The sequence below is a fragment of the Sturnus vulgaris genome, chromosome 7 (genome assembly GCF_052056855.1).
Source record: "Sturnus vulgaris isolate bStuVul1 chromosome 7, bStuVul1.hap1, whole genome shotgun sequence".
Taxonomy (NCBI): Eukaryota; Metazoa; Chordata; class Aves; order Passeriformes; family Sturnidae; genus Sturnus; species Sturnus vulgaris.
Genome location: NC_142249.1, coordinates 12,495,114 through 12,564,112, shown reverse-complemented (window position 1 = coordinate 12,564,112; position 68,999 = coordinate 12,495,114). Strand labels below are relative to the sequence as shown.

Genomic DNA, 68,999 nt, shown 5'->3' with positions numbered 1-68,999 from the left:
ACAGTAACATTGGACAGTCCCTGACAAAAAGTCTTTAAACAAATGCTTTTTGATAGTCAAATGTATGAACTTATCAGTCACATACAGAGACATCAAGCTCCAGCTAGAGACTCAAATACCTAATATACACCTAAAGTCCAGATGTGTCATTACTTTACTGAAAATGTAACTACATATAAGTCACACAATCACCTCTGTCAAGTACAATGCTCTAACATTTTCATGGCTCCCCTTGCATGGAGTTCTGATAACTTTTCTGGTTTTGCTGTTCAGGTTAAGCCAAGACAAGTTTTGAAGACTGAAATAAAAAAATAGAAATCCTGGAATACATGTTTGGAAGCAATAGGAGTGTCAATACTCATATTGTGATGATAATGGATCAAGGACCATCTGAGTAAACAGAGCTGAATTTTATCATGCTGAAAGGCAGCCTAGCTAGGAAGGGAAAGTCAGCAAGCTGTCTGAGCCACCCGGAGCACCTACAGAGCTGACTTTAAGCAGGGAGTACATGAGGCTCTGCTGAAAGCTGTGTTTTACTGCCTCCAGCTACAGAAAAAAAATCACCTTCAAACAAGCCCAGGCAGGTTTTGCTGAGGCTGGGGATGATGCAGCCTCTGTGCACAAAGAGATCACCTTCAAGGGGTGCAGCTCTGAGATCCCACACAGGCACTGAACCCAGATGATGCATAGCACCGCAAACATGTAAATATTACCATATTAAATTAGAGCTGTTCAGTCAAACAAGCTGCTCTAACCACTTCTTCAGACTGTTGAAGGCTGAACTATCACTTGTCAAATTTAAATAATATATGCTGCATTTTTTACCCAGGTACATTATCTTCCCCATTAATTTTAACAAGTGTTCTGCATTCTTCATCACATTAACTTTAGAATCCATGTAACCATCTAAAGATTGCAGCCCAGCTTAACCAGAAGTGATGGGCCTCACACAGGAATTGCTGGCTGAGATTTCCATGGTGCACATAAAACAGAAAGCCCAAGCAGCTGATATTCATCGTCCCTCCTGATCTCAAATCCAGTGGCACCTCTAAACTTGTGTAATGAGTACACGTGTAACATGTCACTTGTCACCAGCTTTAAGACTTCAGATGTAGTCAGCAAGCCTTCCTCATATACCTTTTACATACAAAACAGACATTATAGCAGGATTTGACAGTTTTATTTTGAACACATTCATAAAAGATGATTAAAAAACTACTTCTTGTGGTTTTCACACTAGCATATGCTTTTAATTTAACTGCATGCAGATAAGATACTCATGCTTGGTAGATAATCCTCTGTACCATACTGCTGAAGGGAAAGCTCCACTGTGCCTGCTGATACTCCCCAAAAGAGTTAATGAAAAGATTTCTGACATATGGGAGTGGTCAGAGTTCACTCTAACATGAGGAGGCTCAAAAGATGAAAGCAGCTATTTGTGAAGATACTAATTTAGCCTGATAGCAGTTTTAATAACAGCACAGTTTTCCCTCTTAATGTCACTTCTGCTGCATTACTGCTTTTCCGTTGCACAAATAGGTTAATTGTTGAAATTACACTTCAGGATAGAAAATAAGGTTAAAGATTATCTGTATCTTATGATACTCTGTTTAATCACCAATAAAAGCTGGTAGAGTTTCACTAAGTAAGAAAGAAGAGAATTTTGGGAACAATGCATAGGAGAGCCTAAACATGAAAGAAGAGGGAAAAAAAGAATCACAATAAATTGGAAAAGTCACACACAGTTAACATTAAAACCCCACAGCATTACAATAAGCCGAATACAGTGCTGTCTTCTACACAATTAAACACAGAAATAGCTCAAAACCACCGCTTCCTATTTCTTTCAACACAATCCTGACATTAGTACACTTTTCTCTTGGTTTTGTTCAACTCCACAAAGAAAGTCCACTGGGAGAACAGGATATATGAAAACCAAATAGATTCCCTATGCCAGGCTGGATTCTCACCCTGGTGGGACTGGTGGAGAAGCAGAGTTGCTCACTTGAGTTCCACGAATGCCAAGTGATTTAAAGAAAAAAATACTCCCCCCTTTCTGATTCACCCTGTGACAAGACATTAATGACAAAAGATTACTTCATGGAACTTTATTTCTCCATTTCCAACTTGCCAATTATCCATCTCTACCACCCTTTCTTGTTACTTTACAGCTCCCATTTTTAGCTGCCTTCACTAGCTGCTTCTTTCTATCAATTTCTTTCAGTTATGGCTCCATTTATCCCAATATTTAGAACACAATTCTTGGTAGAGTTTTACATGCCTAAAGGCTCAAATTAAGGTAGATTGCTGCTCTTGCCATTCAGATGTGCTGTGTACTCCCACTCTTCAGCCCAGCTCTGTGGATGTTCTGTAAGTGTCAAACCATGTTTTCTTCTCTCCACCAGAATCTTTCAGCTGTTCTGTCCTTACCCTGTATTTATCACCTTTGTGTTTTATGAAGGTCTTGAAAAGAAAAAAGCCACCCACAGCACTGTATGAATTCCCTTTTTCTTCCTCTTCTGCCTCCCACAGTCTTCTTTCTCTTTCATCATTAATACAGTTTCAAACTACTTATCTTGATGACAAGCTTTAAGATATTCATCCATGGTCAAAAGCCAGAAAAAAACATCCCTACTTCTATACATACTAGTTGCCATTATTCACTCAGATACTCCAAATTCTTTCATCTAAACAAGCTTCTTCCTTTATCATCTGCCAACCCTAAGAAACTAAACCCCTTGGGAGCTCATCTGCTCTGTGAAATGCTGTCTTAAACGTGCCTTTATTCTGTATTTTCACAAAAATGAAAGGAAAGTTTCAGGAGCTTTATCAGTGAAAAATCATGTACCCTTGTGACTGTTGTCAGACAAAGAAGGAAAAAAACCCAATCAACCTAATTGTTAACGTGTTCAAGATGCAACATATTGGCAGCTTTGTTTAGAAGAGTCTCTGAGTACCTCTCAGCACACTTACAGATAATATATATTTCCAGCTACAGTCCTGCTATTTGACAGGATATAATCACCATAGGCCTCGCTTTTACCTCACAAAGAAGTGCTCAGTTAGAAAATATCCTTATGTTACTGGATGAGAAAAAGAAAGAGAACCAAAAGGCAACAACAAACCCTAAAGCATGCAGTTTAAAACATGTTTTTCTTCAGCAGCACAAACTTAATCTGAATTTCAAGAGTAGCAGAGATAATTAGCTTAAGAAAACACATGCTTTTATTATTAAACATAACCACAGGATCTATCAGCAGCATCACCTGAGTGATTGATATGCAGAGGAGTAGGGGGAAAAAAGGCAAGTAAACACCAATAGATTCATTAAGCAGGTATGGATTTCATTCCTGTGAACAGCCATGAGGTGAAGCATTCCACCAAAAAGGAGCAGACACAAGAGCTATACCAATTTCACTGCCTGGTGGTAATCTTTTGATTCACTCAACAATCAGGCTAGAGCTAGGCTAGACTCCAGAGTGCACAAGTCAAACCATATAACCTTTCTAAATCAGAATTAAAAATATAAGCAACTGAACAAAGTCCCACATTTTTCTTAAAAATTTAAAGCATTTTTTTTCAGCATTGTCCCACAACACCTAGAAAGCATAAAAGGACTAACTTATGGAGCAGCAATACTAAACTCAAAACCAGGAATCCATAAAACAATAATATAAAAATACCTTTAGAAGACACCAGCAGCTCCTCCCTCCACAGAAATCCAGAAGAGAGACCAGCATGGCCCTGTGGCTGCTGGTCCTTTTATAGTTTGGGTGTGATTTGTGAACTCTTTCAGCTGAGGGACCCGGGGAGGGTTTGGCAGCAGCTGTAGACAGTGAACTTGAGATGAAATGAGAAGGCACAGCTGACCTGCAGTGCCCAGCCAGGGGAACCAAGGAAGAAAGGTGTGAACAGGGTAAATGGGCACATGTGCATTTGGGAAGGGGAGATGGGACTTCTCAGAGTGACACTTCTATGATCAGACACAGCCCATGGGTCACAGTTTCCCCTCCCCCCATCAAGAAATGTGTTGCTTTGTTGAATTTTAGCTATTTCAGCTGCATAAAGGTGGAAAGATGTTATTGCAACACCATGATGACTGCCTCTGGACTACAAGAACTGGATAACCATCAACTTATATTCACATTCTTCTGTTAAGAAAATTTGTTACAGCCAGTTCTCCAGTTTGTGTTTCACCTTCTGCTCCAGATGAAAATTTCCATTTGTTGCTCTCAGAGCACTCACAGTGCACAAGAGCCCTGATTCCGTGGTGTCAGCAATGGATTTTTGATGTAGGTGCTCAGAGCTGCTTTTCCACCTGGCCTTTGGAAAGTGGGAGCTGGTGACATATCTGAGTGGAATGGTGGCCATGAGTGCACAGCTGAGCTGTCTTCAGCCTTTGCAGGAACTCAAACTCTTCATCAGCACAGCAGCCTCAGAGCAGCCTGATTTGGATCACACAAAAGCCAAGTGACATTACAGCTTTGTTTAGAAGTGGTTAGTGTTGGACACAAAATGTCCTTGAGGCTGTCTGTTGCTTACAGCTGAGAAAAAAAAACCATTTTAGTGAGACAGAGAGGATGTTCTTTACAGCAATGATATACAGTTAATAATGTCAGCAGTGGAGGCTAATGTGCAACCATTAAAATGAGATGCAGTTTCATAGCTGCAGCTATTGCCTAACCATCAAATTTAACTTTTTTATTTTCTTCCAATACCTATCTCTATAATTATACATCTAATCTATCCACTATGGATTATTTATAAGGTGAGTTTTTCCCTGATTTTCTGTGGGACACACTGGCAGCCAATTGCTATTTTAAGAACAGTGTCTCTGCCTATAGGAAACATGGAAAATTTTGCCCCAAGTACCAAAGTGCATGTTATTATTTCTTTTTTTAGAATAACTCAACTCCACCACCCCTAATGTCTCTCTTCATTTATGCTGAAGTTACATTTAGACCTTTTACTTCTCAGGAAGTCTAAAAAAGAGAATGTATAGCTCAGTTTGTGGACAGTGATGAATAGCACTCATTCAGCCTCCTAATACACCCTGAGGTGTCAAAAATATTTGCACATGTGTTTCATTAATAGATAAATTAGGGTCTAACTTGCAAAGAGAGTGAGACTAGCAGAGGCAGCATAAGAACACTAAACCCATTCCTTGCTGTGATGGAAATCCTGCATAGTCTGACTTTTTAATATTGACTGAATGGCATCTTCTTACAAAACATTACTGAATCTCCATATCAAAAGAGCTCTCGTGCTCTTCCCTTTTTTCAATGCTGCCTTGTCCAGTGTTGGGCTCCCCTTTTTTTTTTTTTAATACATGCATTTCTCTCTTACTTTTAAAAGGAATGGTTTTCTTACCAACTCTAACACCCTGTCAGCTGAAATGCTGAATGAGAAACCATTTTTACTCAGCAGTTTGCTCATTTAAATGTCTTCCCATAGGTTTATTCCATAAACTACATGGTAAATGAGCTGAAAACGCTCACATCTTTCTAACTCCTTCCATTTTCTGCTGAGTAAGGCAACCCAAAATCTAGACCTGAGGATGTTTATTCAGCACCAAAGTCCTCTATCAAAAGCTTTTTCTTCTTCTTAAGCAGTCCTAGTGCTGAAATAGTGCTCAGTCTCACATTAACAGACCTGGTTATACCCACACAAGGTTATACTCTGCTTGCAGAAATGAACAATTCCCTGCTTCCAAAGCACTAATTATAACAGCACCTGGCAGCATCACTGGAGATTGGGGCCTGTCAGCATTTTCTCCAGACCCTCTTATGTAGACATTTATGGCTCAGTCATTTATGTTTCCTTCAGCTTAAAACTTTATAGAGAATTTTTAGTGGCACTTTTGTCAGGTATGGTTTGTATGGCCAAATTCATTTATTCAGCCCATGAAATAGAGGTTTCCATAAAATTGCAGAGGTGGACTGCAATTGGTCATTTTCCCCGAGTATCTTTAAAGAATAAGAATTGATAATGAATTTTTCAGAAAAAGAACAAATTTTATGTGTGTACACTTGTCAAATATATTCCTTGAAGCTTTGAGGGGTTTGAAGAGCTAGGATTAACATCTTGCTCAAAATGACTGGATGATATTTAAAAATACATTTTTATAAATACATATCAATATCAAAATAATAAAAAAAGCACAAGCATAACAACTCCACAACCTGATTATACACTTTTTACCCCATATGTGATATAAGAAATGACACAGTGGATCTCATGTTTGGCTGTAAAATGGGGCCATTTCTGTGAAACCCAAGAAGCTTCTTCTAACCATAGGACTGAATTAGGGCAGAATTCTATATCTTCCCTTCTGTACCCATCTGTATTTTTTAAAAAGAAGAAATGAAGTGAATTTAATCATCTCCTTTAGACTGACACACTAAAATCAATTCAGCCTTCAAACTTGAAAAGAATTCATGTCATCCAACTTAGCTTGATCCACCTGACCTCCCCTTAATGAGAAAGGATTTTTAACACTAGAGAAATATTTTATAAAATCTAGATAAGTAATGGTACCAACTAGCTGCTACCTCATGGTACACCTTGCTAGTTTTGTTGATGCAATTTCTGGTTCTCTTAAAAATATGCAATTAATATTTTATGTAATTCTAGTTCCATGTGCAGATTGTTTCTTACCAGAGCTTTTCTCATGCCCCACTAGAAAATGAAACAAAGCAGAGAATTATATTTTAAAAATTAAAATCAAATCAAATCAACACTGTCAAGGTTAAAACCTATGTATTTCCATGGAAGGTTAACCTGTTAACCTTATGTCCACTGTCCTAGTGCTTCTCTGGCAGCTGTCATTCTAACTCTTGCATCCAGCAATATATAAAATATTTGTCAATTCTACAGCTAACAAACAAAATGTCCTACTGAAAAGAACTCCCCAATTCTAAGTTATGAAAAACAAAAGCCAGGACTTCAAAACAAAACACAAACCAAACACAAATCAAACAAACAAACAAAAACCCCCAAACAAAAAACTAAACAAAAAACGAAGTCACAACAACAACAAAACACTCCAAACCCCTGGGTTTCTTTACAGAATAGTATTTGTGTTAGTTTGCCTGCTTCCCTGGACATGCATATCTTTGGCAAAATTAGCTCCTTGTGTCATATTTATGGCATTGCTTTGCAAAGCAGACAGACGAGGGAAAATCTTACCTCACAGTGTGTTTTGAGTTTTCTCATGAAAAGAGGACATAAACATGAAAATTATCTTATTAAATTATTATCCTATTTAATTATCCTATTAAACCTCCAGAAATATTCAGTAGACTCTCTGCAGTGACACTGAATTGCCTTAGTTTCTGGTGTTAGAGGAATGAGAGAGATGTGGAGATTTCAGTTGCCTGAAGGGACTTGCCAGAAGAAAAAGAGGCAAATCAGTGACATCAGATGTCCCCAAAGGCTGCCCACTGCCCTTGTCCCACACTGGTACTGAGACACTCCCTGAGCTTCATGTGGAGCAGAGAGCTGTGGTGAACATCCAAGAGAACTGAATGCCTCTATATTTTAATTAAAGAGTGTATGTTAACCTAGCTGCAGAAGTAGGAAACAATATTAAAAGTTATTTCAATACAGAAGGGATTAGCTAAGAAAACAAAAACCAACAACAGCCTTAACAATTTCCAGAAAGCAGTTAAATGAATTAACCACTTCCAGATGTAATGAATAAATGAGAACGTTAGATTGGGTTCTTTTGCTGACGGATCAAGGAGGAATTCTCTCAATTCCAAAAAAGGATAAATTCTGCTGAATGATACTGAGCTATAATTGTGCCTACAAGCTCCAGGCTCTTCCAAAGTGCCCCAGTCCCTGCACAGGGGAGGAGACCAGCATTTCTGGAGGGAGGGAGGGTTTGCTCTGTGGCTTAGATCATCCTGCTCCCTGCAGTTTAGATGTCACCTCCTCTGTGGTCCCCAAGGCCAGGCTGAACCTGCTCCAGCCAGGGACCACAGGAACTCGGGCAGTGACCCAAATCCCTCCCAGCTGGGCTCAGGCCTGGCTGCCTTTGCCCAGGACTGCCCTGGCAGTGGGGATGTGACCTGATTATCCAGGAACACCAGTCTCTGGAAGGACCACACAGGGAATGAACACACATTGAACATCTTATGGCTGTTTCCAAGATTATATTAATCAGGATTCTCCTAATCCTTCTGGTAGCCTGACAACTGTCTCAGTATTCCCATTATAAGTTTTTTAATTATTAATTCATTAAGACAGGGGTTACAGCACTGGGTGATACATCAAAGCCTTCAGCTCAGCTGTGACAGAAGAATCTTTGGAGTCCTTTGTTGAAGCTCTGCGTGTGATGAGGTTTTTTGTCTTTTGCCCTGAGGCAGAGTCAATGGCTTTTCACTGGCAATAGTTTTCTGCTAACCCTGTGGATAAAATTTATTGGATTTGGACCACTGGTTGTTAAGCCCCTGGTCAATAATCCATCTATTGCATTGTTACAGTTTCACACTCTTCTTTCTTATCCCCTCTTAGGTCTCGCTCTGTCCCATTGACATCTTTTATTTCCCAACTAAACTGGGCCCCCAGCCTGCTTTTATTTGTTCTTGAGTAAAAAAAATAATTAATTTGAAATGATATTTCAAATAATATTCCTCTCTGAAACTAACAAAAAGCTATTACATGTGTACCAAGGGCATCCAAAACAGAAACGGGAGAAGATTCTGGTTTTTAGGGTGTACAGTATGAAAAAATGCACAATGTGTAGAATAGAATAGACAGAGGTACCCAACTGGTGGTGGGGGATGAGGGACGTTTCAGAGCTGGAGCCTGGCTGAGCCCTGTGAGGAGGCTCACGGGCAGGGCTTGCCAAGCTCACCAGCCCGTGGGACACCAAGGAGTTGTGTTCCAAGGGTATCCTTGAATTCAAGCAGTGCCACAGCCCAGCCCTTCCCTTCCAAAGGAGTGCTGAATCCCTCCTTCTGGAATCCAGAAAGAGAGATTAGCACAGCAACCCAAGGGAGGAGTACACAGAGTTCTAACCCAGGCTCTGTCATTCATATGCACAACATTTAGATTTTTGGTGATAAGTACCATTTCTTTACTAACTACCATCTAGTATTTACTGGACACTCTTTGCTACTATTTGCTAAATGCTGCTGCAATTTGTCTTTTTTCCAGAAGAATTAGCTAAGACATAGTTCCTGACTTTGTAGCCTGAGTTTCTTGCCTGGAGATAATTTGCTTTTACCACCAGGGCAGGACCTCCAGGTTCCCTGCTCACACCTCACTGACAGCACAAACACAGGGAGGGAAATCTGTGATGTATCCTACTGATTTGGGTTGTTCAGAAAAGCAGCCAGGCCCTTCAAGCATTAGCACATGGTAATTATCAGCTACCCCTAGCTCACATGACATATTATATTCCCAAACCATTTCCTTAACCATGATATTCGCTTTTTAATGAGCCATTAGAAAAGTAAATTAAAACCTCCAGGTGTGAATGCTAAATGAAAATGTTTAATAGAAAAATACATATAACAAGAAATTATCGTCAAGTAATAGTGTTGAGAGTATTAGGTGGTGGAAATGCTTTAAAATCCCAGCCAGAGAACGAGGTAAAGTGACATTTCCTTTGGCGAGTTGAGCCAGAAGGATGTGTACTGCATAACCCACCTGGTGATGGACAGGGCAGTCAATAAGGCAGCAGCAGGTGGACAGAGCTGGCCAAGGAAAGGCAAGGAGCAAGGACACAGCCCTGCATCCCCAGCAGGACAGAGCTTCACGGGCAGCAGAGCTGAGGCAGCTCCTGCTTCCTCCCATCAGTGCTTTCACAGGAAACCCACCCAAGGTGGGGTCACAGAAGAGACCTCTGAAGGGAGTTCAAGTGGAGACCTCTGTGAGAAATGTGAGGCAATGTTCCCATACAGATGCTGTGTGAAAGGTGTTCAGAGGTATAGTTATAAATCTGTAATATATATTCACTTATTTTTATGAGCATTCCTGGCTGGAGACTTACTGCCTCAGCTGCTACATAAATCAGATGAGAAGCACAATGAATTCACGACCCAGTGTACACTTGTGACATGTCAACACACACCAGGACACAAACACACCTCCATATGTATATGTAGGACATGTAAAGCAGATGCATTCCAGACAGCCAGCAGATCTTGCTGCTCCTTTCAGGAGTGGGCTGAGCACAAAAACTCAATCCATGTAGGAAAACAGATACATTGCCTTGTGCAAGAGGTTAAATAAACAACAAGAAGAAAGATATTTTAGAACATTTCCAAGTAAATTCTAGGCAGTTTCTCTAAACTCAGTTTATTCAGGTTTTCCCTCAGTAGATATTTCTTACTCTGTGTAGTCCTGAGAGTCCATTGCAGATCTACTGTGAGGCAACTCAGGCTGTAATGAATTCTGCTTTTAACTTGGACATCCCCAGTTTGGGCTCCAAGAGGATGGTTATTGCATATCAAAGGATATAAATAAGACTGTGTGACTAATGAAGCCAGCCTTGTTGACCAGATGGCAAGGAATGATTGGAAGATTTGAGAAAATTCCACAGGCAATAATTTGTTCACATAAGTGATCTGACAAACACTTATGAATAAGGAATGAAGTAATAAAAGTCACATTCTTCTTATGGATATTTTGTAGAGCTGGAAAAAAAGGCTAAATTATTTCAATAAATGATTTTTTTTAGGAACAGTTTGACCAGATGCAGATGTAATAAATAAGATGATATATGACCCCATTGGGTGGCCATTAAAACAGCTAGTGGAGAGCAAATAACCTGTGCTCACTAGTGAGGTAGGGATCATATGAGAAAAAACTTCAGAAAAAAAATGGTGCTTATGGCTGGAAAAAAGTAATTTGCTACATTTAAGTTGAAATAATGGTTTAGTACCAAGCTACATATTGAATAAAATGTCTTTAAGTATAGTCATTTGCCCTTTCCAGTCATTTCCTGCTCTAATACTTATATTTCAAAAGAAAAGTATAAGATGCAGCCCTCTAAAGCTATTTTTTATCAAACTAAAATCATCCCAAAGACTGGAAAACTGCAATGCTGTGACTGGAATGAGAGTTAGGGACTTTAGATTGATTTATTCCCTATACCAACCTTTTGTGTCTTTGAGACTATTTAACATAAATAAGTGATGAAATCTAAACAGAAACAGTTGGTTAAAAGGAATTGGAGGTTTCTGACATGACAGCCCATGTGACAGAAGTTTACAGTCAGAACTCACCTGGAATCATTTTGAAGATGGCTTTCAGGAGAAACCTGCAGCTCTAACACCTGCAGTTAGCCCAAAGACATGTGGTTGTTCCCCAAGCATTTCTTATCATTCCTTCTTTGAACAACACAAAATAAATTGTACAGTTTAACAAGCTGATAGCAGAGATAGAAATGTCCTGACTCTGCTGAGGGATGCTGAAATCCCCTGAAGAACTTTTTGTTGACAAGCTTGCTCTACCTCAGGGGCATAATTCCACAGCAGAAAGTTTGTCTGGCAAAAAGGTCCTTTACCTGCATCTGTGATAGCTTAGAGGAAGAGACATAGGAATTAAATTGGGGGTTTTGACTCAGAAAATTCTCCTGCTTATTATCTATGATTGCTTTTATGCTTCTTAAGGAAATGAATCTCTTCAGAGTTTTAGGAGGAAAAAGAAAATAGAGAGAGCAGGTGTCTGTGAATTAGGCATTGGCTCTGCAGTTTCCCACATGCAGGAAAAGCCCATTCCCCACGTGGGTACCTGAGTTCTGGGTGACAGCAGTGACTGCTCTACATCCTGCTGATGGCTGTAAAGCACTGTGTAAAGCACTACAGCACCTTCTGCACTGCTTCATCTTTGCTGTGCCAAGTGTTTCACTCATGAGGTTCTTACATTGGTTTCTAGCTCCTGTTTCACTTGAAACACTATTTAAGCCAATGGCCATTTTAGCAAATCAGATTAAGAAAACACTGAAAAACCACCCCAGCAGCCTCTGTGAAGATGCCATTCCTTGCTACTGAGTGAGACTGTTATGAAAGCCTGTTCTCAGATTCAATACACACATGGGCTTGTCTTGGCAAGAACTCACAACAATCCAGCAGCCAGCTGGAAAAGTGTTCTGCTTTCAGCTGTTACTTTTTTTCCTATTGGCGATTACAGTGCTGTATTTTGGATTTAGAATAAGGTTGATAACACAGGATGTTTTAGATGCTGCTGAGCAGAGCTTACACTAAGTCAAGGGCTTTTCAGCCCTGGCAGCAACAGGGCTGGAAGGCACAGGAAGCTGGGAAGGGACACAGCCAGAGACAGGACAGCTGATCCCAACTGGATAAAGGATATCCTGTACCATTTGGTGCTATGCTCAGCATATAAAGCCTGGGAAGTTGGCTGGGGATTGCAGCCCACAGTTCAGGACTGGCTGCACATTGGTCAGCAGGTCATGAGAAACTGATTGCACATCCCTCATTTTGTATTTTTTTTCATTATTTCTTGTTCTACTGAGCTGCCTTTATCTCAGTCCCTGGGTGTTACCTTTTTTCCAATTCTCTCCCAATCCCATTTGTGTTTAAACAAATGGCTGCTTAAACCCTTCTTCATATGGACTGACAGGCTGCTAGAGGTGGAGAACCAAAAGCAGAAATATGGGATTGCTCTGATCTCTTTTGGAGGTATCAGAAGTGTTTCCTTTTGTCTGCTAAGAAAGCAGGGGTAGGCCTGAGACAAAACTCGGCACCAGCTTTACAATGATGCTTTCAAGGGTCACACATTCTGTGTTTCATAAAGGCAGTCTGAGATTTTAATTAACGTGGCACAGTTGCCTCCATCAAACATGTTTGCTGTCTTTCACCTCTAAGACTTTTCTTTTGAGGTTTGCTGAATCTTAAACTTTGGGTAATTCTTGTCTTCAAGCCTATATTCTTCACCGAGTCATGTTTATCAAACTCATGAGGTGATCTTGAAAGTAAGGCCAAGCCTTTTCAGCTGTATAAATTAAACATGCTTTTCTCCCTGCTAGAATAGCAGAGCAGTGACTGTTCTAAACATAATGGTTGCAGCAAGGGAGAAAAAAAGTTCAATTGCATCTATAATCTAATCTAAATGTTGTGATTAATATCCTTCTCTTTTCATAGCCAGCCCTGTGACACTTATCCATGTTATACATTTTTTAAAGCTATCAACTGCATAGATTTTTTTTTTTTCCTAGGAAAATTAATCACAGCCCTGAATGCATGGATATTGTTAGAAAAGAATCAGTCCTAAAAACCTCAGAGCATTGGAGTTGTTAGACTTTGTGGAAGAAGGCCAATCTGGCAAATAATTTCTGTTTAAAAACCCCAAACGTTTGAATAGCTTGGCGTTTTTGCATCTACAAGAAAATTAATCAGAGGCAGAATTAAGTGGAAAACTAAACATAAAAGTAAATGATAAGAAGAACGTTAAGTAATGCAAAAAACTGGTACTAGAAGGACTGAGTTACATGGTTTAGGCCTATTTTTACATCCATTCTCTCTATGTAACTCTGTGTACAGCCATGGCAGACATATAAAGCACAAGGTGGTACCAGAAGCAGAGCACACAGACCCTCAGAATTCAACTCTGGCACTCCCTCTTTGATACTGGAATGGAGCAGAGGGCAGTGCACGAGTCCTAAGGATGGTAAGGGTGGGTAGTGTGGGCACACACATTTAGAGAGCTAGGGAATTACAGCTTGGAAATTTTTTTCAGGCCTGGATTTCTCCTGACTCTCAGCTCCATTCCCAGGCTGACAAGCTGACTGCAGCTTCAGTTAGGGAGGAAGTCTCCCAGGGTGATAACATGGTGACAAACAGAGTGGAATTCATAATAAAGATTAACACCTGGTGTCTTTCCTGTAGGATACATCCTGAGGTGCTGTCCCAAGGATGTTTTTCCCAATTGTCCAATGAACTACTGTCCTGTCCTAGCTGCATGTAACACACTTTAAATACAGATTGTCCGTACAATAAAGTTGGCCTTTTTCCCCTAAAGAAGTCCGTGTATGTTGCTGTCCTTTCCCTCTCCTTTTATCACAGGGTAGGGTAGGGTAGGTACACACAGGCAGAAAGCTCTCAGAATACAAATACAGATAATAACATCTGATTTGGAGGCACTGATTGCTCACTGGGACACTCAGCTCCATGGAAAGGACTGACCACACAGACACAAACATGGAGACATTCCAGATTCCTTGCTGAGATATTGTCAGAGCACTGGACTGGGAATTCAGACCTCTGCACCCAATCCTGCTATGGAAAAAGATTTTTAAGATTAATTCCAGGGTTTTTTTTAATACAACTCCTCCTTATCATCCTCCTCTGCGTGTTCATTCCTTCTCATCATCACCCTCAGCCCTCCCTCTGATTTGATGCAATTAATGAATACAAGATGCTGTGATAATCCAACCAAGCTGGTAATTCTTTAACAATGTACTAACATTACAAGAACATCAGGCCCTACTGAAAAGATGAATTTTGTTATTTGTTGTCTCAACAGCAACTTACATCTTCATTTGGACCTGTTTCTCTCTCTGCTGCATACAGGAACCAGTAAACTTGTTCAGATACAGAGTTTGCGATCTGAGGCCTTGAAAAAATAATTTTAAGTCAAAATAAAATGAACAGCTAGTTAATGAAACTGCTGGTTAATTTTGAGTGGCTAGATTTTTTTCTACTGGGGAGAGAAATTCCCATACAAATGCATGGCTAGAAAACTGGCCCAAGAAACAATTCATAAGAAAATAATACTTTCACAAATTTCTCCATCCCCAAAGCAAAGCATGGACAGTTTAAATGGTGCCTAAATTGTACTTTTGGCTCAACCTCTGGTTAATTTGATAAAGTGATCATATAATGTTGTTGAAGTACAGTGTGATAAGAATTAAATATCAAATTCGAGGGACCACTTTAGGGTACAAAAAGCCCCAGTAAACAGACATTTTTGGATTGCTTCTTTCTGCATACAACACACTACTAAGGCTCCCTATGCTTTAAACTCTAGCCAAGCTGACAAATCTCTGTTCATTTTCCTAATTCAACCTCAAACTCGGAAATGTTTGACTTCCTTTTATTCTGCTTATCAAAACTGGGATGCTCTTCAAATCACCAGTGAATTCAAATTTTTTTTCCCCATGTTATCAGTAAATGTTTTGTTTCCCGGTTTAACAAAGGCTTTCATTCTGCACAGCAAGTTGTAGGTTTTTTGCCCCCATTGCACTCAGGAAAAGCACCAGCTTTATCTCATCAGCAGTGCTAATAGACGCCCAGGCTTTTCACAGAGCACACTATTGAACTGTCAGACAGGTCCATTTTCCCTCTCCAACAGGCGTTTTTAATCCCCTCACTCTTTTCCTTCCTGCTTTCAGTGGGATTTTCATCGGGTACATCACTGCATATGGGATTTTTGCCCATTCATTGCCAAACATTCCAGCTTTTACCTTCCTCTGGCACAAAGTCGGGACACAAAAGCTATGCAGGCAATTTAGATATGAATTTTGTGTACCTAATAAATATCATGAAAGGCTAAGTTATATTCTTACCACTGTGATCATTATTTTCTGAGTCCTAAAAACACACAGCATGGCCAACAATTACTTGCATCAAAGTGGTTTGAAGAGATTAACTTTTTCATATAGACTGTAGGGAATGTTTAAGCTCCAATTTCCAGAGAAAAGAAACGGGTAGGAATTCATCATGGATGATAGGTATATTTGCTTATTTATTGCCTCTGTACTTCATTATGAACACAGATTTAAAAAGCATGAAATTTAAGAAATTAATGAAAGAGTATGAAATATGCAGCTTTGTTGGGCTGAACGTACTTTCTGTTCTCCTTATGTCTCCCATGCTCTTGTTTCTGAGTCCTCATTGCTCAGATGAAGTAACAGATCCATTTAAGACACTATGTCCTGACAAAAATATTTACCATCGTTTAATCTTTAAAAATGCTTATTCTGTTATTTGGTCACAACACAGAAGTATGTGGGAACAAATTAGTGGCATCAGTTCAGAAAGCAGGAAAAGTTTCTTCCTCTAGGGATCCTAATTTTCATAAATGGGCACGTGTGCTGCAAGACTCCTTATTCTATTCACAGTGTGTGACCTGGAACTGCTGCATTTAACCACGACTGAACAAAAAGAATGACAAAAGGTGCTTTAGATTCAGTCCAACCCAATCTATGTATTTCTAATGCAAATGGAGACATTCAGGAAAACACATTTTAAAAAAGCTTTTTTGAAAGCTTTCATATCTGTAGAGATGGATCTTTTTATTGTGAGTGCTTTGGGTTTTTGTTTAGGTTTTTTTTTTTCCTTTTTCTTTTTCTTTTTTTTTTTGTCATTTCTAGTAGACTGGTAAGGGAGTTTATATTACTTACTAAAAGTTGAGCACTGGTGAATTATGGGTGTAATCACATAAAGTATCCATGTTTCTGTGCTGATTCTTTGTTCTACTATGTCACAAGAGTGCTCTTTGATTTGTAATATCAAATTTCTCTTTGAAAAATACATTATCTTTCAATTGTAAGCCTTAAGTTCCTCAAATTTACAAACCCTACAAGCAGTACTGTCACTTGTCCACTAAGTTTTCATGCCATGCAAGCTCATTTCCAAATAAGCTTGTGCTACCAGGAAAAAGGGAATAAAAATTTCCAAGTTCATGGGCTATAATATACCACGAGCTGCTCTCTCAGAAGTAGGCTCCTTTCCCTTTGTTAAATTCTCATTAAGAAACCCTGGAATATTACCCTCTCTTGTTTTGGTCCTCATGCTTATCAAGACAAATGTTTTTGATTACTGCTGGACCAGACTTTGCTACAACTGCTCAACAATTAAATTATCAGTCATTTTACTATCAGTCATTACACCTCATCACTTAAAATACATTTTGTCCCCACAGTGTAATTTCCTGGAGTTTCTTTGTAGACTTTTTCCAGAATTAAATCAATGAGTTCTGCTTGCTAAAAGAAAACACTACATCCACAGCTCCATTTATTTGATGAATCCAACTAAATACAACTCAGCAATTTGACTTGACTAAATGGCTTCTGACAAGATGCTGGAGTTACAATGAAAGAGGCACTTGGCATGCTGTGGCATCTTCTATCCAGTGCCTGTAAGGTGATGGCATCAGTTTGTTTTTACAACACTGTGTTAATTTTATTAATTCCAACATGACCAAGAACATTAAAAAGTCATTTTCTGTGTATGCTTTTCATTTTCACTAGGCCTTTAAAGCAAAATTATCTTCATCAGTCAATCTCAAAAATAGTCATTCATATATCAAATGATAAAATCTCAATAGACATATGTTTTTCTCAGCCTCATGGTTCTTGTCATTAATTCTTACATAAAACCTGAGAACAAGAGGTCATTAAATAGCTTGAGCATATTGGTCTCCAATCACCAGTGGGTTACACTGGCATGTAAACATACAGCCTGTGCACAGGTTGTATTATTTGTCATAACACTAGAGAGAATTATTACAATTTATGTATCTGGGCAAAATTTCTTGGTATACCTGGCACTCTACAGCTAAGTAATTAATCTATCAGCATTGTGTATTTTCCTGTATTTTCAAGTCAGCCTTCTGTAAAAATCTGACTTTTTCCTTCCAGTACTTAGTGCCATAATATATCACTTCTGAGAGAAGCATTTTCCAAACCTGACACTCTGAAGGAGTCCCCTCTCCCAAAACTGCTCCTGTGTTCCTTTTCCATGCTGTGATGTTCAGTTCTCATTGTGGGACTGCAGGCTGGGCTGGCTCATGCCAGACAGCTTTGGATACATTTATGCAACTGATCACAAATCATCAAATGTGAAGTCATTTGATGAAAAGGCTTTTGAGAAAAATCCAGTGTAATGAAAACACTACTCTTTACATCATGCTATATGATCAAGCAATTATTTTCCTTCAGACTTTGCAGGTGATTTCCAAGAAACTTCCTCTGACACACTTTGGTTTTATTTAAGGATTTACTGATGAATTTTTGCCTTTGTAAGAATAAGAGTGGAGATGGCCTGCCTGCTTTCACATGGATGAATCAAAGGTGGCTGGAAAACAATTGAAGAGAAGCACCTTGGCACATTATTTGACACATACTCAGGACAATTTCTGGATAAATGATAAGAGTTGTGCAGACTTAGTGCAGAGAGGAAAACTTCATGTCATGGAAGAGGCACTGGGACAGCCTGAGAGAGAACACCTCTGAGAGCCCTGTAGCTTTCAGGTGCAAGTTTTGGGGACATGAGACAGAGAGAATGAACCAAAACCCAAATCTTAGACATCTCTTTCCTTGCTCCTGAGCCTGCAGAGGTGCCTCTTTTGCTACTGTTGACTTTTCATCCTCTGCTGCACGGATCCTTATGGGCTCCCAGCCTCTGGCCTTCCTGCTGCCATCCCTGCCCTTGCAAGATTCCCCAGGGGAGCAGCAAGTCTCCAAAGTAAAATAAATTGTCCACATACTCCAAGACTTTCCTATTAATTTTAACTCACTGTAACACACATGTCATATCTCTCTTTGTACAGAACTGCTAATGAACTGATAAGAAATTTGACCTTTTAGGTCTGTCAGGATGCAGGTAACTGGGAATTCATCACACATGATCAGACCCCGTGGTGGGGGCATTGCTATCACAGACAAAGTCATGTGCCACAGGTCAGTATTAAAAGACAAGAGTTTCATTAGTACTCACTACAACTAGGATCAAAATGTTATTGATTTATGTAAAAAAAAAAATCCATCATTTCCTGAAGACTTTGAGGTCTTTTATTTGTCTTTTTAAGAAAACTAAAATTGTAATGCTGGAACATGGCAGCCCTTTCTGATGTCACTAGATGTGCTTTACAACACTGATATTAAGACTTAAGAGGAAATATACACAAATGCAGGGTTTGGACTAATCTCTACATACAGCAAAACATCATCTCTCCAGCAGTTGCAGACATCTAGGTGTTATTTAGCTTTATTTCTCTCACTGATTTTATCCAAAACATGCAGTTATGTGATTTCCTACCATGACATTTTTTCATTTCACCTTACACTGTTTTTAAATGACTTAATACTTGCTATACTAATATTTTTAATTTTCTGCAACAAACTAGATTAAATTGAATTTGAGGCGAGTACATATTCTGCAACAAGACCAGACCTTTAGTCATACAAAAATGTCTCTCTGCCAGTGTAATATAGGGTAGTAAATCACCCCTGTGACATCCCTGCCTTTGTTTCTGTGGAGCAGACAGTGTTTCAGGAGTTTCTGTCAATCACAAGAGAATCTGTTTTTCCTTGTGGATATTTCCACCCACAATTCATGGAGTGTGTGTTCAGAGATAACAGCTGATCTAATTTCATCCAGGAAAATGCATTCAGATAAGGTGAGAGGGGAGTAATTGAGTTAAAATCTGTCTGCTGTGTGACAGCAGAGATCAGATATACTCTTCATACATTTTGCTAAAATTGCCATTAATAACCAGGGATGAGTGAGAAATGGACTTCACCTGACTTTTCTCTGAATGGTTCTCCAAAACAATGACTTTCGGTGCTAACTACCTAACAAGTTGCAAGTTGCTTTGTGGTACAGTGCCATCCTTCACAAAAAGTAATGTAAGTGCACTTCTGTGAGGTCCAATAGACAGTTCAAATGGGAAAAACGCTGTGGGCTCCTGGAGTGCTAGTTTTCTGTGAATCAGGAGTGGATGGAGCTTGGTTTGAGATGTGTTTTTCTCACTGACATCAACACAGCTAGGTGAAGAGCTTGGTAGGTTTTTTTTTCCCCACCTTCCTCAGGATCCTGAGGATCACAACATAAATTTCTTATCGCAACAGAAATTATCACAACAGAATTTTTCTTATTTAAGAACTGATGCCACTAATTTTTCTTCTATAAGTTCTTATCACAACAGAATTTCCTTATTTCTGTTACCAACTCCAGTACCCACAGGGCAGCAGATGGGTGTGCCCGCCTTATCACAAAACAGAACTCAAGATCTATTGCTCTCCTAATTGATCTGAACAAGACATTTGTATTTTTTTCTCACCCCTTTTTTTCAGGTAGAAGGCCAGCATTGTGTACAGCTACTCCAAAAAGCTCAGCCCACGATGAATGAGGTGTCCTGAAAGCAGTGGTGGAGCAGAGCAGCAAGAGATTGAATTTGTCCATCCCACTGTTACTGATGGAGTGAGAGGTTGAAGAGGGGTGTGAAGAAATAAGATTCTGCTGCACTGGAACCCCACAGTGACCCTAGGCAGAGAGGAAAGTCTCATTAAGCCCTGCAGATCAAACTGATCTCATATATGTTCTGAACCCATAAAGGCTTCATCTAGAATCCCTTCAGCATCTAGCTCCCACAAAACCAACCAACCAAAAAACCCAACAAAACTCCCAAACAGTTCCTAATGCCTCAGTGCATCTTTTGTCCCTTTTTCTGCAACATGCCCAGGTTTCAGTGTAACATGTTGGAACTAACCTGAACTAATGTTAAGCAAGGGAGCTCAGAGCCAAGTTCTCATGAATTCCCACAGATTTCCAAGTAAACTTAGCAGGTTGATTTTGATCCCACTGTTACTTGCACACAACTATTGTTTTCCCGTGGGATGCAATCCAGTATTATAGGTGTAGGAAAATCCTAAACTGCAGATTTCAGGAAGCTGTAGAGGATTCAGAGAAGTGCACTACATACTTAAGGTGCTCTTTTGGCCTTCTTGAGACACCCACTGATTCTTTTTCAGGGCCACTTTAAAGAAGACACAGGGGGCCAGATGGGCCAGGATGGCCATTCCTGTGCCAGGTGGAGCACTGATCTGTTCTTTGTCACAGTGTGAGCCATCCCTTTCCTTCTGCTACGCAGTCTCCCTTGAAATAATTTGTCAGAGGTCACACCTTGAGTCAAAGCATAGCTGAGAATAGATACAAAGAATCTGAACTTCAGTTTGTACCTACCAACAGACTTCTTTTCCTGAAATAATCTCAGATTTAAGGCTTGGAGGTAACGTTCCTTCTTTATATTTGACACACAAAATATTCCACCCATTCAGTTTCTGTTATTTTTCAGAAGAAAAGATTATTATTACTTTCAAATGTAGTTTATGTGTTGGTTCTGTTTGTTAAGTTATCTGAGAACCTGCAAGAGATGATAGAAAAATTAATATATGCTAGGAATATTTAAATGTACCTGCAGGTCTAAAGATTAGTGGACTTGCATTATCATGTTTCTTTTCTAACAACACAGGAACTTTATCACCAAAACCTTCACTTGGCAGAATCTGAATATGGATTTTCTGTATGTGGATATTAGCCCTGAAGGCCTCCAGCAAACCCAAGATACATTTGGACCATAGGAAATGTTGACTACCTTCACTTATCTCTACATCCATCTTGACCTGCTTTAGCACAGGGAAGACTTTCTATATTAAACCAACTGTTGACATTTTTTAGATTTACTCTTATGTCTTTCACTGGTGATTAAAAAAAAAAGTATTTAGGTGTTTCTTCAGGAATTTCTTGTTTGTTTTTTTATGGAAATTAGGGTTGATTTTTTTCTACTTAAAGGCTTGATTTTGAAAGCTATTTTTTCCCACTTCACCCTAAATAAGAGGAAGTTCTGCCACGCATTTTTCTGAATTTAATTTTGTGATCTAAATGCATTATTCATTAATATGTGTGAGTGGTAGGATTTTCAGGAACACTTCACACTGGCCTCATGTTGTTACTATAGGTTTCTGATATTTAGACTTAAAACAATATACACTCATGTATTACTTCTGGCTGCAATGCTGAAATACTTTTAAAAACCCCACTTTAATATTTCGCACTTCCACAAGTGAATGTAATTTCTTTATAATTCTGATGGATCAGACTAGTTTAGTGATCTCATTCCAGTTTATGCTATGAATGAGCTATTAACTTCATTCCTAACTAGCATCAGCAACAAAGGAAGTTTTGATTCTGTAGCTTCCTGAATCCTCTTGGATTATATACCCTCTCCTTCTTTCCAGGCTCACAGTGAACATTTAATTTTATTTTCCAAAGGTTCCTTACTAGTTTACCTTAGTCCCACTTAACTGTTCTGTCATAAATCCACTGGCATCAGGTGAATTTTAATTCTTTCTTTGACAGTTTAACTACTCAGGAGTCATTTCAAAGCCATTTAAAAGTCTCTTCATTTCACTCCCTGTCCCTGCCACCAGCCCCTCCAGTAATCTGTCCCTGAGTCATGACCTCCTCAGCTTCTTCCATGAAGTCTGAAACAAAGAAATGAACGCAGGCTTCCAGGGATATCAACCTTATCTCTGTCATTAAAGTGTTTTTCATGACCTCTTGGCTCCCTGTCCTCACTGACATAGGCCTGGAATCTTTGCTTCTTATGCTGCTCACATGTTCCTTGTTGCCTGCCTTTTGTATTTCCTTTGCTGTATTTATGCACTTCTACTTTAGTTCCTTATCAGGTTTTTACACAGGTTTAGCTTCTAGCTTTGTATACCTTTCCTATTCTTTTGGCATTTTTAATTTTCTCTAAGCTGCTCTCTACCCTTACAAGTCACCTTGCTAAGCTCTTCACTGTGCTGAATAAATCTTCCCTTAGTCATCTTTTCCCTTGTGTGGACTTCTATCCAAACAGCAACTCCTTAGCCACAGTGGAAGCCTCTGCACATAAATCTGGAGAGATTTTCCTGGTCCATGGGTGAGTTTCAGCACGCCTGACTGGTGTGACTGGGCAGACTGGCTTTGCAGGCAGGCTTTGTCCTGGAGATTACATTGTGAGACTCTGGAGGTTCACATCCTTTGAGGTTGGTGCCTTACTGTAAGGCAAGAAGATAAACCTCCCTCCCCTGAAGTGTATAGCAAGCAAGAGGATAAATTCAGATTTAGGTTAAAAATGGATGAGAATGGTGAACCTGAATTCCCTCAGTGGCTGCAAACAACCCATCTCCAGCATGGCTTTTTGTAGGACATGGTGGGTGGATCCAGCAAGATGGATGACAGATCACACATCTTCACACTCTTATAAGTTTTGGTCCATTTACATGTTTGGGTTAATGGTCCAATTACAGCTTCAGGTTATGAAGCCTCATCCTCTCTTCAATTCTCTGTTGTGTGCACTTTTTGGGCCTGAAGCTGCAATGGTGTCCTTGATTCCTGGGCTGGAAAAGGATTGTTTTGTCTAACTAAACTGTGAAGAGAACTTGCTAACACTTTATATGAAGTTCAGAGTTATATATTAATGCAGTACAGAATCTGGAAAATATGAAAGCTAAAACTGAAGGCATCACCTCAGCTCCAACCTACTATGCAGGCTTGGACGAGTTATCTTCTAATATAAGCAATACAATATTTCATATCTTTAATTACCTGACATTTCTCTTGGTATCCTCTCTTGTATTTTCTCCTGTTAGGGAGATTTCCGTTTAAAATAAAAGCTGATGCCAGCCTGACAGGAGAAAAGCCAAATGAATTCATAAAATTGCAGGCATCCTGCTGAACAGATTCCAGTGCTATTCAGCTCCTACAATCTGAACCACTACCAGCACACTGCAAAAACCAGCAGGTAACTCTTCACCATTTTTGACAAGCCTCAGTTTTAGCAAAAAACTTGGCTTCTGGTGCATTGCAAAGTTATTATGATAAATGTGGAACTTCCCAACATGTCATATGACAAATTTAGAGTGAGCACAACAGGTGGATGTTAGGGTGCTGTTCTATCCCTTGCTCAGACTCAGGGTATTGGGTCTTCTCCTTTGCCTGGGTCATGCTGCCTGTGCAAATACAGTCAGGCACCAAGGGTTGCTGTATGCAGTTCAATGCATGGTGCAAAAATTGGGCAGACAAAGCTTTCAGGAAATGAAAATACAGATGCCATGCCTGAGGAAGAGAAAATGGATACTGAAGAGAGGAAGAAATATGGAAGGGGGAAAAAATTCCACATCAGTGAAGAATGGGGTTATATATTCCCCCTGAGTTTCAGACTCAAGGCAAGAGCCCTGAACTTTGATTAATAAGAGGGACAGAGCTTCTAAGAGACCAGCAATTTTTTTCTAACTCTCCTCCTGGTGGGTGCTTTTTAAATTGGCACACATCTGGGCAAGTAAATCTTCACTATCCCATGGGCTGTTAGTGCTTCAGCATGGGAGGAAACAGTCATCTGTGTTTCTTTACTGCTTTTCTGTCTGATTGTGGATGCATGAGACCCTGGGACAGAGGGGACAAAGGGATGGCAAGGACACTGTACCTCGGCCCCACTGTTTTGGGTTGTGCTACTCAGCAGAAGAAACCTCTTCCCTGCTCAAAGTGAAGAAAAACACAGGAAAGAAACTTTTAAACAAAAACTGACCCTTCTATTCTCTCACGCCCCTCTGTTGCTTCTTTACCTTGACTTTTCTTTTCTCTAGTGCTGGTGCTGGCAGACACAGCAGGATGGAAAGAAATTAATCTTCACCCACTAAAATATGTTTTCTCAGAGTGAAATCTGTGACTTGAAAACCAACTCGACTTAAAAAACCCCAAACACACATACACAGGAGGTTTTCACAGTTGTCTGATATATTTTTCAAATGTTTACTAAGCCACCATTTCTTTCTCCCCATCTTTCTAACAAACAGGACCCTGTCAGCAGCTAGGCAATAATGAATGGCTCTGGGTGAAAAACAAACCTCTCTAAAAAGTGATATACTGAAAAACAGTTATTTTTCCTAGGCACTGCTGTGTGGTCAGCTTGGTTAAACAAGTGTCTTCTCTGGATCATACACTTTGCATTCTTTTATAAATAACATACCTCATCAAAACATGTCAGGTTAAATTTTTTAGTATTGTTTTAGTTTATTTTTGAATTTTTGAATAATTTGAAGTGGTGGGAGTTTGTTTCATGACTGTGTAACCATGGTGTCTCTCCTAGTCTCCCTCAGCTTGGACATCTACTCCTGTTTAATTGCAAATATTATGGAATCATTGGTTGGTTTTCTATTTCTGTGCTGCTTGCTTTCTCTCTTCTGAGTAGATCAGGATATATGCAGAACAGTTAAATTTTCCATTTTATTGATAAAAAACACCAAGGAGTTTTTCTAGACTACTTACTGTGACTGTGGACTTTTTTTTTTTAAACATTTTCATTTTCTGTGTTCTGCCCTAATAACTTCTAAACTACTTGGATAATTCCAGCAAAATTTGGCAAAGAGAGAGCATTTTCAAGCATATCAAATTGTGATTAGTCTAATGAAAATAGAGTAGCCAGAACCTATTAGTACTTTTACTGAGGATGAGTGAATTAATTCAAGTTGGAGAGAGATCCTGAAAGCCTTGTGTCTTCAGAGAAAAAAATATAACACAAATCCAAAGGAAATGAAATTATTCACTGAGTTACACATTTTTCTCATCATAGACAACATTGTTGGACAGTGTTATTTTTCATTCAATTAATGTTTCACACAGTAATTCTTATCTACCAAGGACATAAAAATGCTTCAGAAGGCAAAAAGAATTTTTTTATCTTGCAGACACGACAACCTCCAGCCACTGGACAAGAGTATTTGGAATAAAATGGTTACATCTGTAAAAAAAGGGCCAATCAAATCACCTTTCACATATTGTCCTTGGGACAATATTTACTCTTAGAAGCTGCTGAAGCCCTTAATTTGCTGCAGCCAAGTAGTTTGTAGCAACTGGATTCCAGCTGGATTTACCATGAGTCCTGTGGACCTGCTGAGCAATGCATGAACATCTGCACACCAAAACGTGCTGAATGTCCTCCCCCAGCTGCCTGCCCATCAAGGGGTAGCAAGGAAACACAAGGAAAAAAGCTCCTTAGCATGGGATGTTCTGAGCAAACACTTTTTCTTTCACATTGTTGCTTCAATATTTACCTGTCAACCCCCTTCCCTTGCACATTTACTGTAATAGATGCACTAAGCCAGCAATAATCCACCTCATCCATTTCTTTTCAATCTTTTTCACACAGGTTTTGGTTACCTGTGTAGGAAATCCTAGATTCAGCTGCTTACAAACTCACATATGGTTATTAGCATGCTATTAGTAAGCACATCCTGAGAAACAGTTAAAAGCTGCTGAGTTACATGCTCAGCATTGCCTTGGATCTTATTTTCTCTTTTTATATTTATATTTTAGACTGCTGGATGGTAAAGCCAGCATTTCCTTGACAATTAGCTGGGGTTTGAATGGCCAAGAACTGCCTAATTGGTATCGAGCTGCAAGCAAATGACATCATTAAAAACATACAAGTGTTTTTCTGTATAACTGCTTGTAGTTTCAGTGCTATGGAATGCCTGGAAAGCCAGAGATTAGTAAAATATATGGCCAGTATAACAAGAAGTTGAAACAGTTCCTTTTTTTATTCACTTCTCATTTGAGAGGAGCTGTGAATGAAATTCTTCTAGGCTAATGGTAGTGATTTTAAATTTTGAATGCTCTGATTCACACTTGGCTTGGTTTAATCATGTGTTATTTATCTAATAATTTCATCAAGAGCATAAAAAATGTGTGCACAAACACTACACCAATGCACTTCTGTTTTCTGTCTTTCAAACCCATATAGATGTGCTTTTCAGGAGGCAGGTATGTTTATTTTTGAATTTTCCTCATGTGGCACGTGCAGTGTGAGCTTTGCAAGCATGTGGTAATTTTCTGCCTCAGGAGCTCATAACTCATGGGCAGAGTCACATATTAAAGAAGTTGGTGCTGTGTGTTTGAGTAGGAACTTGGACTTTGGCAGGTGAAGAGAAAAGCTCTTTTAGGTGTGTGAGCATGTCCTAAGGAAGTTGCTACATCAAGTGTAGGGCACTTGAAGAAAGCAATTTTTAAAAGTGAGCTGGGGAAAAAACCAAAAATTTTGAATAAAAGAGAGTAGAAATTAAGATGTGAAGAAGTTCATCAGGATTTTGAGAACAAATGTCAAAGATGTTTGTCAGAAAAACCCCTGATCAAGTCTTGAACTTTCTGCTTTTTCACAGAAATAGATTCCTTTATTATAAAATTTTCTGCTAATGTAAAAGGGAGCCTGATGCACCTTGATAGATATAGAGGATTTAAGTTTCATTTGTGAGGTCTCAACTTAGAAAGGAGCAAAACCAAGCCAGGGGAGAAAGCTGCAGGTGAACATTTCATTTGATCATTGCTAACCAAAGCACATCTCTGAAATGTGCATTATTTTCTTGCTGTTCTTTTAATTAGGATTCAGTTTAATATCAAATCAAGAGCAGCTACCTATTTGCAGGGATGCTAAGGGGTGGAAAGAGAAAGAATAAAGACTTGGAGCAATGATTCCTTTACTGATGCATTTTGCTTGCCATCATTGCTTCTACTCCCTATTTTAATTTTCTGTTACACCTGTTTAGCTGACTTTGCCACCTACAGAAAGCGACATTAATTTTATGAGTGTTTCCAAACAAAATCCATGAGGTGTCTGCACAATTCTGCAGGAAGCTCTAGTGGCAGATGCAAGGATACAGCTGCAGGATGGAGCACACAACTCAGCTTTGTTACCCACTCGTTATTTCCTAATTTGTGTGCACATAAAGCAGAGGCTTTAATTCTATCTCTACTGAAAACCTTGAAAGTCAGTAAAAGTCATAAAAAATGTTTGTGGGGTAGAACATTGCCTAGGCTCAACTTTTTAAGCAGATGTACTGAGCACCATTAGGGCTGTGCTATGATGAGCTGCAAACATTTCAACTTTTCAAAATAAAAACATCATGGCTAATGTTATGCAAATTACAACAATGCTGAGTAACTTTCAGCACCATCAAGGGCTTCTGCTTGGAAATGGAAACATCTGTGAAACTAAATTGACAGAACCGGGTTGTTTTTATTTTTGGGTTTTTTTAGAAAACAAATTTGTTCCATTTGCATTAGAAGGTAGCAAAAAAACCAAACAAAAAAACCAACCAACCAAACAAAAAACAAACAGAACCCCCTCAAAAGTAAGAAAGCAACTAATCTATGAATCCCATAGCACCCCTCCATACAGAGTTCAGCTTGCCCCAGACTCACATTTCTTGAGTAAGACATCCTGAAAGAAGTTTACACAGGTACAGTAGTTTGGATGTTTTCTGATGCACTTACAGTCCAGGACTTCCCAAGGCTCCCGTGACTGCCTCTTGTGAGCTGGGCTCATTCAGAGCTGTTTTTTCTTCAATGTTTCCTCCACTGACCACCTGCATCATTCAGGGGGGCTGAGGCCATTGATGGAACCTGTGTCAGACATAAGGTCGAGCATTTTAAAGAATTTCTAAGGAGGGTTTGGAAAGATATAAAAAAGAGATTTTAATGCCATATAAGTGTATTTTATTTTCACATCTAGTGTCTGATGATGTGAAAAAGGGAAGAGACAGATATTGAAGACAGACGTATTTTTAAACTTGGAATGACTCAAGCTGTCCTCTGTATTTTGTGGCTGAGATCAATTCTTGTTTTATCTTGCTGTATATTTTAATCTCAAACTGACTTCCATCTACATTTTGTTGTGCTGTGCTTTTTTTTTATTGGCATATTGTTAGCAAATGGAGAAAAGATAAAAAATCTCCAGCAAAGACTTAAACATATTTTTGATTTTAGTATCCATTCCACAAAATAACTCTCTGTGATGTAGAGGCCATGATAAAAAGGGATATCTTTGCAATATTTTTGGCTGGGAGCTGTTTTTGACATTGAGAAATTCAGCTCATATGTTTTATTTTCTTTATTGGCCGAAGATGTGCTTTGTGCTGATGAGGTTTGGGAATCGTAATTTCATGCTCTGTCTCAAAGCAAGAGGCTGAATTCAGTCTATTTTGTGCCTGTTTATCTGTCAGTGCCATTAGAAACTTAATCCTGACACCACAGTTTGTTTTTTGAGCAGAGGAGATGCTCAGAAATGAGGGCTCCTTCAGGGCCCTGCTCCACTTGGGGACACCTCCCCAGAACAATGCCCACCTCCCTTCTTCGCAAAGAACAAAATCTTTCTTTGTTCTTCTGTAGTCGAGGAAACACCCAACCTTTCCATAGCATCTTTTTGCTGGTGCTTGAGCTGTCTGCCTGCACATGAATCCTCAGCAAGGACTTTGCTCCAAGTTCACAGAGACGGACATGCAGAAACTTGGGCTGAACACTGACAATGTGTGGGAGATAGTTATGAGGTGCCTTAAAAAGCAATGACAAGTCCTTTTCTGTTTTCCCCCATATTATCCTGACGGTGAGTAACCTACACTTTTCTTGCTGTGTTCAATATTGCTCTTCAACACATAAACACACACACATCTCCTGCAGAATTTTTTGTTGAAATTTCCCTGAGCTAAAAGACACTAGACCTGACAATGGTTCTTTCTTCTCAGATATCTGAAAGAACACTTTGAAGAGCTTTTAATTACACAAGTTATCAAGAACTTGGTGTTTTTTTCAGCACTTTCTCATTGCTGTATATTCTTCTGCTGTACATCTGAAGACATTCCTGCAGCTTTTTATCCCTCTAAGTCAAACCTGCTGCATATTTATCACAGGAAGATGCTTATGCCTCAACTAGAAAATCATGAATTATGTTATTTAGCTCTACTTCAGAAGCACCCAAACAGCTCAAGTTTTGCTCTTTCTGCATTTCTAGAAACGGGTTTATTTTCTCTAAATAAATTGTCTTAATTATTATGTATGTAAAATGATTGATTGATTGATTGATTGATTGATTGATGTTAGCTTTGCCCCAAGAACATAAAGTAGATTCAGTAATGGAGTGATGGAGCAATGGCATTTATTGAGTGTTTTTCTCTTAACAGCACAGAAATCAACAGTTTATAATAAACTTCTGTCTGGGTCTTCAGCTGAAACAGACATCAATGGGAGTGTCCTCCACGAATTTGTCTAATTTGCCTTTTTAGAGACATTTTTAGATTCTGTAATTTATGATAACAAGTTCCAGAGTTTATCTGTATGCTGCATGAAGAGATTTGTTCTTCAATTTGTTCCAAGCCAATTTTCTTTTATTGCCTTTACTTTGATACCATGAAAATCATTGAATGCCTTCTTTATTCATGATGCATCACTTATTTTTGTTTCAACACTAAGAATTCTCAAAATATGTGAAGAGCAGCAGCAGATGTAATCTCCTTTTTTTCCCCAAATAAGCACTATATATATTACTTTAAAATATGTCTTCTCCTGCTGAATTCTGAATATTTGATACTGTAGTTTTAATCCAAGTTATCTTTGATAAATTGAGCTGTACAGTTTAGGAGGAAATACAGCTATTAGCTAGTGTTTATTTGCTGTATAAAAAAAAACTTGAATAACTATTCTGGAAACCAGACAATAAATGATATACTCATAATGCCTTACACAGAAGTTTGAAACACACAGTGTCATAAGAAAGTTGAACCTACCAAATCCTCTTTCTAAAACCACGGTGAATTCTGCACCACTTCACCCTTTTCAAAGTGGTGTGTGAGAACCTGACTTGCTGACACCAACAGCATTTCTCCCACTGTCTTGGGCAGTGTCAGCATTTTTGCCAATTGTTCATTTAAGATCAAGATTATTTGTACCATGAATTGAAAACTGGAATTGGCAATCAGCTCTCCATTTTTATTAAAAAGAAAAAAAGAAAAAAAAAAAAGAAAAAAAAGAAAAAAAAAGAAAAAAAGAAAATCAATGGCCAGACTCCTTGTTAAAAAAAGAGAAATAATCTATCCTACTTCTGGAAAGAGTTGAAGAATATTGCACAAAGTGAGTAATTATTTAGCTGCTGGTAATTTGATTGGAAGATAATAATTCTGCATTTGTTAATCGCACTTTATTGTTGCTAATGCCTTATTTCTATTGGTCTTGCATTGCAGAGTGTTGACTGATGGATAAATTTTTGTAATTTACTTGTTTGGATTCATCAGTGTAGATCATTACTATATCAAACTGTTATGACTTTTTTTGTTTTTAGTGCATTTTGATCTATATTTGAAGCAGTGCAAGAGTTTATTGGTGGCTTCACTATTTCTCTTTTTACAAAATACTGTAAGAAATTGTTGCAAAATTTAAGCCAGATCTGAGTTTATATCTGGTTATAAAATAGTGCAGTAACAATCACTTTATATACTAGCCCCAACCTCAAGCAAGATATCGACTGTGATGCTGATCTGTATTAAACTATTTTTCATTTCTTGTAAAACATGAATCCTAAATAAGAAAACACAAAGTCGACTTTGAAAAGAGTAACGCCTTGGCCCTGCAAACGCAATTGAACACGAGGATATCCACCAGTGTCTAAAAGGGGAAGCAGAAACAAGTGGTCTCAGCAGAGAGAAAAGCAGCACAGGGCTCTGGATTTTGTGCTAAATACCAGCAGCAGGAGTCTGCAGATCTCTCTGGGGCTGCACTAGGGCACATTCTTGACTAAACAGCTCTGAAAGTCACAAATGTTTAAGTCACTGGTAACATTATGAGGTGTTGGACGCTATCTATCGGATTTTCTTCAAAAAAGAAATCCGAATGGAGATAATTTATAGAGCAATCAATCATCAGAGATCTGACTTTGAAGGTATTTTTGATATGTCTAGGTTTTTTTAGTTCAAAGTCATCTTGATTTTGAGTGTGATATTTGTTTATTTTCCCTAAGAGGTAAACATACCAGATAAAAGTGTCCTAATACTGAATGCCACGTTTACGTCTTCCTTGAACTATTAGTTCCATGGCAAACAGTAAAATAACCTTCTTAAACTCGTTCACTGGTTTGCAAGCAAGCAATTAAGATACTTAATAATCCAAAGCCAAAGTAGAAGGAAACAGTGCATGCAGTCACAGTACAGTGGTGCATGCTCACAGACAAACCCCAGTGTTACTTAACAGCATATTATTGTAGCTAATTAACATTAAAAATGTATCAAGTACTATATAGAACAAGAAAAAAATTGTGCCTCCTTAAAGAATAACAAACAAATGTAAATAAAAATGATTCTTTGAAAAAACTCTTAACTAAGCACTAATTCTCTCGTATTAATTAATACCTATGTGTGTATAAACATGTATGAGTGTACTGAGGTACACACACAATCATGTATTTTCCCTGATTACACTGTTCTTGGTGCACACACTTTTCTGTGCACGTAGAAGTCTCTTTTGTGCCCTGTTGGTCTCTTTCTGTATGTATTACTAAGCATTGGGCTAAGAAAAAATTCAATTAGCAATGAAAGAGTTACTGTGAGGAAGAAACTGAATGCTGCAATGATGATTTTGATCTTATGCTTATCATATTCCTAGAGAGACACTCGATTACTGAATTTCCAGAACATCCAGAAAATACCATGCAGTGAATAAACATTAGCTTTTTTTTCCTTTTCAATTCACAAATGTTACATTGTGTTTTGTGTAGAAACCTCATAATAGAAACATGTTCTACTGATGTTGAAGCTACATTTCTCAAACTGACTATATTAAGCCCTCTGCTGGAGAGGAGTTATACAAATACAACATAATTGAAGTCATGATAAACAAAATAGAGAACTTGAGGGGACGTTTGCAATATTTATGTACAAGCATTAAATTAGTCTAAATAAATAAATATCTTTTTCTTTACATCCCTGTTTCTTGGGTTTTTAAATGCATGAAACCATATACTTGTTCCACACAGAGTACTTGAGGTACTTGGCTCTTTGGCTCTAGGAATAGAGCTTTCTATATTTTCTTTCTCAAACACTCTGTGAAGACAAGCACTGCTCTTCTCACTTGTAAAAGGAATATAATTAATATTCAGGATCATCTTGAACTCTAGAGCACAGAAAGACTTGAAACTGATTTACCATAATAGTCTTAAGATCTCTGTGGAAATGAACTTTCCTTCTGTCCTCCCACTTTGCAGCTGTTGGATAAAAAATCCCCACATTATCCCGTGGAAATTCTTCAGAAAAAGAAATTGATGAAAAGTGTGACAAAAGAACTTTTACAAAGTGCAGGTGGCTAAAATGAGGTTGGTGATCAACCCCATTACTCTCTAGTATAAGGTCTGAACATATGAGGAGGATTTTTAAAACTCTCACAACTATTTCAGAAAGAAAGGAGAGAAAACATCTTGTTCAGCTGTGTAGGCATGAACTGACCCCAACCATAGCTTTGGGGTGCTTTTTCTGCCCATTTTTAGTTTCTTTGCCCCATGCAGAATTGTTCTGGATGAAGAGCTGGCCCCAGAGAGATTTTGGAATAGATTTCTGATTAGAACAGGTAGATTAGCTCACTTTTGGGATTTTTTCAGACCAAATGAATATGGGGAGCTAGGAGGGAAGAGGTAATTTTAGAGGAGACGTGGAAATTTTTACCTTGATTGATTGATTGATTGATTGCATGTCTTTGGCTCCCAAAGACAGGGAACAACTAGTGGTCTATGCAGATGATTCAGCTCACAAAACATATTTACAAGTAAGGAAGATATAATGAGTCTGTGTTGTATATTATAGTTTAAAATGCATGTTGAATCTGCAAGTCGATCTATAACGTTGTTTTTGTAGGATGAGAAACGTACTAAGCAGAGGCAGAATAGTAATATCAGAACTGTCTAAAGCTGTATTTCTGTGACACTTTTATCTTTGAGCCCTTTGGCTCAAGTCGAGTTATAGGCATTAAAAGATATGCAAGAACATAAACTGAAAGTTTATATTTTTTAACAAGCTTTGCTACTTTTTTTAAATTTTAAGTTGACTTTTTTCTCATAGAATTTCTTACTAACGACGATATTGTGCAAACCCCTGTCTGAGGGCATTGCCTAGATTCCAGCGATCACATGATCTTCACTTGTTTTGACACTCTTTCCTTCAGCAGTCTAGTTTCTGAGTGACAGTGACCACTTAGAAATAGTGCCAATGAGGTGAAAAATAAGCCATTTACACTCTGAGAACGTCCTGTCCTTGCAGGCCAAATGTGTCCCTTACGAGGCAACATTTCACTTGCACAGTGAAAGCCAGTGAAGTGTAGCTCATTGACGTTGTATATATTTTTGACCAGGCTATATACAGGCATATATATATGGCCTCTTTTGCCCTTTGGTCTTATAAAAGAAGGCAGAAGATGATAGAAAATTGAATTAGATCAAATATATGCACACATTATAAGAATTCTGAACATGAGGATTCTCCTTAGTATGTATTACATATGAATGATGCATTCTTTTCCACTGTAAATTAGTATGAATTTGATGTGAGTGTAAGAAAGAAGACTGCAGGGAGTATAGAAGTATATTGCCCTCCTGGTCAAAATCCAAGCACATAACCTTGTGTCAAAATTAAAATATGCAAGTATTTTCTATGGAAAATTTGTGAAGATTTTGTTTAGATTTTTTGTTGTTGCTGTTCGTTAAGTGAGAAGGAAAGAGCTTCAGGATTTCTTCAAAACTTCCAAAATAACACATAGAATCTGCAGAGGTGCTTCAGGGTTTGATAATGGCTTTAGGTGTTTTGACCTTCCCAGACCTCAAACTCTGTGAACATACTGCAAATTTGCTGTCGCTATTTATTGTTGGTAGGCAACAGCCAGTGCAGAGCAAGTGTAATTAAGGTGTGCTGCAGTGCAGCAGAGGGAATGCTCTCCTCTGCCTAAAGGAATTAATTCACTCTCATGTAAGGGATATCAACTTTTACACCTCACTCTGGCTATGAGTAATAATCATCAGCCTTGATAAACTCCTGGGTCCTGCCCATTAACATCAGCAGTCTTTCACAGATCTGGCATCCCACTGCACTTGCCCACTGAGGGACACACAGATGTGTGACTAGAAACATCCTTTGGGATACTTTGTGTGGATCACATTCCCTACCATTTGCTGCTCTCAAAGGTAGCTATAAATAAATACTTAGAATGCAGGTACATCTGAGGGATACCCATGGATACAAGGGCAAGAGATTGATGAGGACCACTGAATTAATGCACTGACAATTTCAGTACTAGTCTGTAGATGCAATAAACCAGAAAAAACTGTGGGAAAAAAATTGCAGTAAATATGACCTAGGCATTAAGAAAGCCCTGTAATGACCTCTGATTCTCTTCCCTACAAGAATGCAGAGACCCTTACTACCATGGCAGGTCGCAGGACATACTGTATCAGGACTGCCTTCAAGAGCATGCAGAGACAGGATGAAGGTCAATGGCTTCAAACTGACTGAGGGCAGCTTTAGATTGGATGTGGGGAGAAATTCTTTCCTGTGAGGCACTGGTACAGTTGCCCACAGAAGCTGTGGCTTTCCCCTGGAAGGGTTCAAGGCCAAGCTGGCTGGAGCTCTGAGCAACCTGGACTAGTGGAAGATGTCCCTGCCCACGGCAGGGGGTTTGCAATGAGATGATCTTTAAGGTCCCTTCCAACCCAAGCCATTCTATAATTCTATTATGCATGAAATACTTGCCTCACTGCCCCTCCTACCATGTAGGCTTTCTGACACCCTCACAGCAAAAGCATATACAGCCACGAGAACTAATCCAGCTACAGAGAAATCTTTCTCTTTCAAAATGATTTTTCAGCCACAAGTACCTCTTTATCTACCTCACAACACAACATTTAAAGGCATAACATGTGGGTGAAAATGAGTGACCAATGGCTTTTGCCACCAAAGTAAGATACAAATCAAATATCTGCTACTGCCACACTCCCTGTACAATCTTCTGAAATCATGCTATGTCTCAGGATATATGAAAAGAACAAAATATGATGCAGATTACTAATTTTGGTAAGGAAACCAACCAGCCATACCTGAAACACTACAAATGAGCGCTCCAAAGTGTCCAAGGAAGAGATGACATAGCTCTGAGGAAAGAACATATCTGCAGCCAATGGGACTGGCTGTGCTTCCTTGCTTCCTGTGAACACTGTTGCCACAATGGAGATTTATTGGTTGCTTGTGTGAAACTCAAACAATGAGTATGAGAGACTCTTTCCATAAGAACTCTTCTAATGACCATCTTCATGACATGGCTGGATAGTATAGCAGCCAGGAACAGCAGCATCCTTTTTAAACAAATCAGACATGAGATGACTGATTTCTTTTTCCTGACACTGTCTTGGAAACATAAACACAAGAGTCATTTTTCTGACATACTGCCAAGACAGCTCCAGGCTTGGAAAAGTTTTTAAGAAGTAAGGATGTCTTTTCCATGCTCTTCATTATATAACTTGCTCTTAGATGAGTATCACAGAGAGCCAATTATAAGTTAAGGAAAAAAGTGAAATTTTTGTAGAGAGAGATTAAATGAAAAGGTGATTTATTGTCTTGGGGTGAATAAAGAAAAAGGGAATTGCAGATAAATAGGGAGAGAAAAAAACCAACCACAAATTAAAAAATTACTTCTGACCTCAGACTCAGGGAAAGGGACAGAAAGGGACTGGAGGAAAGATCTGGATTGGATAGACTATACTGACTGGTGCTTTTTATTATAACAAAAAAACCCTCAAAACAAAACAAAACAAAAAAACCCCACCCCAAAACAAACAACAAAACCTAGTCCTCCTTAGAGATAAGAAAAACTCTATTATTCTAAACATGCTATGTGTCCTAAAGGCAGCAAGCTGCCGAGGGTAAAGGAAATCATCAGTTCCTTTATTTCTTATGTTCTACAACGAATGTGAAAGTGTGTTTTCATCTCTTGGACTGCAAGATTGTATCTGAACGGCAATGCTCTAATGCTAACACATTTTAAGAGGCTGTCCTGAGCATTGATTTGAAGGTATTTGCACTGAGACCTCTTTAAGTGAGTGAAAAAAAGAAGTTGTAAAGCACCAAATATCAAGTTCTCCTTTTGAGCTTTTTTATTTGAAGTTGTTATGGACATTAAAGATGCTGATCAATCAGTCCTTCAAACACCTTTTCACAGGGTGCCATTTCTGTAGAAAGCAGGAATATGCACAAGAGATAGTTTTTTCAGGCAGCTCATTTACTTAGCATGGTCTGCAAGACATATTGCCTTCAGGGTGCTGCTCACAAAGAAAAGTTAGTCTTCTTTAGGACTTAAAATGAATAAGGTTTCTTCAGGTTACAGAATCAGTTAGAAGTACAGACCTCCAAGAAGGTTTATGGTGAGTCAGTTGTTTGCAAATGCATTTCCAAGAATCCTGAAATCTTCACAGCCAGGGAATATCACAACTGAGAACTAACTTGTATTTCTGATGTGCATCTTTACCCTGGAAATTCTGTAGGGATGAAGTCTGGAGAACCTGTAAAAATTCTCACTACACATCCTCTCTTTTTGAGCAAGTCGTCATAGTTGAGAATTTCTGTGATCTTTACCTCAGAGTAACGACCTTTCAGTACTGAGGAGCTCCAAGGATATTGTTCCTTCATGTTAACATTCAGAGTGAGTGAAATTTTGACTTCTGGACTACAGTCTTTTTTGACTATGCCAGGAGAGGGACTGATGTCATGATAATTGCCATGTTTCTGAAGGATGTATTTTGTCCTTGCTATCAAAAGGTATCATTGCTTCTATCCATGAGCCTTACCTCTGTCAAAAGTGGATAAAAGGCAGGGGAAGGTAGGATTTATTTTTTAAAGGGAACGAAGGAAGTGAGGCCTGTTTTTTCAAAGACCTCCATAATTTGCTTATGTTTATTTATCAGATTCTTTATTCAATAGAGCACTGGACACCTGGGACCATAGAAAAGAAGAGAAAAAGGACAGGAAGCGGTCACAGCACCAAATGTGCCAGAGTTCAAGGAGTGTTTGGACTATATGCTCTAAGGCACGTGGTGGGTTTCTTGTGGCTGTCCTGTGCATCCCTTTCAATGCGGGATATTCTAGGATTTTTTGATTAATTGTGAAAAACGACTGCAGGAAAGGGCAATACAACGGATGAGAAGCACTCTTAGATAGTGGAATACTACAGTTTAAAGAGCTGCCATTGCTGCAAGAAACTGCTCAGAGACAGATCGATCTCACTCTCTCTCCTATAAGTTTTCACATTCTATCTAACCCAATAATTTTTAAAATACTCTGTGAAAAGCTAAGACTCAGAGCGGCTTTAATAATCTTAACAGAGAAGGTGAACCAAGGAAAAAAAATTATTTGATCCCTTCAAGTTTAGCTGCTCTGAACAGTTTGTTTGTAGTGTGCATTTGCGTTCTATACAAAGAAAACTACATGAAATACAAAAAGGGGAAAATATGAAAATGGCTCTGAGACGCCTCTGAGAGACTTTAGTAAAACCCTTGAGAGGCCACTAATGGTAAAACTTGAAAAACCAGAGCTGAGCATGGCTAGAACCTAGCAAAGCAAATCAGTCTATGCATAATGTTTCCAGAAGATTGAAGACTGCAAATCCTACATATCCAGAATGAAAATCCCATCCTGAAATCACCACACATTTCATATATGGTAGCAGATAAGTAACTGTAATCAGTCACAAACAGGGCATTGAGCACGGTTGTGCTGTGAGGTGAGATTCCTTCTTTTGTTGCCAAGACAACTCAATAGATACTAATGGTGTAAGGTTTATTTGGCAGAACTGCTCTATAACACAATGTGGTTATTAATGAGGGGCCTTCAGGCATTCATAAAACATTTTAAATTTTTACTTTTGCCATTTTTAAAAGCAGGCATAATATACAAACAGGTATGAAATGAATATTGCTGTCCATGGAAAATTAATAGTACACTAAAAAAAAAAACAAACAATGGTAATAAAAGTAAGTGTAAAGATCAAGTGAAGGATGGATTCCGGACAAGGGTATCCCAGAAAGACAAGAAGCACTTTGTTTGTACGCTTTTTCTTTCTGTGGACTCTCAGTTGCTGCGAGAATGACTTGATATGCAGCAAAAGGACTGTCTTAACACCAATGTTTCCTCACATAGAAATACCCTGGAATTATTCAAACTTTGAAGCGCAGTATACAAATTAGAAGATGAAGTTCATTAAAAACACATGCAAAAAACTTGAGATATAATAATGCATCACACTGCACGTTCAGCAAAGTAAGCATCTGAGTCTCACGAAAGCTTTTAAGACTTCAAGTGCCAAAGTCCATTTCTCATGTGTACAAAAGTCAAAATAAGCCAGCAAACCACAGAAAGACTGTCTGGCACCTGGACTTGTTAACTCGGAGCTTTCTCAAGGCCTCTTTATTCACAATGGCTGCAAAGCCAGATAGTGGATTGGTGGGCAGATTGCCTGGGCTGTTCAAAGGGCCTGCAGCTGCCCCAGCAGAGCAGCCTGAAGAGCACAGCAATGCTCCATCCCTACACAGGGATGGGAAAAGGGAGGAACCGGAGGCCAACGTGGCCTAACAGTGAGCTTTGAGTGTGCCTAAAAGCACATGAAGCAGCAGCAGCAGTAGCAGTAGTGGCGGAGTGGCTGAGACTCAGAGGCGCGACCATCCCAGGGGACGGAGCGCTGTCAGGCAGTGCCTGCACGCTGGGTGAGGTTCTGGGGGTTCTGGTCTCCCCACAAGAGAGGAATGGCAGCCCCTGCCTCAGACCCAGTCAGAAACCCAACGAGTGAGACCAGAGGCAGGGTACCCTTCCATCTCTCTTGGGCATGGCTGCAAAACAGCCGCTGCGTCTCCCTGCGCCTGCCTGAGTTTGGGTTCTGCTGAGCCCAGAGCCGGCCAGCTTGTGCTCTACTGTCCCCAGAGCGTTCTGAGTGAGCATGAGAAGTGCTGTGGGCACAGAGCAGAGTCCTGGAAGGTGCTCACCAGAGCCTCCTGCGGGAACAGGGCTCTGCTCTCTGGCTGGCAACAGCCTGGTTTGGCTGCCGAGACCGCCGGCGGGAGTTGAGGCCGTGAAGAGGCAGCGGGCAGCTCGTGTTTGTAGGGGGCCCGGGGCTGCGTGCCCGAAGCGACACGTGGAAACCCACCCGGGGGAAGGGAGATGAGCTCGAGCTGGAGTGGCTGTATTGCAAGGACCAGAAGTAATTCAGCCTTGCCACGTTTTCCTAAGCGCGTGTTGGTGTACCCCAGGACATGTACAAACGTGGGGAAATGCCTTTGGAGGAGATGCTTGCTACTCATGGACGGTGCTCCCCCAGGAGCCCCCAGTGAGGTAGGTGCAGCTGCCTTCCTTTGGCTTCCTGTGCTCCTTTCAGGGCCTCCTTGAGGCTCCTTGCGCTCAGAGGGGCAGAGGGGCGAGGGAAGGGAGAAGGCTGTGAAGAGCAGCTTTGGCATCTGCCTGGGCCTGCGGAGACCAAGCCAAGCACCTGCAGCAGGGTGTGTTCCCCCATTTCAGCACAGGTGTGAGCCACATCATCTCTGCCCAGCTGAGAGCCCCAAAGCTCTCTTGGAGAGCTGTGAATTCAAAGGCCTTTATTCCACACACTAATGCCATTTTCCCTATCTGGTGTGTTTTTAACTCTTGGCAAGATGCGTTTGCCTCTTGCTGGCTGGAAGCTGCTGTGCTCCAGGCCCAGCACCGAGCTGGGCTGTGCGGGCCAGGCACCGTGGAGAGTCCTTCTCTGAGCACTTGGCCGGTCTCGGTGTGTCTCAGGCTGTCACAGACACTGGGGCACTTCGGGTGGGCTGGGGGCGGCCCCGTGGCAGCATGTCCAAGGGCCCTTTGTGACACAGTACAGCACAGACACCATGGAACAGGTGGAACACGGTGTCCAAGCAGCCCTTTGTGACACACGGTGACATAGGTGCTGGCAGTGGCGCGGCCACGCCAGAGTGCTCGGTGCACGCGACGGGACAGGACGGAGAGAGCGGTGCTGTGAGGAGCCCCCGCACAGCCAACTCGTTTGTGCCTGACCCGGAGCTTTCCCGAGGCATCTCCCATCCATCCCTGTGGCTGGCCTTGTGGCCAGACTGCGCCACTCGGTGACTCGGAACCTTTTCCGAGGCATCTACCATCCCTGCGGCCAGTGCCCTCGTGGCCAGGCCGTAGGAATTGGTGACTTCAATCCTTCACGAGGAGTCTCCTGTCATTGTGGCAGGAGCCCTCGAGACCAGAGTGCAGGACTTGCTGTCCTGTAGCCTTCCTGAGGCTTCTCTGTCGCAGGCACCTTCAAGGAGTGACTGCGGCGCTCCCGGACTCTGACCTTTCCGAGGCATCTGTCTCGAAAGTGCCCTCGAGGTAAGACAGGAAGATGGCGGGCAGAATGCTCAGCTTCTTCAAGACGCGTCGGGGGAAAAAGAAGAATGGCCCTGCAGCTGCCCCAGCACAGCAGCCTCAAGAACTGGAGCAGTTGGAGATCCTGCAGGACGGTGAGTGGCAGAGCTGGGCCACAGGGCTGGGGCTCACAGCCAGGTTGGCCCCATCCCATCCCATCCCACCCCATCCCATCCCATCCCATCCCATCCCATCCCATCCCATCCCATCCCATCCCATCCCATCCCATCCCATCCCATCCCATCCCATCCCATCCCATCCCATCCCATCCCATCCCCTCTGGACATGCCCAGAGACAGGACGGAACACGGGCCAGGGCTGCCCCTCTAGTGGCCATGCTCCATCCCTGGCCATCTGGGGGCTGTCCCTGCCCAGGGAGCGCAGGGCTGGGCTGCGTTCTCCGGCCTCTCCCACGGCCCCTCAGCTCTGGCTGTGCTCGCTCTGTGCCAGATGCAGGGAAGGACCGGACACAGGAGCAGGACCCCGCTCGTGGCCGCTTCCGTAGAGCTGTGCAGGTACCTGCGGCCATCCCCACCTGGGCCGGGCCTGCTGTCACTGCTCGGCCCAGCACCGCGCTTGGAGCACTCCATGGAGCGTCCCTCCCTTCCCGCCCTTCGTTCTGCTGCAGGTGCTGCGGAAGTTCCTGCGCATTCGGCGTAGGAGGACCAGGGCCACAGCAACCGAGGACACGGCTGAGCCTGACTCCAGGCTGACCCAGCTGCAGGCAGGGCCTAGAGCCAGCACAGCGTCCTCTGCAAGTGCAGAAAGCGCTGCCAGGGCAACAGCTGAGGGCATGGCAAAGGCTGACACGGTCCAGACTGAGAACATGGCCCAGTCTGAGGACATGGCCCAGATTGAGGACATGGCCCAGACTGAGGACATGGCCCAGACTGAGGACATGGCCCAGATTGAGGACACGGCCCAGACTGAGGACATGGCCCAGAGTGAGGACATGGCCCAGACTGAGGACATGGCCCAGACTGAGGACATGGCCCAGACTGAGGACACGGCCCAGACTGAGGACATGGCCCAGAGTGAGGACATGGCCCAGACTGAGGACACGGCCAGCACAGACACTCTCACATGGGACAGCTCAGAGACTGACCTCCCAGCCACTGAGACTGCCATTCCTGCTCCTGCTCTGGATTTCTTCCAGGAGAAGGGTGTTTTTTCTCCGCAGCAGGTAAGCACCCTGGGGCCAGGGCTGAAGGCCTCCCACGATCATGTGCCCCTTCAGCCTTTGAGGCCAGCACAGTGCAGTGGGAAGGGAAGAGCTTCTTGGTGGAAGCTGCGGAAGTTGCTGCCTTGGACAGCGCTCCAAGTCCTCCCCGTGCCTCGTCCAGGTGCCGGCCATGGTGAAGGACATTCACCAGAGACTTGTGTCCTCTATGACTATGGATATCGGGCTGGAAAATTACTTTGTGACACTGGCTGAAGAACACGCTGCTAACGTGGTGATGAGCCTCCTGCACTGTGCCCCATCGTGTGACAGGTACGGGGCACAGCTGCCTCGAGAGCTCAGGGCTCCCTGGCCTGTAGGGCCATCGCTCTGTGCAGCCTGTCCAGTGGGCTCTGCCAGACAGGCAGAGAGCTCCGGGGTCCTTGGGCCCCACTGTTCCTGCTGCCGTGCTCCCTCCCTGCCCCTCAGGGCGCCAGGGCTCTGTCACCCGACCCCGGGCAGCTGTGCAGGGCGTGGTACTGATGCGCGGCTCTGGTCCCACAGAGCTGCCGCCCTGATGTGGACAACCATCGGCTCATCGGGACTGGCAGTGCAGGAGGTGCTTGCAGCGCTGCTCTCTGTGATGGAGGACGGCATGTTCTTCTCCAGAGAGGACAACGAGGCCATCTTTGCCCTGGCTGTGAGTTTATGCAACTGGCCTTTGCTCGCCCTCCAGGTGGCCTCTCCAGCAGCTCTCCATGCTCTGCCCAGTGCCCTGCAGCCCCCAGCCTCAGGGGCTGGGCTGAAAGCTGGGCTAGGGGCAGGCTCAGGGGCAGCAGGCCGGGAGCTCCCCCTGTGTCTCTCCTGGGGCCCTGCCACACGGACACCTCGGCACTGAGCGCTGCCTCGGGGCGCTTTGTCTTTTGCAGGCAACTGTGGTGCTGTGGGTGATGATCCGTGTGCCTCAGTGGCACACCGCAATACTCCTTTATTCTACCCATCTGTTCGTGGCTCTGCTCTTCCAAATTTTCAGCACCACAGAGCAGATGTCACAGGAAGTTGAGAATTTCTGGACAACATGCCGGGAAGAACACCGCCTTCCCAGCAACCCAAACAGGTTCCAGTCGCCCTGTCCTTCCCGTGCCCTTGTGGCCAGGGCCAGTGCTCCCAGCGTGACCTGGCCTTTGTTCTGCACACAGGTTTGCAGTGCAGACCATGAAGGCTCTGTTCTCCCAACTGGGCTGTGACAAAAAGCTGGTGGCTCTGGAGCACAAGCGGGTCTGGGACACCATGCTCTGTGCCGGCACCCAGCACTATGCAGTGGGTCTGCTGGCCAGGTGAGACCCCCGTCTCCCCACCAGCACCAGCAGCACTGGTGCCCTGTGCCCGGAGTGCCCCACACCGTCCCCGTGGTTGTGGGTGAGGGGGCCTTGGCACCAAGGAACGGCCGAGCAGACTGGAAAAGGCTGGGAGAGGAGGGTGCCCAGGAGCAGCCGCTTCCCAAAGGGCCCAGTGCCCTCGCAGGGTGCTGGGCAATCATCACACCTCTGTCAGTCACTCCTGGCAGAGCTCTGCCTGCCTGGCTCAGGGCCTCGGTGCCTTTCTCCCCCTGCCAGGGAAATGCGCCGTAGCTTGAGACCCTTGTGTTCCTGCATCGCCGAGCACCTGCTCAGCCTGCTCATCTGGAAGCAGCCACGCTGGGATCTGCCTGTCCTGGCGTTCTTTGTGGAGGTGAGCCTGAGGGCCAGCGCTTCCTGCCTGAGTTGCATCCCAGCTCTCTGGCCTCTCGGAGCTGCGGCCGCCTGGCACGGGGCGCGCGTCCGGCGCTTCTGCCTGGGCCCGGCCCTGGGCGGTTCCTCGCTCCTGCCGGCCTGTCCCCTGTCACTGCCCTGTGCCTTTCAGCTCCTGGAGTGTCTGGACTTGAGCAAACACGGGCACGGTGCCCTGCTGGTCATGTCCAGGCACCTGCCGAGCGAGAGCAGGGACAGGCTGCGCCTGCAGCTCAGAGGCCTCGTGGTGCTCAGCAAGGAGCCCTCGCTGGTGAGAAGGGGGCAGTGGCTGAAGCCGCGCTGGCAGCGTGGGGCTGGGGAACGCAGCCCCTTGGGTTTGCCTGGGATTCAGCAGCTGAGGCAGCTGCTCCCAGCTCTCCTGCCTCCCAGTTCAGCTGCCTCGGCACAGGCCTCTGGGCCCTGATGCAGCTGAGTGGGGTTGCAGGGCCAGGGCGCTGTTGGTGCTGCAGCCCTCCAGGATTTCACAGCACAGCCTTGTGTTGCACACAGAGCGGAGGAATATGCAGCCTGTGTCATCTCCTGGTGAAGCAGCTGGCTGATCCAGATGGAGAGATGGTTGCGATGACCCTCTCTGTGCTCACCCACATGCTCCAGGAAAAAGACCTCAAGATATCCAGTGCCACTGCCCTGAAACTGACTGAGTCACTCCTGCCACACTTTGAGAACGTAAGGCTCTGTGTCCACGGGCACTGGATGCTGCCCGGGAACTTTGTGCCCTGGGCAGTTTTGGGCCTTTGCCCTGCTGGGCCCAGCGTAGTCAGTGCTGAGGTCTTCTCCTTTCCTCCAGGACAACAGCCGTGTGCAGCTGCTCTCCATCCAGCTCTTCCGCAAGGTGATGGAGCTGGTAGTGGAAGAGGGGAAAAAGGCTCTCACGAGAACTGTGAACCAGAGCCTGCTTCCACTCTTCTTGCGCTGGCACGACGAGAACCAGCGCGTGGCGGAGGTGAGGTTTCGTGTCAGCTGCTGCATCCCTGGCCGGGGGCTCGGCTGCCTCCTGCCCTGGCCTTGCACAGGGACGCGAGTGCCGTGTCCCGCGCTCCGGTGCCACCTCCGGCTCTCTGCTGCTCCCCAGGCCTCTCGCGAAACCCTGCTTTGTGCGGCACGGTTCCTGAGCAGGAGAGATCTCGAGGAGCCGCTGACCCAGGAGAGGCGCATGAATTTCGCCGAGCGCCTGGTAAGGCCAGCCTGGAAGCCCCGGCCGCAGGCTGGAGAAGCCCCCTGCCCTCGGAGCTCAGGGTGCGGGGCCGGCAGCTGTGGCCCTGCCCAGCGCCGCACCCAGGGCAGCCAGCCTGCGCCCCGCACGCTGCTCCCTCGCCTGGGGCGGGAGGGCTCCTGGCCGGGCTCCTCCGGCCCCGAGCCAGGTGCCCGCGGAGCCCCGGCCCAGCCGGGCCTCGGCGCTGTGCGGGCCGGGGAGGCCGGGGCTGGGCGCAGGCAGCGCCCGGCAGAGGGGCAGAGCCCGCGCCAAGCCTTCCCTCCTGGCGCTCTCCGCAGCTGCTGGAGGACGAGAGCCGAGCGGCCGAGCACCTGCGCTGGGCCCTACCGTGCCTGCAGAACCCCCAGCAGCGCCTGCGACGGGCGGCCGTCAGGTTCATCGGTGAGCCGCCAGCCCGCCGGCCCTCCCCGCCTCCCCGCCTCCCCGCCTCCCCGCCCGGCTGCTGCCCCGGCAGCGGGAGCCGGGCCCGGCGCGGCGCAGCCCCGCCTGCCCTCCCGCAGCCGCGCCCTTGGGCGGCACCGTGGGCAGGGGCCCGGGCTGAGCCCTGCCGGGGGACGAGGCCGTGTGGCCGCAGGGCTGGCAGCGCCCGTGGGGGGCAGCTGTGCCGCTGGGGCCGCCACGGGCTCTGTGTTGCCAGGACTCGCCGGAACGCTCCTGCTGGGACAGAAGGAGGAGCTCCAGGTCCTCAGCGAGGGTGAGTGAGGGCAGCCGCCCTCGTCCTCGTGGCAGCGGGGGCCGCCGGGGGCGGCTGCAAATGGCGGGCACGGAGCTCCAATCCCTGCCCGGGCTGCGGAGGGCTCTGCTCCCTGTGCGGACCAGGGCCGGCGTGGGCCGAGCACCGACAGCTTTCAGGGACACGGGGGGCGATCCGTGGCCAGCACCTTCTGGCCTTGTCTCCCGCTCCCTCGTGGCCATGGCAGGATCTGTTTGGGATGGCCCTGGCAGGATTCCCTTGGATTCCCGCAATCCAGCCTCTGACTGTGGCTCTGTTCTTCTCTCTTGCAGCCCTTCAAGCCCTGAGGGAAGACGAGAGCCCCTCCTTCTTGAGCCAGTTCATCCAGCTGACGTTCGACGGAAGATGTGCCGAACTTCTGCTGGATCAGGAGGACCGGTGTTCTTCGGCGACCTCTGGTTCCCGTTGAAGATGGGACCAGCTGGAGCTCCAGGCACAGCTCGTGCTGGTCACAGCTGAGCCTGTGGGAAGCTCCAGGAGCTTCTGCCGTCTCCCTCGCTGTTGGCAGCTTCCTCCCCCTCCATTCCTGAGGCCCTGCCCATCCCCTTTTTTACCTCCCAGCTCACCCCTTCGCTTCGCGTTCCCTTGCAGCTGCAGAGCACAGGGGACCAGCTGGAGCTCCAGGCACAGCTCGTGCTGGTCACAGCTGAGCCTGTGGGAAGCTCCAGGAGCTTCTGCTTTCTCTCTGCCCGTTGGCAGCTCCCTCCCTCCGTTCCTCAGGCCCTGCCCATCCCCTTTTTTACCTCCCAGCTCACCCCTTCGCTTCGCCTTCCCTTAATAAAGTTTGGTTTGTTCACTTTACCCACGTCTCTGTGGATCCAAAGCGGCGCCAAACCTGAGCCCTGGGACACACAGGGCCCTGCTGCCCTTCTCTTCCATGCTATGTTCTGTGCACAGACAGAGTAAGCAGTAAGCAGCTGAGTCTCACGAAAGCTTTTAAGACTTCAAGTGCCAAAGTCCATTTCTCATGTGTACAAAAGTCAAAATAAGCCAGCAAACCACAGAAAGACTGTCTGGCACCTGGACTTGTTAACTCGGAGCTTTCTCAAGGCCTCTTTATTCACAATGGCTGCAAAGCCAGATAGTGGATTGGTGGGCAGATTGCTCGGGCTGTTCAAAGGGCCTGCAGCTGCCCCAGCACAGCAGCCTGAAGAGCACAGCAATGCTCCATCCCTACACAGGGATGGGAAAAGGGAAGAACCGGAGGCCAACGTGGCCTAACAGTGAGCTTTGAGTGTGCCTAAAAGCACATGAAGCAGCAGCAGCAGTAGCAGTAGTGGCGGAGTGGCTGAGACTCAGAGGCGCGACCATCCCAGGGGACGGAGCGCTGTCAGGCAGTGCCTGCACGCTGGGTGAGGTTCTGGGGGTTCTGGTCTCCCCACAAGAGAGGAATGGCAGCCCCTGCCTCAGACCCAGTCAGAAACCCAACGAGTGAGACCAGAGGCAGGGTACCCTTCCATCTCTCTTGGGCATGGCTGCAAAACAGCCGCTGCGTCTCCCTGCGCCTGCCTGAGTTTGGGTTCTGCTGAGCCCAGAGCCGGCCAGCTTGTGCTCTACTGTCCCCAGAGCGTTCTGAGTGAGCATGAGAAGTGCTGTGGGCACAGAGCAGAGTCCTGGAAGGTGCTCACCAGAGCCTCCTGCGGGAACAGGGCTCTGCTCTCTGGCTGGCAACAGCCTGGTTTGGCTGCCGAGACCGCCGGCGGGAGTTGAGGCCGTGAAGAGGCAGCGGGCAGCTCGTGTTTGTAGGGGGCCCGGGGCTGCGTGCCCGAAGCGACACGTGGAAACCCACCCGGGGGAAGGGAGATGAGCTCGAGCTGGAGTGGCTGTATTGCAAGGACCAGAAGTAATTCAGCCTTGCCACGTTTTCCTAAGCGCATGTTGGTGTACCCCAGGACATGTACAAACGTGGGGAAATGCCTTTGGAGGAGATGCTTGCTACTCAAGGACAGTGCTCCCCCAGGAGCCCCCAGTGAGGTAGGTGCAGCTGCCTTCCTTTGGCTTCCTGTGCTCCTTTCAGGGCCTCCTTGAGGCTCCTTGCACTCAGAGGGGCAGAGGGGCGTGGGAAGGGAGAAGGCTGTGAAGAGCAGCTTTGGCATCTGCCTGGGCCTGCGGAGACCAAGCCAAGCACCTGCAGCAGGGTGTGTTCCCCCATTTCAGCACAGGTGTGAGCCACATCATCTCTGCCCAGCTGAGAGCCCCAAAGCTCTCTTGGAGAGCTGTGAATTCAAAGGCCTTTATTCCACACACTAATGCCATTTTCCCTATCTGGTGTGTTTTTAACTCTTGGCAAGATGCGTTTGCCTCTTGCTGGCTGGAAGCTGCTGTGCTCCAGGCCCAGCACCGAGCTGGGCTGTGCGGGCCAGGCACCGTGGAGAGTCCTTCCCTGAGCACTTGGCCGGTCTCGGTGTGTCTCAGGCTGTCACAGACACTGGGGCACTTCGGGTGGGCTGGGGGCGGCCCCGTGGCAGCATGTCCAAGGGCCCTTTGTGACACAGTACAGCACAGACACCATGGAACAGGTGGAACACGGTGTCCAAGCAGCCCTTTGTGACACACGGTGACATAGGTGCTGGCAGTGGCGCGGCCACGCCAGAGTGCTCGGTGCACGCGACGGGACAGGACGGAGAGAGCGGTGCTGTGAGGAGCCCCCGCACAGCCAACTCGTTTGTGCCTGACCCGGAGCTTTCCCGAGGCATCTCCCATCCATCCCTGTGGCTGGCCTTGTGGCCAGACTGCGCCACTCGGTGACTCGGAACCTTTTCCGAGGCATCTACCATCCCTGCGGCCAGTGCCCTCGTGGCCAGGCCGTAGGAATTGGTGACTTCAATCCTTCACGAGGAGTCTCCTGTCATTGTGGCAGGAGCCCTCGAGACCAGAGTGCAGGACTTGCTGTCCTGTAGCCTTCCTGAGGCTTCTCTGTCGCAGGCACCTTCAAGGAGTGACTGCGGCGCTCCCGGACTCTGACCTTTCCGAGGCATCTGTCTCGAAAGTGCCCTCGAGGTAAGACAGGAAGATGGTGGGCAGAATGCTCAGCTTCTTCAAGACGCGTCGGGGGAAAAAGAATGGCCCTGCAGCTGCCCCAGCACAGCAGCCTCAAGAACTGGAGCAGTTGGAGATCCTGCAGGACGGTGAGTGGCAGAGCTGGGCCACAGGGCTGGGGCTCACAGCCAGGTTGGCCCCATCCCATCCCACCCCATCCCATCCCATCCCATCCCATCCCATCCCATCCCATCCCATCCCATCCCATCCCATCCCATCCCATCCCATCCCATCCCATCCCATCCCATCCCCTCTGGACATGCCCAGAGACAGGACGGAACACGGGCCAGGGCTGCCCCTCTAGTGGCCATGCTCCATCCCTGGCCATCTGGGGGCTGTCCCTGCCCAGGGAGCGCAGGGCTGGGCTGCGTTCTCCGGCCTCTCCCACGGCCCCTCAGCTCTGGCTGTGCTCGCTCTGTGCCAGATGCAGGGAAGGACCGGACACAGGAGCAGGACCCCGCTCGTGGCCGCTTCCGTAGAGCTGTGCAGGTACCTGCGGCCATCCCCACCTGGGCCGGGCCTGCTGTCACTGCTCGGCCCAGCACCGCGCTTGGAGCACTCCATGGAGCGTCCCTCCCTTCCCGCCCTTCGTTCTGCTGCAGGTGCTGCGGAAGTTCCTGCGCATTCGGCGTAGGAGGACCAGGGCCACAGCAACCGAGGACACGGCTGAGCCTGACTCCAGGCTGACCCAGCTGCAGGCAGGGCCTAGAGCCAGCACAGCGTCCTCTGCAAGTGCAGAAAGCGCTGCCAGGGCAACAGCTGAGGGCATGGCAAAGGCTGACACGGTCCAGACTGAGAACATGGCCCAGTCTGAGGACATGGCCCAGATTGAGGACACGGCCCAGACTGAGGACACGGCCCAGACTGAGGACACGGCCCAGACTGAGGACACGGCCCAGACTGAGAACATGGCCCAGATTGAGGACACGGCCCAGACTGAGGACATGGCCCAGAGTGAGGACATGGCCCAGACTGAGGACATGGCCCAGACTGAGGACACGGCCCAGACTGAGGACATGGCCCAGAGTGAGGACATGGCCCAGACTGAGGACACGGCCAGCACAGACACTCTCACATGGGACAGCTCAGAGACTGACCTCCCAGCCACTGAGACTGCCATTCCTGCTCCTGCTCTGGATTTCTTCCAGGAGAAGGGTGTTTTTTCTCCGCAGCAGGTAAGCACCCTGGGGCCAGGGCTGAAGGCCTCCCACGATCATGTGCCCCTTCAGCCTTTGAGGCCAGCACAGTGCAGTGGGAAGGGAAGAGCTTCTTGGTGGAAGCTGCGGAAGTTGCTGCCTTGGACAGCGCTCCAAGTCCTCCCCGTGCCTCGTCCAGGTGCCGGCCATGGTGAAGGACATTCACCAGAGACTTGTGTCCTCTATGACTATGGATATCGGGCTGGAAAATTACTTTGTGACACTGGCTGAAGAACACGCTGCTAACGTGGTGATGAGCCTCCTGCACTGTGCCCCATCGTGTGACAGGTACGGGGCACAGCTGCCTCGAGAGCTCAGGGCTCCCTGGCCTGTAGGGCCATCGCTCTGTGCAGCCTGTCCAGTGGGCTCTGCCAGACAGGCAGAGAGCTCCGGGGTCCTTGGGCCCCACTGTTCCTGCTGCCGTGCTCCCTCCCTGCCCCTCAGGGCGCCAGGGCTCTGTCACCCGGCCCCGGGCAGCTGTGCAGGGCGTGGTACTGATGCGCGGCTCTGGTCCCACAGAGCTGCCGCCCTGATGTGGACAACCATCGGCTCATCGGGACTGGCAGTGCAGGAGGTGCTTGCAGCGCTGCTCTCTGTGATGGAGGACGGCATGTTCTTCTCCAGAGAGGACAACGAGGCCATCTTTGCCCTGGCTGTGAGTTTATGCAACTGGCCTTTGCTCGCCCTCCAGGTGGCCTCTCCAGCAGCTCTCCATGCTCTGCCCAGTGCCCTGCAGCCCCCAGCCTCAGGGGCTGGGCTGAAAGCTGGGCTAGGGGCAGGCTCAGGGGCAGCAGGCCGGGAGCTCCCCCTGTGTCTCTCCTGGGGCCCTGCCACACGGACACCTCGGCACTGAGCGCTGCCTCGGGGCGCTTTGTCTTTTGCAGGCAACTGTGGTGCTGTGGGTGATGATCCGTGTGCCTCAGTGGCACACCGCAATACTCCTTTATTCTACCCATCTGTTCGTGGCTCTGCTCTTCCAAATTTTCAGCACCACAGAGCAGATGTCACAGGAAGTTGAGAATTTCTGGACAACATGCCGGGAAGAACACCGCCTTCCCAGCAACCCAAACAGGTTCCAGTCGCCCTGTCCTTCCCGTGCCCTTGTGGCCAGGGCCAGTGCTCCCAGCGTGACCTGGCCTTTGTTCTGCACACAGGTTTGCAGTGCAGACCATGAAGGCTCTGTTCTCCCAACTGGGCTGTGACAAAAAGCTGGTGGCTCTGGAGCACAAGCGGGTCTGGGACACCATGCTCTGTGCCGGCACCCAGCACTATGCAGTGGGTCTGCTGGCCAGGTGAGACCCCCGTCTCCCCACCAGCACCAGCAGCACTGGTGCCCTGTGCCCGGAGTGCCCCACACCGTCCCCGTGGTTGTGGGTGAGGGGGCCTTGGCACCAAGGAACGGCCGAGCAGACTGGAAAAGGCTGGGAGAGGAGGGTGCCCAGGAGCAGCCGCTTCCCAAAGGGCCCAGTGCCCTCGCAGGGTGCTGGGCAATCATCACACCTCTGTCAGTCACTCCTGGCAGAGCTCTGCCTGCCTGGCTCAGGGCCTCGGTGCCTTTCTCCCCCTGCCAGGGAAATGCGCCGTAGCTTGAGACCCTTGTGTTCCTGCATCGCCGAGCACCTGCTCAGCCTGCTCATCTGGAAGCAGCCACGCTGGGATCTGCCTGTCCTGGCGTTCTTTGTGGAGGTGAGCCTGAGGGCCAGCGCTTCCTGCCTGAGTTGCATCCCAGCTCTCTGGCCTCTCGGAGCTGCGGCCGCCTGGCACGGGGGCGCGCGTCCGGCGCTTCTGCCTGGGCCCGGCCCTGGGCGGTTCCTCGCTCCTGCCGGCCTGTCCCCTGTCACTGCCCTGTGCCTTTCAGCTCCTGGAGTGTCTGGACTTGAGCAAACACGGGCACGGTGCCCTGCTGGTCATGTCCAGGCACCTGCCGAGCGAGAGCAGGGACAGGCTGCGCCTGCAGCTCAGAGGCCTCGTGGTGCTCAGCAAGGAGCCCTCGCTGGTGAGAAGGGGGCAGTGGCTGAAGCCGCGCTGGCAGCGTGGGGCTGGGGAACGCAGCCCCTTGGGTTTGCCTGGGATTCAGCAGCTGAGGCAGCTGCTCCCAGCTCTCCTGCCTCCCAGTTCAGCTGCCTCGGCACAGGCCTCTGGGCCCTGATGCAGCTGAGTGGGGTTGCAGGGCCAGGGCGCTGTTGGTGCTGCAGCCCTCCAGGATTTCACAGCACAGCCTTGTGTTGCACACAGAGCGGAGGAATATGCAGCCTGTGTCATCTCCTGGTGAAGCAGCTGGCTGATCCAGATGGAGAGATGGTTGCGATGACCCTCTCTGTGCTCACCCACATGCTCCAGGAAAAAGACCTCAAGATATCCAGTGCCACTGCCCTGAAACTGACTGAGTCACTCCTGCCACACTTTGAGAACGTAAGGCTCTGTGTCCACGGGCACTGGATGCTGCCCGGGAACTTTGTGCCCTGGGCAGTTTTGGGCCTTTGCCCTGCTGGGCCCAGCGTAGTCAGTGCTGAGGTCTTCTCCTTTCCTCCAGGACAACAGCCGTGTGCAGCTGCTCTCCATCCAGCTCTTCCGCAAGGTGATGGAGCTGGTAGTGGAAGAGGGGAAAAAGGCTCTCACGAGAACTGTGAACCAGAGCCTGCTTCCACTCTTCTTGCGCTGGCACGACGAGAACCAGCGCGTGGCGGAGGTGAGGTTTCGTGTCAGCTGCTGCATCCCTGGCCGGGGGCTCGGCTGCCTCCTGCCCTGGCCTTGCACAGGGACGCGAGTGCCGTGTCCCGCGCTCCGGTGCCACCTCCGGCTCTCTGCTGCTCCCCAGGCCTCTCGCGAAACCCTGCTTTGTGCGGCACGGTTCCTGAGCAGGAGAGATCTCGAGGAGCCGCTGACCCAGGAGAGGCGCATGAATTTCGCCGAGCGCCTGGTAAGGCCAGCCTGGAAGCCCCGGCCGCAGGCTGGAGAAGCCCCCTGCCCTCGGAGCTCAGGGTGCGGGGCCGGCAGCTGTGGCCCTGCCCAGCGCCGCACCCAGGGCAGCCAGCCTGCGCCCCGCACGCTGCTCCCTCGCCTGGGGCGGGAGGGCTCCTGGCCGGGCTCCTCCGGCCCCGAGCCAGGTGCCCGCGGAGCCCCGGCCCAGCCGGGCCTCGGCGCTGTGCGGGCCGGGGAGGCCGGGGCTGGGCGCAGGCAGCGCCCGGCAGAGGGGCAGAGCCCGCGCCAAGCCTTCCCTCCTGGCGCTCTCCGCAGCTGCTGGAGGACGAGAGCCGAGCGGCCGAGCACCTGCGCTGGGCCCTACCGTGCCTGCAGAACCCCCAGCAGCGCCTGCGACGGGCGGCCGTCAGGTTCATCGGTGAGCCGCCAGCCCGCCGGCCCTCCCCGCCTCCCCGCCTCCCCGCCCGGCTGCTGCCCCGGCAGCGGGAGCCGGGCCCGGCGCGGCGCAGCCCCGCCTGCCCTCCCGCAGCCGCGCCCTTGGGCGGCACCGTGGGCAGGGGCCCGGGCTGAGCCCTGCCGGGGGACGAGGCCGTGTGGCCGCAGGGCTGGCAGCGCCCGTGGGGGGCAGCTGTGCCGCTGGGGCCGCCACGGGCTCTGTGTTGCCAGGACTCGCCGGAACGCTCCTGCTGGGACAGAAGGAGGAGCTCCAGGTCCTCAGCGAGGGTGAGTGAGGGCAGCCGCCCTCGTCCTCGTGGCAGCGGGGGCCGCCGGGGGCGGCTGCAAATGGCGGGCACGGAGCTCCAATCCCTGCCCGGGCTGCGGAGGGCTCTGCTCCCTGTGCGGACCAGGGCCGGCGTGGGCCGAGCACCGACAGCTTTCAGGGACACGGGGGGCGATCCGTGGCCAGCACCTTCTGGCCTTGTCTCCCGCTCCCTCGTGGCCATGGCAGGATCTGTTTGGGATGGCCCTGGCAGGATTCCCTTGGATTCCCGCAATCCAGCCTCTGACTGTGGCTCTGTTCTTCTCTCTTGCAGCCCTTCAAGCCCTGAGGGAAGACGAGAGCCCCTCCTTCTTGAGCCAGTTCATCCAGCTGACGTTCGACGGAAGATGTGCCGAACTTCTGCTGGATCAGGAGGAACAGTGTTCTTCGGCGACCTCTGGTTCCCGTTGAAGATGGGACCAGCTGGAGCTCCAGGCACAGCTCGTGCTGGTCACAGCTGAGCCTGTGGGAAGCTCCAGGAGCTTCTGCCGTCTCCCTCGCTGTTGGCAGCTTCCTCCCCCTCCATTCCTGAGGCCCTGCCCATCCCCTTTTTTACCTCCCAGCTCACCCCTTCGCTTCGCGTTCCCTTGCAGCTGCAGAGCACAGGGGACCAGCTGGAGCTCCAGGCACAGCTCGTGCTGGTCACAGCTGAGCCTGTGGGAAGCTCCAGGAGCTTCTGCTTTCTCTCTGCCCGTTGGCAGCTCCCTCCCTCCGTTCCTCAGGCCCTGCCCATCCCCTTTTTTACCTCCCAGCTCACCCCTTCGCTTCGCCTTCCCTTAATAAAGTTTGGTTTGTTCACTTTACCCACGTCTCTGTGGATCCAAAGCGGCGCCAAACCTGAGCCCTGGGACACACAGGGCCCTGCTGCCCTTCTCTTCCATGCTATGTTCTGTGCACAGACAGAGTAAGCAGTAAGCAGCTGAGTCTCACGAAAGCTTTTAAGACTTCAAGTGCCAAAGTCCATTTCTCATGTGTACAAAAGTCAAAATAAGCCAGCAAACCACAGAAAGACTGTCTGGCACCTGGACTTGTTAACTCGGAGCTTTCTCAAGGCCTCTTTATTCACAATGGCTGCAAAGCCAGATAGTGGATTGGTGGGCAGATTGCTCGGGCTGTTCAAAGGGCCTGCAGCTGCCCCAGCACAGCAGCCTGAAGAGCACAGCAATGCTCCATCCCTACACAGGGATGGGAAAAGGGAAGAACCGGAGGCCAACGTGGCCTAACAGTGAGCTTTGAGTGTGCCTAAAAGCACATGAAGCAGCAGCAGCAGTAGCAGTAGTGGCGGAGTGGCTGAGACTCAGAGGCGCGACCATCCCAGGGGACGGAGCGCTGTCAGGCAGTGCCTGCACGCTGGGTGAGGTTCTGGGGGTTCTGGTCTCCCCACAAGAGAGGAATGGCAGCCCCTGCCTCAGACCCAGTCAGAAACCCAACGAGTGAGACCAGAGGCAGGGTACCCTTCCATCTCTCTTGGGCATGGCTGCAAAACAGCCGCTGCGTCTCCCTGCGCCTGCCTGAGTTTGGGTTCTGCTGAGCCCAGAGCCGGCCAGCTTGTGCTCTACTGTCCCCAGAGCGTTCTGAGTGAGCATGAGAAGTGCTGTGGGCACAGAGCAGAGTCCTGGAAGGTGCTCACCAGAGCCTCCTGCGGGAACAGGGCTCTGCTCTCTGGCTGGCAACAGCCTGGTTTGGCTGCCGAGACCGCCGGCGGGAGTTGAGGCCGTGAAGAGGCAGCGGGCAGCTCGTGTTTGTAGGGGGCCCGGGGCTGCGTGCCCGAAGCGACACGTGGAAACCCACCCGGGGGAAGGGAGATGAGCTCGAGCTGGAGTGGCTGTATTGCAAGGACCAGAAGTAATTCAGCCTTGCCACGTTTTCCTAAGCGCATGTTGGTGTACCCCAGGACATGTACAAACGTGGGGAAATGCCTTTGGAGGAGATGCTTGCTACTCAAGGACAGTGCTCCCCCAGGAGCCCCCAGTGAGGTAGGTGCAGCTGCCTTCCTTTGGCTTCCTGTGCTCCTTTCAGGGCCTCCTTGAGGCTCCTTGCGCTCAGAGGGGCAGAGGGGCGTGGGAAGGGAGAAGGCTGTGAAGAGCAGCTTTGGCATCTGCCTGGGCCTGCGGAGACCAAGCCAAGCACCTGCAGCAGGGTGTGTTCCCCCATTTCAGCACAGGTGTGAGCCACATCATCTCTGCCCAGCTGAGAGCCCCAAAGCTCTCTTGGAGAGCTGTGAATTCAAAGGCCTTTATTCCACACACTAATGCCATTTTCCCTATCTGGTGTGTTTTTAACTCTAGGCAAGATGCGTTTGCCTCTTGCTGGCTGGAAGCTGCTGTGCTCCAGGCCCAGCACCGAGCTGGGCTGTGCGGGCCAGGCACCGTGGAGAGTCCTTCCCTGAGCACTTGGCCGGTCTCGGTGTGTCTCAGGCTGTCACAGACACTGGGGCACTTCGGGTGGGCTGGGGGCGGCCCCGTGGCAGCATGTCCAAGGGCCCTTTGTGACACAGTACAGCACAGACACCATGGAACAGGTGGAACACGGTGTCCAAGCAGCCCTTTGTGACACACGGTGACATAGGTGCTGGCAGTGGCGCGGCCACGCCAGAGTGCTCGGTGCACGCGACGGGACAGGACGGAGAGAGCGGTGCTGTGAGGAGCCCCCGCACAGCCAACTCGTTTGTGCCTGACCCGGAGCTTTCCCGAGACATCTCCCATCCATCCCTGTGGCTGGCCTTGTGGCCAGACTGCGCCACTCGGTGACTCGGAACCTTTTCCGAGGCATCTACCATCCCTGCGGCCAGTGCCCTCGTGGCCAGGCCGTAGGAATTGGTGACTTCAATCCTTCACGAGGAGTCTCCTGTCATTGTGGCAGGAGCCCTCGAGACCAGAGTGCAGGACTTGCTGTCCTGTAGCCTTCCTGAGGCTTCTCTGTCGCAGGCACCTTCAAGGAGTGACTGCGGCGCTCCCGGACTCTGACCTTTCCGAGGCATCTGTCTCGAAAGTGCCCTCGAGGTAAGACAGGAAGATGGCGGGCAGAATGCTCAGCTTCTTCAAGACGCGTCGGGGGAAAAAGAATGGCCCTGCAGCTGCCCCAGCACAGCAGCCTCAAGAACTGGAGCAGTTGGAGATCCTGCAGGACGGTGAGTGGCAGAGCTGGGCCACAGGGCTGGGGCTCACAGCCAGGTTGGCCCCATCCCATCCCACCCCATCCCATCCCATCCCATCCCATCCCATCCCATCCCATCCCATCCCATCCCATCCCATCCCATCCCATCCCATCCCCTCTGGACTTGCCCAGAGAGAGGACAGAACACGGGCCAGGGCTGCCCCTCTAGTGGCCATGCTCCATCCCTGGCCATCTGGGGGCTGTCCCTGCCCAGGGAGCGCAGGGCTGGGCTGCGTTCTCCGGCCTCTCCCACGGCCCCTCAGCTCTGGCTGTGCTCGCTCTGTGCCAGATGCAGGGAAGGACCGGACACAGGAGCAGGACCCCGCTCGTGGCCGCTTCCGTAGAGCTGTGCAGGTACCTGCGGCCATCCCCACCTGGGCTGGGCCTGCTGTCACTGCTCGGCCCAGCACCGCGCTTGGAGCACTCCATGGAGCGTCCCTCCCTTCCCGCCCTTCGTTCTGCTGCAGGTGCTGCGGAAGTTCCTGCGCATTCGGCGTAGGAGGACCAGGGCCACAGCAACCGAGGACACGGCTGAGCCTGACTCCAGGCTGACCCAGCTGCAGGCAGGGCCTAGAGCCAGCACAGCGTCCTCTGCAAGTGCAGAAAGCGCTGCCAGGGCAACAGCTGAGGGCATGGCAAAGGCTGACACGGTCCAGACTGAGAACATGGCCCAGTCTGAGGACATGGCCCAGATTGAGGACATGGCCCAGACTGAGGACATGGCCCAGACTGAGGACACGGCCCAGACTGAGGACACGGCCCAGACTGAGGACACGGCCCAGACTGAGAACATGGCCCAGATTGAGGACACGGCCCAGACTGAGGACATGGCCCAGACTGAGGACATGGCCCAGACTGAGGACACGGCCCAGACTGAGGACATGGCCCAGAGTGAGGACATGGCCCAGACTGAGGACACGGCCAGCACAGACACTCTCACATGGGACAGCTCAGAGACTGACCTCCCAGCCACTGAGACTGCCATTCCTGCTCCTGCTCTGGATTTCTTCCAGGAGAAGGGTGTTTTTTCTCCGCAGCAGGTAAGCACCCTGGGGCCAGGGCTGAAGGCCTCCCACGATCATGTGCCCCTTCAGCCTTTGAGGCCAGCACAGTGCAGTGGGAAGGGAAGAGCTTCTTGGTGGAAGCTGCGGAAGTTGCTGCCTTGGACAGCGCTCCAAGTCCTCCCCGTGCCTCGTCCAGGTGCCGGCCATGGTGAAGGACATTCACCAGAGACTTGTGTCCTCTATGACTATGGATATCGGGCTGGAAAATTACTTTGTGACACTGGCTGAAGAACACGCTGCTAACGTGGTGATGAGCCTCCTGCACTGTGCCCCATCGTGTGACAGGTACGGGGCACAGCTGCCTCGAGAGCTCAGGGCTCCCTGGCCTGTAGGGCCATCGCTCTGTGCAGCCTGTCCAGTGGGCTCTGCCAGACAGGCAGAGAGCTCCGGGGTCCTTGGGCCCCACTGTTCCTGCTGCCGTGCTCCCTCCCTGCCCCTCAGGGCGCCAGGGCTCTGTCACCCGGCCCCGGGCAGCTGTGCAGGGCGTGGTACTGATGCGCGGCTCTGGTCCCACAGAGCTGCCGCCCTGATGTGGACAACCATCGGCTCATCGGGACTGGCAGTGCAGGAGGTGCTTGCAGCGCTGCTCTCTGTGATGGAGGACGGCATGTTCTTCTCCAGAGAGGACAACGAGGCCATCTTTGCCCTGGCTGTGAGTTTATGCAACTGGCCTTTGCTCGCCCTCCAGGTGGCCTCTCCAGCAGCTCTCCATGCTCTGCCCAGTGCCCTGCAGCCCCCAGCCTCAGGGGCTGGGCTGAAAGCTGGGCTAGGGGCAGGCTCAGGGGCAGCAGGCCGGGAGCTCCCCCTGTGTCTCTCCTGGGGCCCTGCCACACGGACACCTCGGCACTGAGCGCTGCCTCGGGGCGCTTTGTCTTTTGCAGGCAACTGTGGTGCTGTGGGTGATGATCCGTGTGCCTCAGTGGCACACCGCAATACTCCTTTATTCTACCCATCTGTTCGTGGCTCTGCTCTTCCAAATTTTCAGCACCACAGAGCAGATGTCACAGGAAGTTGAGAATTTCTGGACAACATGCCGGGAAGAACACCGCCTTCCCAGCAACCCAAACAGGTTCCAGTCGCCCTGTCCTTCCCGTGCCCTTGTGGCCAGGGCCAGTGCTCCCAGCGTGACCTGGCCTTTGTTCTGCACACAGGTTTGCAGTGCAGACCATGAAGGCTCTGTTCTCCCAACTGGGCTGTGACAAAAAGCTGGTGGCTCTGGAGCACAAGCGGGTCTGGGACACCATGCTCTGTGCCGGCACCCAGCACTATGCAGTGGGTCTGCTGGCCAGGTGAGACCCCCGTCTCCCCACCAGCACCAGCAGCACTGGTGCCCTGTGCCCGGAGTGCCCCACACCGTCCCCGTGGTTGTGGGTGAGGGGGCCTTGGCACCAAGGAACGGCCGAGCAGACTGGAAAAGGCTGGGAGAGGAGGGTGCCCAGGAGCAGCCGCTTCCCAAAGGGCCCAGTGCCCTCGCAGGGTGCTGGGCAATCATCACACCTCTGTCAGTCACTCCTGGCAGAGCTCTGCCTGCCTGGCTCAGGGCCTCGGTGCCTTTCTCCCCCTGCCAGGGAAATGCGCCGTAGCTTGAGACCCTTGTGTTCCTGCATCGCCGAGCACCTGCTCAGCCTGCTCATCTGGAAGCAGCCACGCTGGGATCTGCCTGTCCTGGCGTTCTTTGTGGAGGTGAGCCTGAGGGCCAGCGCTTCCTGCCTGAGTTGCATCCCAGCTCTCTGGCCTCTCGGAGCTGCGGCCGCCTGGCACGGGGCGCGCGTCCGGCGCTTCTGCCTGGGCCCGGCCCTGGGCGGTTCCTCGCTCCTGCCGGCCTGTCCCCTGTCACTGCCCTGTGCCTTTCAGCTCCTGGAGTGTCTGGACTTGAGCAAACACGGGCACGGTGCCCTGCTGGTCATGTCCAGGCACCTGCCGAGCGAGAGCAGGGACAGGCTGCGCCTGCAGCTCAGAGGCCTCGTGGTGCTCAGCAAGGAGCCCTCGCTGGTGAGAAGGGGGCAGTGGCTGAAGCCGCGCTGGCAGCGTGGGGCTGGGGAACGCAGCCCCTTGGGTTTGCCTGGGATTCAGCAGCTGAGGCAGCTGCTCCCAGCTCTCCTGCCTCCCAGTTCAGCTGCCTCGGCACAGGCCTCTGGGCCCTGATGCAGCTGAGTGGGGTTGCAGGGCCAGGGCGCTGTTGGTGCTGCAGCCCTCCAGGATTTCACAGCACAGCCTTGTGTTGCACACAGAGCGGAGGAATATGCAGCCTGTGTCATCTCCTGGTGAAGCAGCTGGCTGATCCAGATGGAGAGATGGTTGCGATGACCCTCTCTGTGCTCACCCACATGCTCCAGGAAAAAGACCTCAAGATATCCAGTGCCACTGCCCTGAAACTGACTGAGTCACTCCTGCCACACTTTGAGAACGTAAGGCTCTGTGTCCACGGGCACTGGATGCTGCCCGGGAACTTTGTGCCCTGGGCAGTTTTGGGCCTTTGCCCTGCTGGGCCCAGCGTAGTCAGTGCTGAGGTCTTCTCCTTTCCTCCAGGACAACAGCCGTGTGCAGCTGCTCTCCATCCAGCTCTTCCGCAAGGTGATGGAGCTGGTAGTGGAAGAGGGGAAAAAGGCTCTCACGAGAACTGTGAACCAGAGCCTGCTTCCACTCTTCTTGCGCTGGCACGACGAGAACCAGCGCGTGGCGGAGGTGAGGTTTCGTGTCAGCTGCTGCATCCCTGGCCGGGGGCTCGGCTGCCTCCTGCCCTGGCCTTGCACAGGGACGCGAGTGCCGTGTCCCGCGCTCCGGTGCCACCTCCGGCTCTCTGCTGCTCCCCAGGCCTCTCGCGAAACCCTGCTTTGTGCGGCACGGTTCCTGAGCAGGAGAGATCTCGAGGAGCCGCTGACCCAGGAGAGGCGCATGAATTTCGCCGAGCGCCTGGTAAGGCCAGCCTGGAAGCCCCGGCCGCAGGCTGGAGAAGCCCCCTGCCCTCGGAGCTCAGGGTGCGGGGCCGGCAGCTGTGGCCCTGCCCAGCGCCGCACCCAGGGCAGCCAGCCTGCGCCCCGCACGCTGCTCCCTCGCCTGGGGCGGGAGGGCTCCTGGCCGGGCTCCTCCGGCCCCGAGCCAGGTGCCCGCGGAGCCCCGGCCCAGCCGGGCCTCGGCGCTGTGCGGGCCGGGGAGGCCGGGGCTGGGCGCAGGCAGCGCCCGGCAGAGGGGCAGAGCCCGCGCCAAGCCTTCCCTCCTGGCGCTCTCCGCAGCTGCTGGAGGACGAGAGCCGAGCGGCCGAGCACCTGCGCTGGGCCCTACCGTGCCTGCAGAACCCCCAGCAGCGCCTGCGACGGGCGGCCGTCAGGTTCATCGGTGAGCCGCCAGCCCGCCGGCCCTCCCCGCCTCCCCGCCTCCCCGCCCGGCTGCTGCCCCGGCAGCGGGAGCCGGGCCCGGCGTGGCGCAGCCCCGCCTGCCCTCCCGCAGCCGCGCCCTTGGGCGGCACCGTGGGCAGGGGCCCGGGCTGAGCCCTGCCGGGGGACGAGGCCGTGTGGCCGCAGGGCTGGCAGCGCCCGTGGGGGGCAGCTGTGCCGCTGGGGCCGCCACGGGCTCTGTGTTGCCAGGACTCGCCGGAACGCTCCTGCTGGGACAGAAGGAGGAGCTCCAGGTCCTCAGCGAGGGTGAGTGAGGGCAGCCGCCCTCGTCCTCGTGGCAGCGGGGGCCGCCGGGGGCGGCTGCAAATGGCGGGCACGGAGCTCCAATCCCTGCCCGGGCTGCGGAGGGCTCTGCTCCCTGTGCGGACCAGGGCCGGCGTGGGCCGAGCACCGACAGCTTTCAGGGACACGGGGGGCGATCCGTGGCCAGCACCTTCTGGCCTTGTCTCCCGCTCCCTCGTGGCCATGGCAGGATCTGTTTGGGATGGCCCTGGCAGGATTCCCTTGGATTCCCGCAATCCAGCCTCTGACTGTGGCTCTGTTCTTCTCTCTTGCAGCCCTTCAAGCCCTGAGGGAAGACGAGAGCCCCTCCTTCTTGAGCCAGTTCATCCAGCTGACGTTCGACGGAAGATGTGCCGAACTTCTGCTGGATCAGGAGGACCGGTGTTCTTCGGCGACCTCTGGTTCCCGTTGAAGATGGGACCAGCTGGAGCTCCAGGCACAGCTCGTGCTGGTCACAGCTGAGCCTGTGGGAAGCTCCAGGAGCTTCTGCCGTCTCCCTCGCTGTTGGCAGCTTCCTCCCCCTCCATTCCTGAGGCCCTGCCCATCCCCTTTTTTACCTCCCAGCTCACCCCTTCGCTTCGCGTTCCCTTGCAGCTGCAGAGCACAGGGGACCAGCTGGAGCTCCAGGCACAGCTCGTGCTGGTCACAGCTGAGCCTGTGGGAAGCTCCAGGAGCTTCTGCTTTCTCTCTGCCCGTTGGCAGCTCCCTCCCTCCGTTCCTCAGGCCCTGCCCATCCCCTTTTTTACCTCCCAGCTCACCCCTTCGCTTCGCCTTCCCTTAATAAAGTTTGGTTTGTTCACTTTACCCACGTCTCTGTGGATCCAAAGCGGCGCCAAACCTGAGCCCTGGGACACACAGGGCCCTGCTGCCCTTCTCTTCCATGCTATGTTCTGTGCACAGACAGAGTAAGCAGTAAGCAGCTGAGTCTCACGAAAGCTTTTAAGACTTCAAGTGCCAAAGTCCATTTCTCATGTGTACAAAAGTCAAAATAAGCCAGCAAACCACAGAAAGACTGTCTGGCACCTGGACTTGTTAACTCGGAGCTTTCTCAAGGCCTCTTTATTCACAATGGCTGCAAAGCCAGATAGTGGATTGGTGGGCAGATTGCTCGGGCTGTTCAAAGGGCCTGCAGCTGCCCCAGCACAGCAGCCTGAAGAGCACAGCAATGCTCCATCCCTACACAGGGATGGGAAAAGGGAAGAACCGGAGGCCAACGTGGCCTAACAGTGAGCTTTGAGTGTGCCTAAAAGCACATGAAGCAGCAGCAGCAGTAGCAGTAGTGGCGGAGTGGCTGAGACTCAGAGGCGCGACCATCCCAGGGGACGGAGCGCTGTCAGGCAGTGCCTGCACGCTGGGTGAGGTTCTGGGGGTTCTGGTCTCCCCACAAGAGAGGAATGGCAGCCCCTGCCTCAGACCCAGTCAGAAACCCAACGAGTGAGACCAGAGGCAGGGTACCCTTCCATCTCTCTTGGGCATGGCTGCAAAACAGCCGCTGCGTCTCCCTGCGCCTGCCTGAGTTTGGGTTCTGCTGAGCCCAGAGCCGGCCAGCTTGTGCTCTACTGTCCCCAGAGCGTTCTGAGTGAGCATGAGAAGTGCTGTGGGCACAGAGCAGAGTCCTGGAAGGTGCTCACCAGAGCCTCCTGCGGGAACAGGGCTCTGCTCTCTGGCTGGCAACAGCCTGGTTTGGCTGCCGAGACCGCCGGCGGGAGTTGAGGCCGTGAAGAGGCAGCGGGCAGCTCGTGTTTGTAGGGGGCCCGGGGCTGCGTGCCCGAAGCGACACGTGGAAACCCACCCGGGGGAAGGGAGATGAGCTCGAGCTGGAGTGGCTGTATTGCAAGGACCAGAAGTAATTCAGCCTTGCCACGTTTTCCTAAGCGCATGTTGGTGTACCCCAGGACATGTACAAACGTGGGGAAATGCCTTTGGAGGAGATGCTTGCTACTCAAGGACAGTGCTCCCCCAGGAGCCCCCAGTGAGGTAGGTGCAGCTGCCTTCCTTTGGCTTCCTGTGCTCCTTTCAGGGCCTCCTTGAGGCTCCTTGCGCTCAGAGGGGCAGAGGGGCGTGGGAAGGGAGAAGGCTGTGAAGAGCAGCTTTGGCATCTGCCTGGGCCTGCGGAGACCAAGCCAAGCACCTGCAGCAGGGTGTGTTCCCCCATTTCAGCACAGGTGTGAGCCACATCATCTCTGCCCAGCTGAGAGCCCCAAAGCTCTCTTGGAGAGCTGTGAATTCAAAGGCCTTTATTCCACACACTAATGCCATTTTCCCTATCTGGTGTGTTTTTAACTCTTGGCAAGATGCGTTTGCCTCTTGCTGGCTGGAAGCTGCTGTGCTCCAGGCCCAGCACCGAGCTGGGCTGTGCGGGCCAGGCACCGTGGAGAGTCCTTCTCTGAGCACTTGGCCGGTCTCGGTGTGTCTCAGGCTGTCACAGACACTGGGGCACTTCGGGTGGGCTGGGGGCGGCCCCGTGGCAGCATGTCCAAGGGCCCTTTGTGACACAGTACAGCACAGACACCATGGAACAGGTGGAACACGGTGTCCAAGCAGCCCTTTGTGACACACGGTGACATAGGTGCTGGCAGTGGCGCGGCCACGCCAGAGTGCTCGGTGCACGCGACGGGACAGGACGGAGAGAGCGGTGCTGTGAGGAGCCCCCGCACAGCCAACTCGTTTGTGCCTGACCCGGAGCTTTCCCGAGGCATCTCCCATCCATCCCTGTGGCTGGCCTTGTGGCCAGACTGCGCCACTCGGTGACTCGGAACCTTTTCCGAGGCATCTACCATCCCTGCGGCCAGTGCCCTCGTGGCCAGGCCGTAGGAATTGGTGACTTCAATCCTTCACGAGGAGTCTCCTGTCATTGTGGCAGGAGCCCTCGAGACCAGAGTGCAGGACTTGCTGTCCTGTAGCCTTCCTGAGGCTTCTCTGTCGCAGGCACCTTCAAGGAGTGACTGCGGCGCTCCCGGACTCTGACCTTTCCGAGGCATCTGTCTCGAAAGTGCCCTCGAGGTAAGACAGGAAGATGGCGGGCAGAATGCTCAGCTTCTTCAAGACGCGTCGGGGGAAAAAGAATGGCCCTGCAGCTGCCCCAGCACAGCAGCCTCAAGAACTGGAGCAGTTGGAGATCCTGCAGGACGGTGAGTGGCAGAGCTGGGCCACAGGGCTGGGGCTCACAGCCAGGTTGGCCCCATCCCATCCCACCCCATCCCATCCCATCCCATCCCATCCCATCCCATCCCATCCCATCCCATCCCATCCCATCCCATCCCATCCCATCCCATCCCCTCTGGACTTGCCCAGAGAGAGGACAGAACACGGGCCAGGGCTGCCCCTCTAGTGGCCATGCTCCATCCCTGGCCATCTGGGGGCTGTCCCTGCCCAGGGAGCGCAGGGCTGGGCTGCGTTCTCCGGCCTCTCCCACGGCCCCTCAGCTCTGGCTGTGCTCGCTCTGTGCCAGATGCAGGGAAGGACCGGACACAGGAGCAGGACCCCGCTCGTGGCCGCTTCCGTAGAGCTGTGCAGGTACCTGCGGCCATCCCCACCTGGGCTGGGCCTGCTGTCACTGCTCGGCCCAGCACCGCGCTTGGAGCACTCCATGGAGCGTCCCTCCCTTCCCGCCCTTCGTTCTGCTGCAGGTGCTGCGGAAGTTCCTGCGCATTCGGCGTAGGAGGACCAGGGCCACAGCAACCGAGGACACGGCTGAGCCTGACTCCAGGCTGACCCAGCTGCAGGCAGGGCCTAGAGCCAGCACAGCGTCCTCTGCAAGTGCAGAAAGCGCTGCCAGGGCAACAGCTGAGGGCATGGCAAAGGCTGACACGGTCCAGACTGAGAACATGGCCCAGTCTGAGGACATGGCCCAGATTGAGGACATGGCCCAGACTGAGGACATGGCCCAGACTGAGGACACGGCCCAGACTGAGGACACGGCCCAGACTGAGAACATGGCCCAGATTGAGGACACGGCCCAGACTGAGGACATGGCCCAGACTGAGGACATGGCCCAGACTGAGGACACGGCCCAGACTGAGGACATGGCCCAGAGTGAGGACATGGCCCAGACTGAGGACACGGCCAGCACAGACACTCTCACATGGGACAGCTCAGAGACTGACCTCCCAGCCACTGAGACTGCCATTCCTGCTCCTGCTCTGGATTTCTTCCAGGAGAAGGGTGTTTTTTCTCCGCAGCAGGTAAGCACCCTGGGGCCAGGGCTGAAGGCCTCCCACGATCATGTGCCCCTTCAGCCTTTGAGGCCAGCACAGTGCAGTGGGAAGGGAAGAGCTTCTTGGTGGAAGCTGCGGAAGTTGCTGCCTTGGACAGCGCTCCAAGTCCTCCCCGTGCCTCGTCCAGGTGCCGGCCATGGTGAAGGACATTCACCAGAGACTTGTGTCCTCTATGACTATGGATATCGGGCTGGAAAATTACTTTGTGACACTGGCTGAAGAACACGCTGCTAACGTGGTGATGAGCCTCCTGCACTGTGCCCCATCGTGTGACAGGTACGGGGCACAGCTGCCTCGAGAGCTCAGGGCTCCCTGGCCTGTAGGGCCATCGCTCTGTGCAGCCTGTCCAGTGGGCTCTGCCAGACAGGCAGAGAGCTCCGGGGTCCTTGGGCCCCACTGTTCCTGCTGCCGTGCTCCCTCCCTGCCCCTCAGGGCGCCAGGGCTCTGTCACCCGACCCCGGGCAGCTGTGCAGGGCGTGGTACTGATGCGCGGCTCTGGTCCCACAGAGCTGCCGCCCTGATGTGGACAACCATCGGCTCATCGGGACTGGCAGTGCAGGAGGTGCTTGCAGCGCTGCTCTCTGTGATGGAGGACGGCATGTTCTTCTCCAGAGAGGACAACGAGGCCATCTTTGCCCTGGCTGTGAGTTTATGCAACTGGCCTTTGCTCGCCCTCCAGGTGGCCTCTCCAGCAGCTCTCCATGCTCTGCCCAGTGCCCTGCAGCCCCCAGCCTCAGGGGCTGGGCTGAAAGCTGGGCTAGGGGCAGGCTCAGGGGCAGCAGGCCGGGAGCTCCCCCTGTGTCTCTCCTGGGGCCCTGCCACACGGACACCTCGGCACTGAGCGCTGCCTCGGGGCGCTTTGTCTTTTGCAGGCAACTGTGGTGCTGTGGGTGATGATCCGTGTGCCTCAGTGGCACACCGCAATACTCCTTTATTCTACCCATCTGTTCGTGGCTCTGCTCTTCCAAATTTTCAGCACCACAGAGCAGATGTCACAGGAAGTTGAGAATTTCTGGACAACATGCCGGGAAGAACACCGCCTTCCCAGCAACCCAAACAGGTTCCAGTCGCCCTGTCCTTCCCGTGCCCTTGTGGCCAGGGCCAGTGCTCCCAGCGTGACCTGGCCTTTGTTCTGCACACAGGTTTGCAGTGCAGACCATGAAGGCTCTGTTCTCCCAACTGGGCTGTGACAAAAAGCTGGTGGCTCTGGAGCACAAGCGGGTCTGGGACACCATGCTCTGTGCCGGCACCCAGCACTATGCAGTGGGTCTGCTGGCCAGGTGAGACCCCCGTCTCCCCACCAGCACCAGCAGCACTGGTGCCCTGTGCCCGGAGTGCCCCACACCGTCCCCGTGGTTGTGGGTGAGGGGGCCTTGGCACCAAGGAACGGCCGAGCAGACTGGAAAAGGCTGGGAGAGGAGGGTGCCCAGGAGCAGCCGCTTCCCAAAGGGCCCAGTGCCCTCGCAGGGTGCTGGGCAATCATCACACCTCTGTCAGTCACTCCTGGCAGAGCTCTGCCTGCCTGGCTCAGGGCCTCGGTGCCTTTCTCCCCCTGCCAGGGAAATGCGCCGTAGCTTGAGACCCTTGTGTTCCTGCATCGCCGAGCACCTGCTCAGCCTGCTCATCTGGAAGCAGCCACGCTGGGATCTGCCTGTCCTGGCGTTCTTTGTGGAGGTGAGCCTGAGGGCCAGCGCTTCCTGCCTGAGTTGCATCCCAGCTCTCTGGCCTCTCGGAGCTGCGGCCGCCTGGCACGGGGCGCGCGTCCGGCGCTTCTGCCTGGGCCCGGCCCTGGGCGGTTCCTCGCTCCTGCCGGCCTGTCCCCTGTCACTGCCCTGTGCCTTTCAGCTCCTGGAGTGTCTGGACTTGAGCAAACACGGGCACGGTGCCCTGCTGGTCATGTCCAGGCACCTGCCGAGCGAGAGCAGGGACAGGCTGCGCCTGCAGCTCAGAGGCCTCGTGGTGCTCAGCAAGGAGCCCTCGCTGGTGAGAAGGGGGCAGTGGCTGAAGCCGCGCTGGCAGCGTGGGGCTGGGGAACGCAGCCCCTTGGGTTTGCCTGGGATTCAGCAGCTGAGGCAGCTGCTCCCAGCTCTCCTGCCTCCCAGTTCAGCTGCCTCGGCACAGGCCTCTGGGCCCTGATGCAGCTGAGTGGGGTTGCAGGGCCAGGGCGCTGTTGGTGCTGCAGCCCTCCAGGATTTCACAGCACAGCCTTGTGTTGCACACAGAGCGGAGGAATATGCAGCCTGTGTCATCTCCTGGTGAAGCAGCTGGCTGATCCAGATGGAGAGATGGTTGCGATGACCCTCTCTGTGCTCACCCACATGCTCCAGGAAAAAGACCTCAAGATATCCAGTGCCACTGCCCTGAAACTGACTGAGTCACTCCTGCCACACTTTGAGAACGTAAGGCTCTGTGTCCACGGGCACTGGATGCTGCCCGGGAACTTTGTGCCCTGGGCAGTTTTGGGCCTTTGCCCTGCTGGGCCCAGCGTAGTCAGTGCTGAGGTCTTCTCCTTTCCTCCAGGACAACAGCCGTGTGCAGCTGCTCTCCATCCAGCTCTTCCGCAAGGTGATGGAGCTGGTAGTGGAAGAGGGGAAAAAGGCTCTCACGAGAACTGTGAACCAGAGCCTGCTTCCACTCTTCTTGCGCTGGCACGACGAGAACCAGCGCGTGGCGGAGGTGAGGTTTCGTGTCAGCTGCTGCATCCCTGGCCGGGGGCTCGGCTGCCTCCTGCCCTGGCCTTGCACAGGGACGCGAGTGCCGTGTCCCGCGCTCCGGTGCCACCTCCGGCTCTCTGCTGCTCCCCAGGCCTCTCGCGAAACCCTGCTTTGTGCGGCACGGTTCCTGAGCAGGAGAGATCTCGAGGAGCCGCTGACCCAGGAGAGGCGCATGAATTTCGCCGAGCGCCTGGTAAGGCCAGCCTGGAAGCCCCGGCCGCAGGCTGGAGAAGCCCCCTGCCCTCGGAGCTCAGGGTGCGGGGCCGGCAGCTGTGGCCCTGCCCAGCGCCGCACCCAGGGCAGCCAGCCTGCGCCCCGCACGCTGCTCCCTCG

The 68,999-nt window shown here is 49.4% G+C and overlaps 4 protein-coding genes across 4 annotated transcripts in view; all 4 read left to right on the top strand.

Annotated features, from left to right (window-relative positions):
• The first annotated feature begins 41,003 nt into the window (after positions 1–41,003).
• Positions 41,004–46,722, top strand: LOC148223163 (maestro heat-like repeat-containing protein family member 7). Its single transcript, XM_088167509.1, has 15 exons — positions 41,004–41,121; positions 41,477–41,541; positions 41,655–42,209; positions 42,340–42,518; positions 42,750–42,885; positions 43,115–43,302; positions 43,385–43,522; positions 43,802–43,916; positions 44,088–44,219; positions 44,465–44,641; positions 44,763–44,918; positions 45,048–45,149; positions 45,467–45,569; positions 45,826–45,882; positions 46,194–46,722. The coding sequence occupies exons 1-15, from the start codon at positions 41,004–41,006 to the stop codon at positions 46,328–46,330; spliced, it is 2,358 nt and encodes a 785-aa protein (XP_088023635.1). The 3' UTR covers positions 46,331–46,722.
• A 2,212-nt stretch (positions 46,723–48,934) lies between these two features.
• Positions 48,935–54,249, top strand: LOC148223162 (maestro heat-like repeat-containing protein family member 7). Its single transcript, XM_088167508.1, has 15 exons — positions 48,935–49,049; positions 49,385–49,449; positions 49,563–50,135; positions 50,266–50,444; positions 50,676–50,811; positions 51,041–51,228; positions 51,311–51,448; positions 51,728–51,842; positions 52,015–52,146; positions 52,392–52,568; positions 52,690–52,845; positions 52,975–53,076; positions 53,394–53,496; positions 53,745–53,801; positions 54,113–54,249. The coding sequence occupies exons 1-15, from the start codon at positions 48,935–48,937 to the stop codon at positions 54,247–54,249; spliced, it is 2,373 nt and encodes a 790-aa protein (XP_088023634.1).
• A 2,604-nt stretch (positions 54,250–56,853) lies between these two features.
• Positions 56,854–62,539, top strand: LOC148223161 (maestro heat-like repeat-containing protein family member 7). Its single transcript, XM_088167507.1, has 15 exons — positions 56,854–56,968; positions 57,284–57,348; positions 57,462–58,034; positions 58,165–58,343; positions 58,575–58,710; positions 58,940–59,127; positions 59,210–59,347; positions 59,627–59,741; positions 59,913–60,044; positions 60,290–60,466; positions 60,588–60,743; positions 60,873–60,974; positions 61,292–61,394; positions 61,643–61,699; positions 62,011–62,539. The coding sequence occupies exons 1-15, from the start codon at positions 56,854–56,856 to the stop codon at positions 62,145–62,147; spliced, it is 2,373 nt and encodes a 790-aa protein (XP_088023633.1). The 3' UTR covers positions 62,148–62,539.
• Positions 62,540–64,751: 2,212 nt separating this feature from the next.
• LOC148223160 (maestro heat-like repeat-containing protein family member 7) overlaps positions 64,752–68,999 on the top strand; it is a 5,673-nt gene continuing 1,425 nt past the window's right edge. The window contains exons 1-12 of the mRNA XM_088167506.1: positions 64,752–64,866; positions 65,187–65,251; positions 65,365–65,919; positions 66,050–66,228; positions 66,460–66,595; positions 66,825–67,012; positions 67,095–67,232; positions 67,512–67,626; positions 67,798–67,929; positions 68,175–68,351; positions 68,473–68,628; positions 68,758–68,859. Coding sequence (XP_088023632.1) covers positions 64,752–64,866; positions 65,187–65,251; positions 65,365–65,919; positions 66,050–66,228; positions 66,460–66,595; positions 66,825–67,012; positions 67,095–67,232; positions 67,512–67,626; positions 67,798–67,929; positions 68,175–68,351; positions 68,473–68,628; positions 68,758–68,859 — 2,058 coding nt within the window. The remainder of the gene's footprint in view (positions 64,867–65,186; positions 65,252–65,364; positions 65,920–66,049; positions 66,229–66,459; positions 66,596–66,824; positions 67,013–67,094; positions 67,233–67,511; positions 67,627–67,797; positions 67,930–68,174; positions 68,352–68,472; positions 68,629–68,757; positions 68,860–68,999) is intronic.

Bases quoted from the DNA above. Each gene is read 5' to 3' on its own strand.
- LOC148223163 (XM_088167509.1), top strand. From the start codon at position 41,004: ATGGCGGGCAGAATGCTCAGCTTCTTCAAGACGCGTCGGGGGAAAAAG. The intron at 42,886-43,114 runs GTGAGTTTATGC...TGTCTTTTGCAG, and splicing joins AGGCCATCTTTGCCCTGGCT to GCAACTGTGGTGCTGTGGGT. The intron at 43,303-43,384 runs GTTCCAGTCGCC...TTCTGCACACAG, and splicing joins CTTCCCAGCAACCCAAACAG to GTTTGCAGTGCAGACCATGA.
- LOC148223162 (XM_088167508.1), top strand. From the start codon at position 48,935: ATGGTGGGCAGAATGCTCAGCTTCTTCAAGACGCGTCGGGGGAAAAAG. The intron at 52,147-52,391 runs TCGCTGGTGAGA...TGTTGCACACAG, and splicing joins TGGTGCTCAGCAAGGAGCCC to AGCGGAGGAATATGCAGCCT. The intron at 53,497-53,744 runs GTGAGCCGCCAG...CTGTGTTGCCAG, and splicing joins GGCGGCCGTCAGGTTCATCG to GACTCGCCGGAACGCTCCTG.
- LOC148223161 (XM_088167507.1), top strand. From the start codon at position 56,854: ATGGCGGGCAGAATGCTCAGCTTCTTCAAGACGCGTCGGGGGAAAAAG. The intron at 57,349-57,461 runs GTACCTGCGGCC...GTTCTGCTGCAG, and splicing joins GCTTCCGTAGAGCTGTGCAG to GTGCTGCGGAAGTTCCTGCG. The intron at 60,467-60,587 runs GTAAGGCTCTGT...CCTTTCCTCCAG, and splicing joins TCCTGCCACACTTTGAGAAC to GACAACAGCCGTGTGCAGCT.